Consider the following 72,089-nt stretch of genomic DNA (forward strand, 5'->3'; position numbering starts at 1 on the left):
ATTCAGAATTTTTTGCCGAGGTAGTTTGGTCCTAACCTCGTCACTACTTTGCCGAGATTAGGCTATGCACTTACCAGCATATGGGGTCAGTTATGCTGATACTACACTCTACACTGTGTGCAGATACTGATACCGGAGCGTTTGGACCGTAGTGAGGGTGCTATCTTCAGTCCATTCAGGCCTTGACGTCTCCTCCTATCTTTTCTCTTTCTGTTTTTACTTATTCAATGACAGACTTATGTATTTCCATTCAAACCTTATTTGTAGTTTCTTAGATAGTCCATGACTTGTGACACCAATTTTGGGTAGTATTGTACTTCAGATTATGTAGCAGTGTTTGGTTGAATTATTAAGTTTCGACTTTCGCATTTTCAATTGTTTAATTTATTCCTCTATTTAATCACTTATTATTTTAAATTATTGAACATGTTTAATAAAAAAGGTAATGATTTTATAATATTCGGCTTGCCTAGCTTTCACGAGTAGGCGCCTTCATGACTCCTGATGGTGGGAAATCCGGGTCGTGACAAGTTGGTATTAGTGGTCTAGGTTACTTAAGTCTCACAATTCACGGACAAGCTTAGTAGAGTCTGAGGGATCGGTACGGAGATGTTTGTATTTATCCCTAGAGGCTACATAGTTAGGAAAAAATTCACATCTATTCTTCTCTATCGTGCGATTTTGTTCTCTCACTGCTAAATCCTATACTCTTGTTCTTTCACGAATGATAAAGTCACGTACCGCTTTTTCAGTCGAGCGGCAGCTCAGGCCGGTGATGGATCAACTACATCTTCAGATGCCTTATGGAGGTTGGACATGTTCATCAAGCTCTTCACTACCACTTTCAGCGGTGCATCTTCTGAGGATCCCCAAGATTATTTAGACAGTTGTCATGAGGTTCTTAGGAACATGGGGATAGTGGAGACCAATGGGGTTGACTTTGTTACTTTTCGCTTATCTGGATCCGCCAAGACTTGGTGAAGGGATTATTGTTTGGCTAGACCAGTTAAGTCACCAGCTTTGACTTGGGACCAGTTTTCTTAGCTATTTCTGGAGAATTTTCTTCCGATCACTTAGAGAGAGATCTATCGGAGGCAGTTTGAGCGTCTCCGGCACGGTTCTATGAAGGTTACTCAATACGATACCAGATTTATTGACTTGGCCCGTCATGTTCTTCTTATACTCCCCCCTGATAGAGAGAGAGAGTGAGGAGGTTCATTGAGGGACTCATTCAGCCTATTCGACTTCAGATGGCTAAGTAAATAGGGAGTGAGATTTCTTTTCAGGAGGCGGCCAATGTGGCCAGGAGAGTTGAGATGGTTCTATCGCAGGGAGGTGGTCAGGGATCTGACAAGAGGCCTCATCATTCAGGCAGATTCAATGGCGCCTCGTCTAGAGGTAGGGATTCGTATGGTAGAGGCCATCCTCCTAGGCCTTTTCAGTCAGCACTTCAGGTTTCTCACGGTGCTTCAGGTGGCCGTGGTTCTCATATGTAGTATTCTAATCAGCATTCCTATAGTGCATCACCAGCTCCTATCAGTGTACTAGCGCTCTAGAGTTTTCGGGGTGGACATTCAGGTCGTCAGGGTCAGCAGTCTCAACAGCCGAGGGCTTGTTATGCTTGTGGTGATATAGGTCACATTGCTAGATTTTGTCCTCGAGCAACGAGCAGTTCTCAGCACCAGGGTTCTTGTGCCATGGTTCAGGCACCGAGTGTTCCACCGCCCTCCTAGCCAGCTAGGGGTGGAGGTAGAGATGTTAGAGGTGGAGCTCAGGCCGCTAGAGGTGGAGCTCAGCTAGCAGTAGGTCGTCCCAAATATGCAGTTCAGAGTGGTAGGGCCTAGCCCTAATGTTATGCTATTCCAGCCAGACCTGAGGCTGAGGCTTCCGATGTAGTTATCACAGTGATTCTTTGAGTGCTCATGTATATGTGTCTACATCGGTGGGTGATTCTATTGTGGTAGATCGTGTTCATCGTTCGTGTATAGTTGTTATTGGGGGTCTTGAGACTCGAATAGATTTGTTACTTCTAGACATGGTTGATTTTGATGTCATATTGGGGATGGACTGGTTATCACCATACCACGCTATCTTGGACTGTTATGCCAAGACTGTGACCTTAGCCATGCCAGGTTTGCCTCGTTTAGAGTGGAGAGGGACTCCTAGTCATTCTACCTGTAGTGTTATCTCATATATGAAGGCTCGACGTATGGTCGAGAAGGGGTGTTTGGCCTATTTGGCATATGTTCGTGATTCGAGTGCCGAGGTTCCTTCTATTAATTCCGTGCCTGTTGTTCGTGAGTTTCCTAAGGTATTTCCTTCAGACCTGCCGGGTATGCCACCCGATAGGGATATCGACTTCTGCATTGATTTGGCTCTGGGCACTCAGCCCATTTCTATCCAGTCGTATCATATGGGCCCGCCTGAGTTGAAAGAATTGAAGGAGCAGTTGCAAGACTTGCATGAGAAAGGCTTCATTAGAGCTAGTGTCTCGCCTTGGGGTACGCCAGTGTTGTTTGTTAATAAGAAGGATGGATCGACGCGATTATGTATAGATTACCAGCAGTTGAACAAGGTTACAATCGAGAATAAGTATCCATTGCCGATGATTGATGATTTGTTTGATCAGCTTCAGGGTGCCAAGGTATTTTCGAAGATTGACTTGAGATCGGGCTACCATCAGTTGAGGATTAAGGCATCCGATGTCCCTAAGATAGCTTTCCGCACTCGGTACAGGCATTATGAGTTCTTGGTAATGTCATTGGGGTTGACAAATGCCCCAGCAGCTTTTATGGATTTGATGAACCGAGTATTCAAGCCTTACTTGGATTCATTCGTGTTAGTCTTCATTGATGATATTTTGATTTATTCCCGCAGCCGGGAGGAGCATGAGCAACATCTGAGAGTGGTTCTTCAGACTTTGAGAGATAGTCAGTTGTATGCCAAGTTTTTGAAGTGTGAGTTCTGGTTGAGTTCAGTTGCATTCTTGGGTCACGTTGTATCAGTAGAGGGTATTCAGGTAGATCCGAAGAAGATAAAGGTAGTCAGGAACTAGCCTAGACCAGCATCAACTACAGAGATTCGGAGTTTCTTGGGTTTGGTAGGCTATTATCATCGGTTTGTGGAGGGGTTTTCGTCTATTGCAGCCCCGATGACCAGGCTGGCCTAGAAGGGTGCCCAGTTTAGGTGGTCGGACGAGTGTGACGCAAAATTTCAGAAGCTCAAGACAGCTTTGATGACGGCGCCGGTGTTGGTTTTGCTTATAGGTTCAGGGCCATATACAGTTTATTATGATGCATCTCGTATTGGACTTGGTGCGGTGTTGATGCAGGATGACAAGGTCATTGCTTATGCTTCGCGTCAATTGAAGATTCATGAGAAGAACTATCCGGTCCATGATTTGGGGATAGTAGTCATTGTTCATGCATTGAAAATTTGGAGGCATTATCTGTATGGCATGGCATGTGAGGTGTTCACGGATCACAAGAGTTTGCAATACTTGTTCAAGCAAAAGTAGTTGAATTTGAGGCAGAGAAGGTGGTTGGAGCTATTAAAAGACTGTGATATCACCATCTTATATCATCCGGGGAAGGCCAATGTGGTGGTCGATGCTTTGAGTAGGAAGTCAGCCAGTATGGGCAGTCTTGCGTATATTCCGGTCGATGAGAGACCGCTTGCTTTAGATGTTAAGGCTTTGACCAATCAATTCGTGAGGTTGGATGTTTTTTAGCCCATTCGTGTATTAGCTTGCACAATCTCTCGTTCTTATTTATTGGAGAGTATCCGAGATCGGCAGTATGATGATCCTCATTTGTGTGTCCTTAGAGACACGGTTCAGCATGGTGGTGGCAAGCAGGTTTTATTAGGAGATGATGAAGTTTTGAGGCTTCAGGGTTGAGTTTGTGTGCCTAATGTGGACGGACTCCGAAAGTTGATTTTAGAGGAGGCCCATAGTTCCTGGTACTATATTCATCCGGGCGCCGCTAAGATGTATCATGATTTGCAGCAGCATTATTGGTGGAGAAGGATGAAGAAGGATATTGTTGCATATGTGGCGCGATGTTTGAATTGTCAGCAGGTAAAGTATGAGCATCAGAGACCTGGTGGTTTGTTTCAGAGGATTGAGCTTCTCGAGTGGAAGTAGGAGCGTATCACTATGGACTTTGTTGTTGGACTCCCACGGATTCAGAGGAAGTTCAATGCAGTGTGTGTTATTATTAATAGGCTGACCAAGTCAGCACGTTTTATTCTTGTGGCAGTCTCCTATTCTTCTGAGAGGTTAGTTGAGATCTATATCCAGGAGATTGTTCGTCTTCATGGTGTGCCCGGTCTATCATTTCGGACTAAGGTACACAATTTACTTCACATTTCTGGAGAGCAGTTCAGCAAGAGTTGGGCACACGGGTCGAGTTAAGCACAACATTTCATCCTCAGACGGACAGGCAGTCCGAGCGTACTATTCAGATTTTGGAGGATATGCTCCGAGCTTGTATCATTGACTTTTGAGGCTCGTGGGATCAGTTTTTGCCTTTAGTGAAGTTTGCCTACAAGAACAGTTACCAGTCGAGTATCCAGATGGCTCATAATGAGGCTTTGTATGGTAGGCGGTGTCGGTCGCTGGTTGGATGGTTTGAGCCGGGAGAGGCTCGATTGCTGGGTACGGATCTAGTACAGGATGCGTTGGACAAGGTCAGGATCATTCAGGATAGGCTTCGTACAGCTTGGTCTAGGCAAAAGAGTTATGCCGACCGTAAGGTTCATGATGTGGCATTCATGGTTGGCGAGCGGGTGTTGCTTCGAGTGTCGCCTATGAAGGGCGTAGTGAGATTTGGAAAGAAGGGCAAGCTTAGCCCTAGGTTCATTGACCCATTTGAGATTCTTGATTGAGTGGGAGAGGTGGCTTACAGACTTGTGTTGCCGCCGACTTTATCAGTCGTGCATCTAGTGTTTCATGTGTCCATACTTCGGAAGTATTACGGCGATCCATCCCATATGTTAGACTTCAGCACTGTCTAGTTGGACAAGGACTTGTCATATGAGGAAGAGCCGGTAGCTATTCTAGACCGGCAGGTTCATCAGTTGAGATCTAAGAGTTTCCATTACGTTCGTGTTCAGTAGAGAGGTCAGTCTGCTAAGGCATCGACCTGGGAATCCGAGTCCGATATGCGGATCCATTATCCCCATCTTTTCTCCGACTCATGTACCTCCTTCTTATGTCCGTTCGAGGATGAACAGTTGTTTTAGAGGTGGAGGATGTGATGACCCAAAAGGGGTCATCACTTGATTTGCGAATAAATTCTATGTTCCGAGGCCTTAGAAACCTCCTTTTTCTTCATCTCGATTTGTGTGCATGGTCCGGATATATATCCGGAACGCTTTTATATGGAAATGTGATGAAAATGTTAATCTGGCCTAAAAATTAAATTTAAGTTGACTTCGGTCAACATTTTGGGTAAACTGACCCAGACTTGTGATTTGACGGTCCCGGAGGGTCCGTAGAAAAATATGAGACTTGGGCGTATGCCCAGAATCGAATTCCGAGGTCCCAAGCCCGAGAAATGAATTTTCGAAATAAATTATTTTACTCAAAATATAAGAGTTTTTGGAAATTTGATTATATTTGAAATTAATGGTATCGGGCCTGTATTTTAGTTCAGGAGCCTGGTACAGGTTCAATATGACATTTAAGATGCATCTGTGAAATTTGGTAAGAAACGGAAGTCGTTTGATGTGATTCGGACCTGTAGTTGTGAAATTTGATACTTTGAAAGTTTTGAGATTTTTTTAGATTTCTATGCTAAATTCATTGTTTAAGATGTTATTTTGGCAATTTGATCGTACGAGCAAATCCGTATGATGTTTTTAGACTTGCTTGCATGTTGGTTTAGAGCCCCGAGGCTCGGGTGAGTTTCGGATAGGCATCGGGGTGATTCGAACTTAGAAAATCTGGTATTTTTGTTGTTTGCTGGTGTCCAGGTTTTTGTTCTATGCGATTGCATAGGTAGGTTCGCGATAGGATAGAGTTAATTCTGGGGGTCATCATTTGTTCTATGCGATTTCATAGGTAGATCCGCGATAGCATAGAGTTAATTCTGGGGGTCATCATTTGTTCTATGCGATTGCATAGGTAGGTCCTCGATAGCATAGAGTTAATTATGTGGGTCATCATTTGTTCGATGCGGTTGCATAGGTAGGTCCGCAATAGCATAAAGTTAATTCTAGGGGTCACCATTTGTTCTATGCAAACACATCCAATCATGTGCGAACACATAGGTTCCGTGCCCAGTTATTTTAAAACAGTAGCAAAACAGAATTTCTTCAAAACTTCATAACTTTTTCACTTAAACTCGAACTTGGCCGATTTTTTAAGAGGGATTTCACCACAAAGCCATAGGTATGTGTTCTTAGACTTGTTTTCTTCAATTTCCATTAACATTCATTAGATTTCTAGGCCTAAATCATGATTCTTTATGGTAGAAATTGGGGATTTGGGTAGAGTTAGGACCTTTTGAATAATTGGAATTTAGACCTCGTTTTGGGGTCGAATTTCGTAACTAATTACATATTCGGGCTCGTGGGTGAATGGGTGATTGGGTTTTGGTCCGAACCTCGAGTTTTGACCAACCAGGCCCGAGATCGATTTTTGACTTTTTGGGGAAAATGATAGAAAACCTATAATTAAGCATTAGGTATGAATTCTTTGGCCATGGAAGTTTGAGGTACGTGTTTGGTCTAACCTTAGCTTGAGAGATTAGGAGTTGTATCTTATTTGCTATGTGTTAATTGTGGAGTACGACATATAGGCATGGTGACGAGTATCTATACGTCGGTGTCAAGCATGCCCGTGAATCTTGTATAGTAATTATTGTCTCTCCGTTGTGATTTATTGTGCTTCATATGAGAATTATCATTATTGTTCTCTTGCTGGGATGTTGCTGTTATATTATTGTTCCCTTGCCGGGATGTTTATTATTGTTCCCTTACCGGGATCTTTTATGATTGGTGTTGATAAATGTAAAGGGAGCGGGTTGCACGCCTGCAATGGTACCATCATTGACTTAAAATGAAAATTGGGTCGTGACATTATTGATTCAACTTAGCCTTTTTAGCAATTTAACTTTTAATACTATATTATAATATATTTTGCTCTATTTTCTTATTTCTTTCAAGGCAAATGCTTTTAATTGTGTAAAACAATTTGCGTACCTTAAGAGTTTTATCAACTTGGCAAATAAGTTTACTTATATGATAATTTTGAAACAAAATTGAATTGACTTTTTTGCTGCTTTATTAATTCAAAAACTTAATTATTTGTTGAGAGTTCGTGCTTTTATGATAGCACAAAAGATATAAATTATTTTTGAACTTTACCTATTCGAGCATAATATTATTCTCTTCGTCGGTTTATGTAATATTGAAAACTAAATTTAATAATTAAATTAAATATTTAATTAGGTACAAAACCTCTTGCTATAAAGCAATATATAAAAATATCTTGTTAGAATTATAGGTTCCCTAAAGAGAAGAATCAATGTGAACATATTTCTATGCATATTACCGTGAGGAATTATAAGGAAAAGAACGTAGTTCTCTAACTTCTCTTAAATAATAGGAAAAATTTCACATTAGAACAATTGAGCTCCATACTTTTCAATTTTATAGCCCATATTTCAATTTACAACCAACTAATCCAAAAATAATAGGCTAAGATTCAACATCCAACTCAAATAGATTCTCAAAATTACTATTTAATTTTTAAAAAAGATTCCTCAAGCTTTTAAATTAATTTTTGAATCAGTAAATTTGACTTAAATATTAATTCAACAAACCAAATTTATTTGGGTGGTGAAAAATAGATTTTTAACAAGCTTAAATATGTGGGTTTAAATTCCGAATTTGATTTTGTGAGAAATTTAGAGTGGGTGTTATTTAGACTTGTTAGAAATAGTACAAGGAGATTGTATATAAAATTTGAAGTATGGAGATTTGGACTGGTTTTGAACGAGAATTGCAACTGAAAATCGTGGAAGAAGTTCGTCTACAGACACTTGTATAAAGGTGTACAAAAGTGTATAATAGTGTATAAGGTGTGTTTCAACACTCAAATACACTATTATACAAGATTATACATAATTATACAAAAAACTGACTTCGTCTTCTTCCTTGCATCTTTTCTGAAATTTAACTCAAATCTTGCTTAAATCTACTCCAAATCACTTCAAATTTAAATTTTGAACTTCTTTTGATATTTTCAATCAATTGGAACAACACCTAATCCAAACAACTAACAAATTCAAAAAAAATCCATTTTCAAAAGACCAAAGCTTTGAAGGGTCTTCAATGGTGGACTTCTACTCTTCAATTTTCTTACATTGTAAGCATGTGACACAAGAGGAAAAGTAGAAAATACACGACCCTTGAAGCATATGTAGAAGATGTGAGAAGAAGAGAGAGTGAAAACAATGGTTGTGAGAACAAATAATTAACTCCATATCTTTTAGAAGCAATGGTTGTAAGAACACATTTTTTGAATTTGAAAATGCTTTCAAAATATGTACAATGTGAGCTAGGTGGGGTAAAACTTAAAAACATGAGCCATTTTTTTGTTATGGTGTGAAGTCATATGTATTTTCTTGTAATTTTGTCTAAATAATATCCATTTTAAAGTACTTAATATAAGGATTTCTTACTTAATTCAATAAGGAAAAATCTAATAATCGAAATTGTAGTTTCATTTAAAGTTCTAAATATTAGGATAATAATCAAATGACTATTTTATCTAGTATGAACACTATTTTTAAAGGATAAAAAAGACAAGGACATTTGTGCGTTTAATGTAGTACTAGTTACTATGTACGTGCGTTGCACATAAATATTTAGTCAGAACTTTTATGTGAAAGAACAACTAAGTAAATTTAGTAAGAAATTATTTACAAAATGATATAATTATTGTAAAATAATTAGCGTGATAAAAATACAACAATCATTTAAATGATAAAAATTAATATTATTACATTAATAGAATACTTGAATTCAAAATTATACCGCCTTAACCTACAAAGATGATCAATTTAGTTAAGTTAAATGATATTCAATTTATAGTGTATAAATATTCAGTGTGGTAGAGGACATTTTTGGTGTATGTTTCCTTCTATAACTTTGGCTTCTCCATCTCAAAAGTAAAACATATAGTCGTCCATCTTTGAATCACCTCCAAAAGTATTACTTTTTTACTATTGTATTTTGACATATTTGTGAGGGTTGTCTCGAGTATTTATAAAATTATATTAAATTTAAATTATGTCGGGTATAACTCTAGTAAAATTATTACTACTTTATCACATTCAAAGCAATAAAATATTAATCATACACGTGTTTTGACAAGTCAAGTCCATGATTAGTCAAGAATTTAGAGAAATATATATATTTTTAACTGTTACAAAAAATAATTGCAGATAATCTTTTTCCGTATATATGTATACTATATATAGTATACATATTTTACATACTTTTTAGGAGAAATATACATATTTTTTACCAAGTTATGGCACATGAGCATCTAATGAAAATAAACCAATCAAAGAAATTTTTTGTTAAACTTCGATATATAGGAGACTTGGATGAACTTATTTTAGGAAACCTAATCTAGACTAACATCAATCGATTTTCTTAGAAAAATTTGTATAAGAATTAATTACTCATACTGAAGTAAAAATAAATAAATTAAAGAGCACAATCTCACCACTTTATTATCATATAAAATAAAAATATTCATCTAAACTTTCCCCTATTATTTTAACACTTTAAAATTATATTTTATATTTTAAAAAATTATCAATTAATTATTTTCTTATTATCTACTATTTTAAAAATTAACTCAATTTGTTTGAAATATGTAGTAACTCCTAATATTTAGGTAAAAGATACTAACTTAATTTAGTTGTAGCTTTATATGTACTAAATACAAATTAAGGCTTTAAAGAATAGTAAGAATTTTAACTTTGTTTAAAATGTTATAGATTTTTTCTATAACGTAGCACTAAAATCTTCTTTTAGTGCGTATCTTTCTTTATTACGTGCGTTGTTATAAAAGAATTGTAATTAGGAACAATACTTTTCTAATTCAAGTAGGATCAACATTATAGGATCGGGTATATGTATAGTTTAAATCGAAAAGGAATTCTATCATTAGGTAATTTACCATTAGATCTTTAAATTATACAAATATTTAAGGGCATAAAAGTCGATCAATGTTTCAGGAATATTTTAGTTGTTCAACATTTAGCATAAATTATTCGTGCTTTTATAATAACTAGTCTTTGGGCAAGCGCGTTGCGCGTGTACCCATTATTACGTGTATAAACTTTTTAAAACTAAATAAATATTATTAAAATATTTTTTAACTATGAAATGAAAATTAAAGGAACAAATTAAAGTTATAGAACCAATAAAGTTGATCCATGATCCATTATGTGTTATACATTATTTATCCTTGGTACATGGATCATCTTGTTTACGAATTTCTTTCATCTTACTCGTGTTATATTAATCTCCATATATATGTTGGCTCGAATTTCTTATACATAGTCAGCAAACAAAAAGATAAAAGAAAAAAATACACATACACATAGAAATACAATGTGTCACTTAAAATAAATCTTTTTGCCAGTATCAAGCGAAGATACAAAACGTTTGTAAATTATGAATTAAATAGGAAAAATTCTAGAGAGAGAAAACCATATAATATCTAACATATATTGGATTTATATATTCAATTAGATGTAATAAATTTACTTTCACATTAAAAATGATGACTGAATTTAAAAGTTGCTTGTTTATGGTATGTGTTTAGCATGAACTTGTAAACTAATATGACGATCCGACCATAGGTAGATTTAACATGAGAATTAAGAAGACGAATAACCTTTTTTTTCACTGAACAAAACTTGCAAGCCAAGCTTGTTGATGGCGGAAAAAGTTAGTTGATAGTGAGTCTCTTGACTACCGTTTGGCAATTGGTATATATCCGGAAGAATGTTGGTAGAAATTGACATCCCTAGAAGGAAAATAGGAATCGGAAGGAAAAAGGATTTGCATTAAAACAATAAACACTTCATTTTTCATATAAAAGAGACGAAGGAAGCATGAATGTGGCTTTGTAACTGCTACTATTCAACATAATAATGAGATTAATTGTAATAGTAGTCTCTTTAATTGCTCCTAATTTCAGATTATTTCGACTTAGACTTGTAACTGATCAAAGTTCCTTTACATGTATTTGTTAAATATTTACTTTTTTGTACAGAAATATTATAGGAACAATGTGTTATTAAAGGGTAAATATGTACTTCAACTTTTAATGGGTATTTTAGTAATTCAGGTTTGACATTTGGTGTTCCCGCTTATAATATAGTATAGTATAATATAATAATAATATAATATAATAAATATGATATAGATAGATAGATACAGGGGCGGACTCAGGATTCTCAGAGGATGTGTTCACCACTAGTTTGATAGTAGAAAAAAAAAAGAATAAATGAGCTTTATAAGGATTGATCTCTGGTCCCTAGAGAAAAATTGCAAATACTTAACCAGTGAGCCAACACAACAAATCTAACCATGGGTTCACAAAGGTAATATTTAGACAAATTATATGAATTATACACATAATATACACAATTTTGTCGAACACCATGAGTTCACGTGAACCTTATGGTACATTATAAATCCGCCCATGGATAGATATAAAGACTTTTTCATGAGCAATATCTTTTCTATTGGGAATTCAAAAAGTGTTTTGTACGCCAAACAAAAATATTTAAACAATAAAATATTAGATTAATAAAAATTAACTTGATTTTTTTTATTATTATCTAATTGAATAATTTAACGATTTTCCTATTTGATAGGAGCAGTAGTATTAGTTATCTCACAATCAATGTGTCACGATATTTCTGTTTCTGTTATATATAAATCTATTCCTATACTATAAGTGGGAATAACCAGGCAACTCATGGTCAACATGTCTGTCTGGCATAAGGATATTTTTGAAATTTCATAATTTATATACTTCAAGGTATTGTCTACCTTTATTTCTTGTACACTTGATAAGTTTCTAGGAAGTGTGGGGTCCATCTCAACTTCCCATCCCACTTTGTTACTGCAGCATCTTAAAACTGCCACTTACCGTCTAATAGCCTGTTTGGCCAAGCTTATTTTTGGTTAAAAGTGTTTGTTTTTGGCCAAAAGCACTTTTGGCCTCAATTTGAGGTGTTTGGCCAAGCTTCTAGAAGGAAAAAAAGTGCTTTTGAGGAGAAGCAGAAGCAGTTTTGGAGAAACAGAAAAAAGTAGCTTCTCTCCAAGAGCACTTTTTTGAGAAGCACTTTTGAGAAAAATACACTTAGAAGTAGTTTTTTAAAGCTTGGCCAAACATTAATTGCTGCTCAGAAGTGCTTTTCAAGTTAATTAGCCAAACACAAACTATTTCTCATCAAAAGTACTTTTGAGAAAAGCACTTTTGAAAAAAACACTTCTCAAAATAAGCTGATTTTTGCAGCTTGGCCAAACGGGCTATAAGTGAGCCCCTCTTCGGTTGTTTCAATTCACACTTACTAATATTTTAGTTCTCTGTTTGTTTTATAAATTGACTATGGTATCTTTTTTATTTTTCACATTCTACATTTAATGCTCGATTTTACACGCTTGCGTCTTACTTTTTAGATTATAGAATCGGGCTTCTGCAAATGGATTTATCTTCTCCCTTGTGAGTAGGAGTAAAATATTCTAAATATTCCAAGAAAAGATTACAACTATGCAAAAATATTTCCATGGGCTAATAACTTTACTTTATATGTTGTTAATGTCATAAATTTCACACAAAAAATGTATTTTTATTTGATTTGTATTAAATTAAATTGTATATTAATATTTGTACAAATAATTAGTTGGACAAATGTGCTCTTCTCACCATTTTATACGTTGAACTGTAAATATACGTTTAAAGTTCTTTTTTAAACGTAAATTTCTTCTCATCATTCAAATTTTAAGTAGTTTTTCCCTATCAAACAGTAGTATAAATTTTCATAATCAATAATTGAAGCTAAAATCGTCCAACTTTAGTATATGCATATCTATAATCTTATAAAAGTAACATTAAATCTTTCTTTGAGTAAACAATTTTTCTGAGTAAAATAGAAACCAAAAAACAAAAGTCATCTTCTTCTACTTATTTCACCTGTAAATAGTTTTAAATGGGCTATATCCCCTTTCCTAAATGTCATTTTATTAAGCTAAATATATTTGTCCAAAATAAATGTTGCTTCGGGAAATTAAAACGATATTAGCTATATTTTCCAATTCTATTTTCGGTTTACTAAATTACCTACAGAGTATAATGAGTAATTTGACTGTGATATAAATATAACTTAATCAAATAAATTTTTTAATTATTGTTTTATATGATTTTTTATGAGTATAAAAAAATTAAAACGATATTTATTTTAGACATGAAGTAATATTAAATATGAATCTAATTATAGTTGTGTTAGATAACGTGGCATTGCAACAAAAGAAGATTGTAATGCTTATAAGTTGTACGAAAATTTTATTACTCAGGCTAATTCGCACAACATGATCATAAAAACAGGCTCCTTTTAAATTTTATTTTCAAGGTATAATTGAGATCAATAAAATTACAATTTTTAATGACTTTAGGTGATTTAAATAACTGTAAAAATTGCACGGACGCCCTATTTGGTCGCCCCCATTTAACCTATACCCATTTTTTAAAAAACTTTTAACTTGTACTCACTTTTTAATTAACTTCAGCCCCCTTTCTCCTCCTCCTTCTCCTTCTTCGTTTTCTTCTTCTTTCTTCTTCGGCTGTTGGTGCAGATTATTTTTTAGGTAAAATTTCTTTTAAACTGTTGGTGCATAGAAGTTAAAACTTTTTTTTGTACCTTTATATGATTAAAAAAGAAATTATTTTCCATAGTTACTTTTGTGAGTGGATACTATCAAGATACTATTGTTAAGTGACGACGTCTTTGCATTTTAATCGTATTACAGAGCTCATTATTTGTTCTCGCAATCAGGGATAATTAATTTACATTTATTTACTTCTTTTTTTTGGGTTGTTATGATAAATATTATTAAGGTGAAAGTTGTTTCTTGTAAAGCTAAATTGAGTATGTTACCATATAAAAATTCTTGAGCCTAGTGCTGAGATTTTACCCCAAAGATTTTAACAAACTAACAAGTTGTTTGATGGATGGATCCCCAGCTTATTTGAGCAGATCCTATTCTAAAGTTAGCTTCTAAATAAGTTCAGCTCTAGAGCTGAAGTTCGACAGTTACAAAACAAAAACTTCAGCTCTAGAGCTGAAGTTCTCCAGTTACAAAAACAAAAACTTCAGCTCTAGAGCTGAAACTTACAAACAAAAAGCCAATTACAAACAAAAACTTCAGCTCTAGAGCTGAAGTTCGAAAGTTACAAAACAAAAACTTCAGCTCTAGAACTAAAGTTCGACAGTTACAAAACAAAAACTTCAGCTCTAGAGCTGAAGCTTACAAACAAAAAACCAGTTACAAACAAAAACTTTCGCCAGTTACAAACAAAAACTTCAACTCTAGAGTTAAACTTCAGGCCCGGCTACTAGAATGCTGAAGTTTTGCGTGATTGCCTTTGCTACTTCAATCCCGTATGCTTAAGTTATGCGAAAAAGCGAGTACGTTTGCAATTTTTTTTGCAAAACGGACACAAATTAAAACGTGGCACAAAAAATGGGTACAGATGCAAATGTCCCAAAATAACTTTAGTATCCTTTGAAGATGAATGGGGTCTAATTCTACCATACACATTTTTATGACTCCAATATTTAGATAATAGTGTTATTGGGCTCATGCATATCATGCGCTAGCCCTCACTAGTATAAATATAAATGTAAATGGCTAGAAAGGACAAACACGTCATTTTATTGCTGTATTAAAAGTATATTCAGTTGCACTGTCAAATTTGGGCTTAATTAATTGGCTTATTAAATTTTCTTCCCCTTCTACTTTGAACACGTGTGTTTACTCCTTTCTTCTTTGTGGGGGACAGCTGGTTTCCTCATTCCCTTTTCGCTTATACTGTCCCTCCTACTTCTTCCCCAAACACTTTTCGATCTATTGTCAGACTCATGTCCCTTCTACTTCTCTCTGCTAAATTGATGCATTCCCTTTGTTCCAAATTGGTCAGCCATCTTTAGGTTTTTGTTTTCTTTTCTTATCGGTCCTTTTTCTTTCTGAAAATTTTATGGATCTTCTGTATTGAGATGGTTTGAACGAAAGTCTGCCTTTTTGTGTGTCGATAACATAGTTTAAAGGTATTTCCATATTGTTATGAAAAAGATTTATATCCGTTGTTTGCATGTCATTTTTCATGTCGTCTCATCATGTTTTTTGAACTTTGTACTCAGCACTATGAAATGACTATTTGAAAGTTACTGTATGTGAGTTTCTTGCCATTTTTTGCTCATAGTTTGTTTGATGTTATTGTTGGAAGTTGTATGCCCAAAACTTATGTTGTTATTTTCAGTGTGAAACCTTGACTGCTAGCATTGCAGGGGAAATATTGCTCAGAAGTCAGAATAGTTGCTCAGCTCTTCTGCAGCTTACAGTAGTTTAGATTTGTATGTCGACTATGAATCTTCAGTTTATTCTTACATTAATTTCTATTCATAATTTTTTTTGCGTGTGTGTTTGTTTGTGTAGTATTTCTTTGTTTGCTCTCTTCTTTTTATTCAATTAAATGAACATGCACTGTTTCTAGGAATTTTGCTTCAATAAGGAAAATCCGGACCCTTTTTTCTAGATCATATAAGATTGGAAGTATTGCTTTGTTTATAGGTGTGTCCTACCTGATTTCTTTGTTTATCTGATCACTAGGTTCAATGTATCAATAATGGTTAAGATAATGAATATGTCAATCTATAGAAGGAAAAATATTATATGCTCATTCTAGATATTTAAAGGCAATATTGTAGCAGAAAATGTGTACTTCTTCTTGGTTTTGCCAAAATAATTTCTCTCGTGTAATAGAAAAAAAAACAATTTTCATCTAGCTTTTGGGGGAAGGGGGAGAAATCAGACAATAATTTGCCCTTCTCCTTTTTTTTTTTTGGGTAAATTTCCGTTGTCCTATCCAATATATTGTAGTTTTGACTACCCATACTGGAAGACTTAGAACAAAAATTGTGTTGTATGTTTCATTGTTAACTTGTTTTTTCAAGACTTATTGATTGACATTGTTAGTTAAATCTGAACTATTTTAATGTCTTAAATATAAGGAATTTTAGGGAAAAGATTAGCTAATAAACTCTATTCTCTCTTACTAACTGGCGACTTTGAAGAGCATTACAAACAAGTTCTCGGTGATATTCTTCCAGCTTTTTGTGCTGTTGCTCGATTCGATTCTTCAAGATTTAGTCTAACTTCATAGTGTTGGTTGGATTTTTCAAGGTACTGCATTATTTCTATTGGTGTAATCACAATCTGGTGGGTATTTTCGAGTTCCTATTCTTTTGGATACAATGATGTCAGTAGATCGTCATTGTAAACCATAATCTTTGTTGTCTTTGCTCTATGTTTCTATCCTGTTGTTCCATCATAACTCGCTGGGCATGTAAAACTTTGATTCTAAAGCATATGTCGTTTTAATAAAACATGTTGTTTTACCTAACAAAATGTTGTTATTGTTTCCTCCTATTTCGATCTCTTCTTCTTGCATATTTATTGATATAATTTTTCCCCGTTTGGTTATCCGGTTCTGGACATGCATATTTTGATATGGTTCTTATTTTGCATGTATCCCGAGATTAGTGAGATATGTGGATAAAAAATGTTGTGTGTTGGTATTGTCCTGTACTCGGATCGGCTTATTTTTTCTTCAATTTCCTTAAAGACCTAATCCCATTTCTTCCCCTTCATTAATTTTTATTTCAAGGTGCATTTTGAAGATTTTTCTAGATTTTCCTTAATTCTTTTTGGATTATTTTGAGTTCTTACCGATTCCTAATGGGCATATTGAAGTGTATGTTCTATTTTGAATAGTTGGTGTCAAATTTCATAACAACCGGTACTATGATGTTGCTTTAACTTTTGTTATGGACCAGTTATTGTCTGATATAATTCCCCCCCCCCCTTCTCTCCACCCCCCCCTCTTCTGTTAACTGATTTTGTACATGCACATGCTCATTTCTTACTATATTGTGTCGATTACATTTTCGAGATAGACTTATTCCTTATTTATTTTGTGTAATCTTGGATGTCATATTCTCTGATTTATTGGTAATTTCTTATCATTGTGATGATTTTTGCTCATAGTATGAGCCTAAAGCTTCTTGTTATGTCGGTTCACAAAGTATATTAATCAATATTGATTTGAGTTACTAGACTTATCTTTTGAATTATGTGTGAGCTGATGATATTTGCCATTTGCAGGGTAATAAAACAAAAGCTTTTTGGTCTTCTTTCTCTTTTGTATGGATATTAAAATTTGCTAAAAAGTGTTGAATGCCAAATTTTTTGACTCTACAGTTATATCTAACTTCATGTTAGCTTATTTGATTTAACTTGAAAATCAATCAGACATGTGGTTCACTTTTCACATTCTTTCTTGATCAAAACATCTTGTGAACTCCTTTTCTTGATAAAAATATGACGTCATTTCTTTTTGTTTAATTCTATATTTGTTAAAGTGAACGTGGACGTTATTCATATGTTTTAGTTATTGAACAGATTGTTTCTCTAGAACTGTCTATTTGGATAATTTTCTACTTCTATGGCTTACGTGTAAGTTATTTTAGTAAGGACATTTTCAAAACAATTCAGTTCCCATAAAGAAGGGATAACTTTGGAGTTCCAAATGAATTCTATGAAGGCTATAATGCAAGAACTTAAGGCTGATTGGTCTTTTAGTACTCTTGACTATGACACTTAGTAATGTTTCTGTCACCATGCATTCCGAATGCCAACAGATAAACTCATCGTGGATCACATCTGAGAATCTCAAGCTAAATGATATTGTTTCATGGCATTCATCAACAAATCCTTGCAGGTAACGCTTAAGATATTCTTTCTTCTGTTTAGTTCAATAGATCAAGTGCTTGATGATTTTATTTGTTATTACGGAAAGTAATGATAAAGCTGAAGGTACTAAGTTCCTTTGATGTAGTTGATAATAAGGTGCCTTAGTAAATGCCCCGCCTTGACCAGTGTTATCAAAGGCGAAAAGCGCAAAAAAGCTCTAAGATCTGTTGGGGCTTTAAGCGTAAAGCGAAAATAAAGCATGGGCTTTAATGAAGGCGCAAATGGAGAAAAACTACAAATCTGTATGTATAGTCCAAGACTAATATCTATAAGCATGAATACCAAATATATGGACATAGAAATTGAAGAAATTTACGATAAAGTGAAATATCAATCGTTTAATGTCGCTTCTTCCGGGTTGTGCTCATTGGTAAAGAAAAATATATCTTAAAGCCTTGATGATAACGTTGAAGTGCCTGCTAAGTGAGGTGAAGCACTCAACATGTTTTGAGCCTCGCTTCAGGGCTTAAGAGCGCCTTTGATAACACTGGCCTTGACATAATGAAAACCGAATTGGCAGCATACCAGTATGGACGACTCTAATCTTCAAGAAAGATACTGAACAAAAACTTCTTCAATGGATTCTCAAGATCACTACAGGAATTCCAAGTTCCAAATGGCATTTAAAAGTTGTTCATTTTGTTTCCCAATTGTGGATGTCAAATTTTGCTAGAATTAGTTCTAGTGTAGTGCTAAGTAGCTTACTATAACATTATGTAACTATTGCTTTGAAGAAATTATTTAAAAAGAAAGGAAAACATGATAAAGAAAGAATCTGTATAGAAGTTCAGATATTGACATTAAATTAGGTTAAGTAAGAATGTGAGATTCTTTTGTTATGAAATACTTTTGTAATTATTCTAACATTTATCTGATTTTATCTGTCACCAGGAACTCTCGACATCTACTTCAAGATCATTAGGTAATCAAGTAGTTTCACAACTTCATGTTTGACTTGACATTCAAGATTCCAAGTACCCATACTTTTCAAAGATGTAAGCTTACTTAAGGTTCTTTTTCTTCTCTAAAGTAAAGCTAGGAATTCTTTGATTTTGGTACACACACCTTCTTATAGGGACTATAGAAAAATCTGGATTCATTGATGTTTGCGGAAGAGTTAGCTAGATCCAAAAGATGTAAATGATAGTTTGTGAAAACAGAACTCCTAATTGCTTTTTTGAACACCAACCTTTAGTTTACATCAACATTTAGGTGGCAGGTAGTTTCAAATTGTGCTAGATGTGATGTATATCCCTTTTCTTATGGTTTGTTCTTGTGTTTGTAAACTACTAAATCATCCATTGCACAAAAATGAAATTTGAACAGGTTGGTTCTTAATAACTTTAAGATGTGCAGAGCCTATTGTTTTCTGCAAAATTTAGATTATATCAACCTTATGTTGGGTCAACCAGCTTTGAGCAACTTTGTAGTTCAACAGAATGCAGATAATGGGTCAATCTTGCAACAAGAAGGGCGGTGAAAAAGATACTGTATCTGGTACTGGTACTCTGGATTGGTTGTCGGAAGGGCACTGAGCTTATGTTAATTTTGCACATACCGTAAAGAAGGAATAATATTGTACCCATTTTGTATTAAAACGTCTTTTGATTATGGTTATTTAGTTTTGATTTCAATATGAAGCATAGTGTTTACTGTCAAGAAAAAAAATAACATGTTGGTCCCGTGCGCAATGTCATCCCTCTAGTGTGTGTGTGTGTGTGTGTGTGTGTGTTGGAAGGACGAACATGTGCAATATGTGGCTGTACAAGAAGCAACCAGAGTTGTATTTCCGTAATTGTGATTTTTTACAGAGTTGAAGTGGTAATTTGGTCCTCATTCCTACACATGCGTCTTTATATGCACGTGTACTGCTTTTCCTATTTTGTCCCACTCACTAAAATGTTCTTTACCCTAACAAAACTTATCTTCTACTCTTCTCTCTTCCATGAACCAGATTTTCAGAACTTCCATGGCAGTATATCTGGCCCTCAATGTGTGTGTGTGTGTGAGAACATGTGCAATATGTGGCTGTACAAGAAGCAACCAGAGTTGTATTTCCGTAATTGTGATTTTTTACAGAGTTAAAGTGGTAATTTGGTCCTCATTCCTACACAGAGTGTTCCAAAAAACATGTGTACTGCGTCTTTATATGCACGTGTACTGCTTTTCCTATTTTGTCCCACTCACTAAAATGTTCTTTACCCTAACAAAACTTATCTTCTACTCTTCTCTCTTCCATGAACCAGATTTTCAGAACTTCCATGGCAGTATATCTGGCCCTCAATGCATGACCAAAATTTCACTTACAAGTTTCACTCACTGCATCACCTTTTGTTCCTGTCAAGCTCTTTCATTTATTCGGAGGTATGTGTTCTTATTTTGGGAATTTTCCTCAATTCATTTTGAATTTTTTGTGTATCCTTTATCGATTTTTGACTTAATTTATCATGGGTTTATTTACTTTTGTTTGTTTGTGCTTGATTTTTTATGCATCTGTTTATTCCCACTCTTAAGACGAAATATAAGTGTTTTCTTTTAGTGATTTCGGAGGATGTTACAACAACTAATGATCTTAGTTGCCACCTTTAATTGGAGGATGTATAACTTGGCAGCAGAGATATGAGAGCTATAAAGTATAAAACCAGACATGCATGATAAATACCAAAATTTGGTCATAGAAGCAGCAATGAACAATGACTCAAAAATGAATTTTAGCTTTAGCTTTTCGTATAGTATGTGTGGAGTACAAGATTCGGTATTATTCTTCCTCTTAATACAATATGTTAAAATTTTGTTCACGCATTTGTATATTGTAATCACAAAAGTATTTTGAGATGAGTGTGTACCATTCCGCAGTGATAACAATAACAAAATGGTGTGAAAAAGACTACCATTTTAACGAAGTAAATATGAGTATCATCATAAATGCAATTGAAGTTGCAAGAATGAAAGTATTTTCCATACTCTGGGCGACACTCTGTTCCTACCCCGAGAATTTGGTTTCTTTTAGTTATTCTCAAGAATGAATTTGAGTTTTCTCTTTCATATAACCACATCTCTGAATTATATTTCATCTACAGGTACGATGTGGCTTTATACTAAATGTTTGCAAAGAAATGGATAGGAAAAACGTTGAATATGTCAAGAACTCTTGTCTTTATGTTGCCTTTGGTTTTTTTGGTGGATATGATACCCTCACCAGCCATCAAATATAAGGTGCATGTTTTCAGAAGCTCTTTTGTGTTCTTATGGTTATGGCTAAAACATAATAGTATTGGGAAATTTTTCTTTTAAGAGGAATGAGTACCTTTCCTCTTGTGATGCTAATAAGGTATTTTAAAGATAAATACAAGTTTATTTTTGAAATCAGCGCCGGCAATAGTAGCACATATGATATGTCTTAAAATTCATGATTTGTTAATTGTGAACCGTTAGATAACACCTCACTGGGACTTAAATTTTCTTTATAATGTGATTGAACATTTTCTTTTTAATTGTGAACCGTTAGATAACACCTCACTGGGACTTAAATTTTCTTAATAATGTGATTGAACATTTTCTTTTTAAAGATATTCTGTAAGGTACTTAGCCAATAGGTCTTTATACCAAAAGCAAAGGCAATCTATAAGGTGGTTAGCCAATATGATTTAAGGTGTGTGAATTTTTTTTTCCGAATTGGCCTTGATCATTTGATTCTATAATTTCATCAATTGCAAGTTACAAACAAACATTGTTGGAAAACAAATGTATAAACATATCATTTATTTCATTAACAAGATCATTTTTCATAGTTCAAATAACACTGTAACTTGTAGAAAATGAACAAGAAATGAATGTATATATGTCATAATTAGTTACTTTAAATATAAAGATTAAAAGATTTTGTTTCATTAGTAAAAGGGATGATAAAAATTAGGCGGCATTTCAATTTTGTTATTGTTATTAGTTCTTTCTTTTCCATTCCAATTCTCACTGGCTCACTTTTGTGAAGAATCGTAGTTGTGCTTCCGATCGAATTCGTGAAAAGAAAGTGCGGTCGTGCGCCTGATCAGTAGCAACATGACAAACATTCTTCAATTGGTTAGTTTTCTTTCTTGAAATTCTCATATTGCTTATTTCATTTTTCTTCTTAATTATTGCATGTTTGCTGTAACTGGAACTGACAACTAAATGGAAATACTAGTTGTTATTTGCAAGTAGAACTTCTAATGAATATGCTTATACTATCTAACAACCTGCTATACTAATAATAAAAAACACCCAAACAAAGTTATGCAATATCACAAGGTTTATATGGGAAATGAAAAATAAAAATATTCTACGATCATAAAAAGAAAGGACGGACCCAGTCAATGGCCAAGAGACACCTTAATGATTGAGATTCTCATTTTTAATTGTAATATTTCTTGCACATAAGACATCCATTCTTTTTTTTGCTAACCTAATGACTTCATTCCAAAAGACATAGTTAAGAGTTATTACATGCCAAGGCTCGGCGAGTTTTAGTATGCCAATAATGTCTTCCGATAAACTATTACATATAAATTTTAGGGGCATATAAAAAAGTTTCTCCTTGTTGCTTCCATCCAAATATTGCTATTTTTTTTTCCATGTTTGGCTCGCAAATGTGTAACCCTATTCTCTTCCGCGGGGATATGAAGGACCAAAAAGTGGAAGTATGAAAGTTTATCATTTGACAATAAGTCAAGCACTACCTTACAGTCAGTTTCAATTACTAATAGATAGAAATTGAATTGAAGAGCAATTTTTAGCCCATATGCCAGATCTAGCAATTCAGTATGATTGCACTTGTAAAGCTTGCAAATCATTTTAACTAGTTACAGTTAGAGTCTCAGAAGTCTCCCCTATTCCATCAGTATTCAGTGAGCTAAATGCTCCATTAATTAAGCTAGCTTAATGAGATGGCCATGTGGTTTACACCATATATCTAAAGAGTAAATTACCCCATTGCTGAACCACTCTGTTATATTAAATTATTTTTGCTAGTACGTATTTTAGCTGTCACTTTTCTATCAGAATACATTGTACTATGCTTCCTATTTCTCTTAATAATCTAAATTTTTTGCAATAGAAGAGACAATATCATTATTATGTTAATGAAAATAACTCAATCTCAACCTCCCGTAATTTATGCAGTAATTTACCACCTTTTGTGAATTAGTTAAGTGTTATGATTCTTTTTTTTATGACCGAGAAATCCGTCTGGGGCCGATCCTTTGGACTAACCGTAGCCTTCGAAACTCGGTGGATAATGGGCTTACCCCTCTCCACTTAAATACCAGGCTTTGCCTTGCATGGTGTGAGGGCTTGAACCTGTGACCTAAGACAAATCCACCACCCTTTGCCACTTGAGCTAGGCCATGGGGGCAAGTGATATGATTCTAGAACACATTTCAATTGTTTCACCCTAGAAAAAGAATTCAACAAGGAAAATAATATAGAAAGTATAAGAATTTAAAACTAAAATACAATACATGCCATCACCCATCCAAATTCTTCAAACATTCCCAAGTAGTATTTACACCATTTGGAGCCTCATTTGATTTGCTTGTGTTGATATGCAATATTCCGAATTAGAAGCTGGAGAGTGCAAAACTCTATGAAAAATCATGCATCAATGTAACACAAATAAATGAAAAGGAATTCTTACACCTGAACCTTTCTTGTATATACTTACATAAAGATAAAAAGTATATTGTTTATGATATAAGAAAAAATAGTATACTAAAACAGTATACTGTCATTTAAAAAAATATACTAATATATTATAGTATGCATAAATAAAAAAATATTACAGTTATCTTCAATACTAGTTTACTTGTCAAGTGTCCAGATTCTTGACGAACAAAGGACGAAACAGTCCTACCTGTGTGATCAATTACCTTCCTATTTTTTCCAGTGTAAGAAGGCTGGATGGTTGAGGAAAGAACCACTGGCCTCTTTTTTACCTTCTTAACCAGTTCATTAATTGCCTTCCGCATATCTTCTTTGTCTTTCCTATCCTCATTCGTTTCTTTATCTAGTTTTTTTATCAACTCCAATTGCTGTTCTTGTTTTTCACATTTTAAGCAAATACGAGGACATTGAACTTTAGAGGCACTCACAACACTCTCTTTTTCCAGTAACTTCTTTTTCAATAGATGTTATTGCTCTACTCCTCTTTCAATTTCTGGACTACGCATATCACCCTAATGACCATCTAATTCATCACCACGGTCTCTCAAAACTGCATCTCCATGCAACTCTACTTTTAGTCTCTCCATCAAAATGTCTTTTTCATCACCAAAATGACAAATATTTTGCATGTAAGACGACCGATTCTTTTCTGTTGTATGGAAAAAGAAAGGGGTGCACCACCTGAGTAAAAAGAGAATATCAACTATATTCGAAATTATCACATATCTCCCAGAAATTTTGAAACAGTAACCAAGACGTTTCAAATTTCATTAACACGACAAGGTTTACGAGATCTACTTTGAATTTAAAAGGATCATGTTGCGCTGGTTTCATAAATATCCACTTTATCATTCTCGAGCCAATTGTCCTCTTTGTTGTAAAAATTCGGCCTCGATAAGGTATCACTTCATATACCCAAGCCTACGTGGTGTGATGATTGTAAGTCAATAAAGTAAATTATTCAAAGGACACGAAAAATATTAAAATTGAAATTATAGTTACCATGGATCCCCGAGGAAAGCCATAGAGGTTATAGAAATCATGATCTTGACGTGCTTTCATATCTTTTGAAGGATACTCCAAAGTCAAAATAAAACTATCTCTACCCCACGGATATTTGTAGAACCTTTTTCATTGCACGCTAACTTGAGTATGGTTTCATCAATACCACAATATTCATCTCTTGCTTTTAGAATGCATTGCACAAACCACGCCAATGCGAGAGGAAACTTGTAACATTTCAGTTTTTTAGATTTTGATCAATAAGTTTTATCAGCTTTTTCCCAGTCACACTCTTCCCGTTCTTTGTAATGATTTTTCACAAAATTTTATTAGGGAGAATTAACTCATTTAAAGTTATTTTTGTTGGAAAATCTTTACAGTTCAGTCCAGTCATAATTGAGGCCAAAGCAGACTGTAAGTTATGGAATCTGAATCAGAGTTCATTTGTCTTCTCACCATATATTCTACGAAGTAAAAGACCATGCACAACTTTTATTGAAAATTTTGGGTTGTGGGGCAATTTCAAGTAGTGCTCAAATATAGTATCCTTGAACTTATTCTCAAGTTTCTCTTTTCAATACGACTTTGAGCTTTTTCATACCTTTACCTAATGAGGATCTCACTGTAAATTTGGAGCTGAAACTCTGATTTTCATCTAAGAATGTCCTAATTAATTGTTTTAAATAGTTCGAGATAACCTTCATGCATACAAAAGAGGGACAGTCAGCCTCATCGTTATCTTAGAGAATCATCCAAGTTCGAATAAATTGGTAAGTCACTCTTCTCATTCGATGTATTTTTATTTTTAGTGTCTTTTCGTAACCAACTTGAGGTTACGCTTGGTTGTGTGATTTCTAAAGTTATGATATTTATGTTAAAGCAGAAGATCTATAAATGGTTTTTGGTACTTTACACCTTTCATCTAAATTTTATTAGAGATGCCTCAAAAAACTTTTTTTTAACATAAATGCGAGTTCATACGTCTATCTAATCACAAGCAACTTAGGATGCCCTCGAATATACATTGAAATGTATCAATGTTTTATTTTCATAGTAAGTATGCATAATGTTCAAAGGACATACTTATTATCTTGGTTTTCAATAGCTTTCTTGTTTTTGTTAACTTTGCTCATATATTTAATTTTGTAGGCAAAGCTATCACTGAGGATAAAAATGAACCACAAAATAAGTGTAGTTTTTATATTTGTAAGAGGACTTTTGCACGGGCGAGTACACCAGTTAAGAAGTACTAAGCCAAGCCCCAAAAAGGTGTTTGTGTCCTGTGCTTGTGTGGGTCTGCTCTAGTGGGGCTCGTGGGAACCATAAACTAGGGGTACTTATCGGGCAGATTGGGTGGATTATTACGCTTAATAGTTCGGCTTATCGGTTATCGGTTTATAAATATAGTAATTCACTAGCCATCCAATAAGACTACAGGCGGATTGGTATCGAATTAACGGTTATCGGATGGTTTATCGGTTAAATAAAAAGAATATTTTTGAACCCTAGTTCTTTTGGTTGCATAGCTAAAAATATTTTCCTTTAAGTTGTTAATCTGCTATATTAAAAAGCACTAAAAGAAAGTGCCTTTTATCCCTTACTCTTTAGGACTACCATACAATCAAAGAATATGTATACCAACAAGAGTGCATGGTCAACACACACCTAAAGCGCCTACGTTCCGTTTGCAGCCAATACAACCACAACCTAACTTGCACGAGATTCAACAACTGAAGCTACTGGTAGTCCCGAGGGGGCGACATCCTCCTATAATAGTTAGCAGTACTGAACAAGCGAGTCATCGGTCCGAGGAAAGAAAAGGACCGCCTTTGAAAAAAAAAAAAGGAACTCGCTAGGCCTTCAGAACAAAGGCGATTCTGTTCATGCTTCAGACGATCTGGCTAATTCTATATACAACTATCTTCGGCCATGTTAGGAAAGCTCCGCAATTTCAATATCCCTTCCTCATCCCGTAAGTCTGACTGAGGAAAGCAAGCGTAACTCCAAACCTCGCCCCGCCCTTTATAGTCGCGATTGTTGTCATGGAAAAAGAGTTTGTTTTCTGACAAAGAGCATGCTTAACACAGCCTATATCATAAAGGTATTCGAGCCGCTGTTTTATCCCTTCGACGAATTTCGGCTTTGACCAATGCCCACTAGCTAAATAGGCGTAAGAAAAAGCTACCTGAAAAAAAGCAAGGTGCACCTTGAATTGAACTCGACGAATTGCGTTTTGCCAGAGAGATTTTTTTAGAAAGATTCTCCATTGGTAATTCAAAAATAGAAAGAATATAAATAAAGGATATGCTTTGCATGAACATCTCAATGTCCAAGATAAAAAGAACGAGGGGAAGAATCGACGAGGCGAGTGTTCTCGAAGAGAAAATCGTGATGGGAAAAGCGTGAGGAGAATTCTAAACTCGAATAAAGAAAGAGATGCACGTAACCTCTTAACATACAACATTTGAGTACATGTTTTTCAGTATACCGTAAACATAACATGTTTTCACTGCAAAAGAAAGGGTAAACAATAGTTGGGAATTCCACAAAAGAGTACTTTGAAGTTTCCAAGAGTACCTTAGTGTTTCAAAAATTACTTTATATATATAGGGGTAAAAGTATAAATATAAATTTTTTTAACGGGTTTACGATTTATCCGATAAGGAAATTGAGTAATCCGCCCCAAACCGTTAAGCCGTTAATTATAAAATCTTAATCTGTTCACCAGCCGTTATCCCGATAAACCGATACCAGTAAGCCAATAAGCCGTTTTTTCGGTTTAGTTAACGATTACGATTCGGTGTTTGAATAACCCTACCATAAACCATGAATTGCAACAAACTCCTAAAAAATTGTAAACATCTCACAAAACACATACAAGAGATAAAGAAGAGAAACATAACACACTACAACACCATAACATACCCAGTGTAAACCTACAACGCACAACTAGCAAAATCGCCAAATCCCAGAACCAAAATGACTTGGAACAAAAGAACAAGATGACCCAACATCCAAAGACACTTATGTTCCGAAATTAACCTAAACCAACCAAGAAAAAGCAATACTTGGACCCCTTTGAAATCATAAGCTTGTGGAAGAACCAAGAAGCAAGAACACAGAGGAATAGAACACGAGAAAGAGAACGAGCAGAAATGGCACGTACCCATTACAAAGCGGCATTGACAAAAGCCCATCATAATTTTTGAAGATTTGTGAATTGGTTTAGCAAGAATTTCTGATTCAGGGAGCTTAATAGAGGGCCTCCGACCAACCATATGGAAAGTACTAGTAGTATTTAATTTATTTTGTGTCTAAATACAAGTTACACATAAATTTGTGAGCCTGTCGGAATTGAAATTGGATGTAATTGCACTGAATTGAAATTGTATGTAATTATACTGTTTGACATGTTTGTTGGCCAGATAATTACCATGTTAGTAGTGGAATTGAGTGTAATTATACTCTCCAATCCTCAAGGGGGTTAAGAATTGAGTGTAACAAGCACCAAAGATATTTTATACACTCTACGAATCAAAGGGTGTCCCTATGGATTCGAAGGAGGTGACTTGGATTTAACGTAAGTACGAAGTTTAAGAAGTGAAGGAGACTTTTAAAATTTGTGGTCTAAAACAAGCCCTAAAAATTTGCGTGGCCAGAAATTATTTCATTAAGGGTAAAAAAGTAAATTTAAAGTTGAATCGAGACAAAAGCACTTATATGAATGGTGCTAATTTCAATGGATGAGAAACAAGGTGAACCTGACCAGCAAGGTGGGAATGTATTAGTAAAGGACGAGAGAATTCAAATTTTTGAATATATTATTTCGCGATGTATGAACACATGGCCAAATCGTTGCTAAATAATTTGAGACGGATGGAAGACTTTTTAGTTATTTTCTTTGAACTTGCCTTTTTTATGCGATTAGTTTGCAAACGAGGAAACAACAATTAATTAAACAAATGGAAGATGAATTTTATGAGACACATTCATTAGCCAAAATGAAATAAGAATATAGTGAGATGTATTAAAGACTTAAAGTACTGCTTTTATACTCCTTGCTTCTTAAATTATTTGTTCGTGATTTCTAAAAATAGTTGTCACAAATTTATTATTTTAAAATTCAAAACAATATTTTGTCCGTTTTACCCAGTGTAATAATCATTCTTGAAAACTACAAACGCCTCAAGATGGCACATAAATAGGGTAAACTAGCAAATTTTTCCACGCTTCGCGCGGCTATTACAAACTTAATTTTTCAAATTTTCAATTATTAAAATAGTCATCAAATCAAAATATATGAGATTTCAAGTTTTAATCAATCTTATAATTAATCAAATAACTTTAGTTTTCTCTAATTTATTTTTTTATCATTGTGGTATTATTGAGTTTCACATATAGTTGATCTTTTTTCTTAATAATTTTTGTAGGTGAAACTATACCTTTTTCTCATCTTTTTATTTTAATTTGTTGTTTTTATTTCTTGTTTCCCTACCTATTCATTTTTTCAGAAAAATTATCCAAAAAGTTAAGCTATTGACATTATCGAGTCTCAACATATTGAATATAGCACGAGAACATTAAAACTCTTGAATTGTTGGCTCGCTTAATATATTTGATACATTACTCTAGTATTGCTCTTTTGTGCTCGAAAATACACCATGTTAGAATGTTACAAAATACGAAAAGGGAGAAGGATAAGAATTATTCAATTCATATCGAGAAAAAAGAAGGAAACCCTGGAATGTCAATAAAATTCAGCTATGAATCAACGATCACCCAAATAGAATAAAACTTACGATATGAACGAGGCAACTCTGTGATGAAATCCATATTAATCCTCTCCCATTTCCACATGAGGATCTCTATATTTTGCGCTAGCCCACCTGCTTCTGATGTTCTATTTACTTGCTGACAATTGGCGTAGTAAGCTACAAACTCGACAATGTTCTTTTTCATGTCATTCTACCAATGGATCTCTGTAATATTATTGGAATGTATATGAGAGAAGCAGAGGAATGCAGCTAAAAGTGCATCGCATAATTGTTAGCTAGTTGTTAGAAGCAATTAGTGTTAATGAGCTGTTAATAGTTGTTGATGAAGTTAGTTAAAAGTCACGTGAGAAACACGTGATAGAGAAGAGGACATCGACTATATAAGCTTGTACATGTACTCATTCTAAATAAAGCTAACATAGTTTCTTCCATCTCGTCTCTACATTCTCTCCTCAAATTGATTCAAATCCCTAATTACAGTAGTCAATTTGACATGGTATTAGAGCAAGTCTCCAAGGGCGACTGATTTTCCGGCGAGATTCCAGCAGCTACTGAAGAGCGTAAAGCTTGCTCAATTTTTCACATCCATGGCAGGGAATGAAGTCACATCATTAGATCATAATCATCCATTATATCTTCAAGCTGGAGATGCACTTGGACTGGTTTTAATTCCTCTAAAACTCACATGTCTTAATAATTATGCACTATGGAGTAGAACGATGAAATTGGCACTCAGAGGCAAAAGCAAGCTTGGATTTGTGGATGAAACATTCATCAAAAGCATGTACATGGGAGAACTAGCTGAGTAGTGGGAGAAATGCAACGCGTTTGTTTTATCGTGGATAGGCAGCACAATTTCGAGTGAATTGATGCCAAACATCGTCTATGCATCCAACACTAAGAAAGTCTGGAGTGATTTCCAAGAGAGATATGATAGATTGAATCTGATGAAGATTTATCATCTCTGGACTGAGATTGCAACTTTGAGACAAGGTACTGATTCAATTACTACTTATTATTCTAAGATGAAGGTGTTTTGGTATGAACTAGATGTTTTGGCTCCTTTGCCTTCGTGTGACTTTGAAGAATCTTTGCCCTAATTTGTACACTAAAGATCACAGCGTTTACTGCAATTTATATGGGACTTAATGAGACTTATAGTAACATAAGAAGCAATTTGTTGGCAAGGAGGCCTGTGGTGTCTGTTAATGAAGCCTATGCTACTATGACTCAAGAGGAAAGTCAGAGATGTCTGGGTGCAGTCGAGGTGCAGTCGATGTGAATAGAGACCCTTTGACAATGCTAGCAGAGAAGGCATACCAAGGTTTTAAGCCTAAGAAGCATGGGATGGTTTGTGAGCATTTTGGATATAAGAGACAATTGAAAGAAAGTTGTTGCAAGATAGTTGGATATCCACAGGATTTCAAAAGTAAGAAGAAGAGTGCACAGATAGGTGGATTTATGACCTTTGCTAACTTTACAATGGCAGGAGATTGAGGAAATATGTCTGTGGGGCAAGGACATGGTCATTTCTTTACAGAGCAGTAGTACAAACAGATTTTGAGCATTTTAGACAAGCCAGCCTCAAGTGAATGTGTGGGCAGCATAACAGGTAATATGGCATATATGATCTTACAGTTATCCAACACCTTTACTTCTTAATGGATAATTGACTCGGGGGCATCACATCATATTACATCATATGGAGAATTATTGACTGCTTTTAGATCACTGAGAGATCAAAATAAACAGCAAGGTGCAAATACCAACTGGTGGTAGAGCAAAAATTACAAATGTAGGGAATGTAGTGATCCTAGGAAAATATGAACTTGAAAATGTTTTACATGTTCCGGATTTCAAGTCCAACTTTCTCTCAGTATCAAAAATAACCAAGCAGCTTTCCTGTGTAGCTTTGTTTTTCCATGATTTCTGTGTGTTTTAGGGACTCGTCAATGGGAAAGTTCTGGGGATTGGTAAGGAAAGGGAATGATTGTACGTACTACAGGAGGTAATGAAACCTGCAGTAGGAGCAGCTGTTTATAAGGAGGAAAGGAAAACAGTGGAAAGCTATGGCACCTAAGACTAGGACGCCCTTCAATTGGAGCTATGCAAATGTTGCAAGTCTTAAGAATAAAGTTGAAACCAACATTCAAGAGTGTTGTGAGATATGCCCTCTAGCAAAACAAAGCAGACTGAAGTTTCCTAATAGTAGTAGTAGAACTAACAATCCTTTTCAATTGATACATCTTAATGTCCGGGACCATATATGAAAGCTACATATGATAAGAAGTACTACTTTGTTACCATTGTAGATGATAATAGTAGATTTACATAGATTTGTTTGATTCAATCTAAGTGTGAAGTGTTTGTGGTGTTGAAAAACTTTCTTGCATTAATAAAAAATCAGTTTGGCAGGAATGTTAAGATCTTGAGACCTGACACCGACACAAAGTTTTTTAACGCCAAATGCAATGAATTGTTAGCTTGTAATCGTATTATAAATCAAAGTAGCTGCTCGTACACATACATATATTAAAGGTGGCTAGAGCATTGAGTTTTCAAAGTTCAATTCAAGCCAAGTTTTTGGGAAGACTGTTTCAGAACAACTGTCTATTTGATCAACAAACTACCATCTACAGTGTTGTAAGGCAAAACACCATTTGAATTATTGTACGGAAGAACAACAAAATTGGATCACCTTAGAGTATTTGGCTGTCTCCGTTATTCAAGTAGACTGCCTAAAGGTGATAAATTTGCAGCTAGAGCAAGGAAGACAATGTTTGTGGGATATGTTGAAACACAAAAGGGATACGAGCTTTATGACCTGGATGATCACCAAATGTTTGTCAGTATGGATGTGCAGTTTAGGGAGTCTATATTTTCTTTCAGAACTGCAGGACAGGAGGAAGCACGAGACATTTTTTTATTCAGAAAACCAGTATATGGAAAGATAGACTCAACATATGTAGAAACTCCTACTATTAAGACACTTGTTGCACAAGACTTAACACATATAGATGGCACACCTGCTATACCTCCAAGTCCAAAACTGGACAGAAATAACTCAACTCCTGCTTCACATGAGCCTTATAATGCAACACTAGACACAGGAGACCAGGCAGATCAATTACAATCAGATGATAATCTTCCAGCTAATTCATCTGATCAAAGTGCACTCTCTCAACCTGATCACAACGCCATTCAACAACATGAACAAGAAGTAAAAGCAAACCAAGACACTCATATACAAGAGTCCACCAGTACCAGACCAAGTAGAGTGGCCAGACCACTAATATGGCTCAGTGACTATGTCACTACTATCAAGCCAAGAGCACATTGCACATATCTTATCTCACAATATGTCACATATTCTCATCTCAGTCTAAGCTACCAGGCTTACTTGAGTTCTTTTTCTGTACCAATTGAGCCTGAATCATTCAAGGAAGCTTCTACAGATCCTAATTGATTGGATCCAAGCAATGCAACAAAAGATGTATGCATTGGAAGTCAACAAGACTTTGGGAGCTCGTGACACTACCAGTTGGGAAGAAAGCCATAAGCTCCAAGTGGGTGTACAAAATAAAAACACAAGGCCAATGGAGAGATAGACAAGTATAAAGCTAGATTCATGGCCAAGGGATATATACAATTGGAAGGACTAGATTACCATGAGACTTTTTCCCCAATTGCAAAAATGGTTACTGTTAAGACATTAATCAGTATAGCAGCTTCAAAGAATTGGTTCTTGTATAAAAAAATTACTTTCTTTCAAGGAGACTTATATGAAGAGGTTTATATGGATCTACCACAGGGATTCCATAGATAGGGGGAGTATAAGGTCTGTAAACTGCTAAAATCCCTGTATGGACTCAAGCAAGCTTCAAGGCAATGGAACATCAAGCATACCACTGTTCTATTGGAAGCTGGATACTGTCAAAGTCTACATGATCATTCACTATTCACTTAGCAACGAGAAGGCTGCATTGTGATCATCCTAATATGTGTGGATGATATACTTATCACTGGTAGTGGCAAGGATTTAATTGATGAGGAAAAACAAACTCTGCACAATAATTTCAAAGTAAAGGATTTAGGTGAGCTCAAGTACTTCCTGGGAATTGAAGTGCTCAGGTCACAGAAAGGGATACTTCTTAATCAAAGGAAGTATGTTCTAGAATTGGTGTCAGATGTGGGATTAAGTGGTGCAAAGACAATGTCCACACCTCTTGAGGCCAACACTAAGTTGACTACTACAGAATATGACAAGCTGACAGGATGCACAGATGATCCTTTACTGGAGGACATCAGCAACTATCAAAAGTTAGTGGGAAAGTTGATTTATCTAATAATCACAAGGCCAGACATCTTGTTCACAGTTCAAGTCCTTAGCCAATTGATGCAGCAACCAAAGAGATCACATTGGGATGCAACATTAAGAGTGATTAGATACATTAAAAGACGCCTAGGCTTAGGGATATTCATGTTTGAGAACTCCACAACTCAGTTGACTACATTCTGTGATGCAGATTGTGCTGCATGCCCTAACATTAGGCACTCAGGTTATGCCATCTATTTGGGTGACTCTTTAATCTTCTAGAAGTCGAAGAAACAACATACTATCAGTAGAAGCTCGGCAGAAGCTGAATATCGAAGCATGGCAGCATTTGTAGCAGAAGTTGTGTGGCTGCTTGGTCTGTTACAGGACCTTGGAGTATTTGTTCCCAGACCAGTTCCACTTCTTTGTGATAGTAAAGCAGCTATCCAAATTGCTGCAAATCCCACATTCCATGAGAGAACAAAACATATTGATATCGACTGTCACTTTGTTCGTGAGAAAGTAAAAGAGGGGATGATTCAGACTACTTATCTAGTTACTCAATCTCAGATTGCATACCTGCTAACCAAAGGCTTAGATGTAAGCCAACATCACCTTCTTCTTTCCAAGTTGGATGTGCTCGATGTCTTTCACCGGGAGTATTGGAATATATATGAGCAGAAGCAGAAGAATTCAGCTAGAAGAGCATCACGTAACTGTTAGCTAGTTGTTAGAAGCAGTTAGTGTTAATGAGTTGTCAATTAGCTATTAATAGTTGGTTGATGAAGTTAGTTAAAAGTCACGTGAGAAGCACGTGATAGAGAAGAGGACATCGACTATATAAGCTTGTACATGTACTCATTCTAAATAGAGCTAACATAGTTTCTTCCGTCTCATCTCTACATTCTCTCCTCAAATTGATTCTGTAGATTTTGAGAAGAAGAAAAGGCTTCTTGTATTTATGTGTATGTATGCATCCCATGAGCAATGCAATTTATATAAAACTCCTAATGCTAATTAAGGAAATAAAATAAATCTATACAATCAATCCAACTATCATATCAAATCAAAATAAAATCAGATCTCCTAAATATAATCAAATCTCTTGAAATCATGCTAATCAACACTCCTAAATAAAGTCTCCTTGAATCATGCTAATCAACACTCCCCTTCAAGTTGGTGCAAAAATGTCGCACATACCCAACTTGCAGCTCAAAGTATGGAAAGTTTGCTTGCTGGGACCTTTGGTAAACATATTATCTAGCTATTTTCCAATGGCACATGAAACGAACTCAAGACACGAGTTGTAACTTTTTCTTTGATGAAGTGTCGATCAATTTCCACATGCTTTGTTCGGTCATGCTGGACTAGATTATGAGCTATACTGATGGCAGCTTTGTTGTCACAGTACAAGGAAAGTTTTCCTTTTTTATACAATCTCAATTCTTGTAATAGCTTTTGTAGCCAAAGCAGTTCACAAACACCCTGGGCCATAGCTCTATATTCTGCCTCCGCACTTGATCTAGCAACTACACTTTGCTTCTTGCTTCTCCAAGTAACCAAGTTTCCTCCTATGAGCGTACAATAACCAGATGTTGATCTTCTGTCATCTAGAGATCCAGCCCGATCTGTGTCTGTAAAGGCTTCTATTTGGAGGTGATCATGTTTGGAGAAAAGTAGACCTTTCCTTGGAGCAGACTTTAGATACCACAAAATGTGAAAGACAACTTGCATATGAGGATCTCGGGGATCATGCATGAACTGACTCACCAGGCTAACTGAATAGGCTATGTCTGGTCTAGTGTGAGAGAGATAAATGAGTCTTCCAACCAGCCTCTGATATCTCTCCTTATCAACTGATTCTCCAACTCCGCTTTGTAACTTGTGATTGCTTTCAATGGGCGATTATGCGGGTTTGCAACCTGTCATACCAACTTCTTTCAAAAGATCCAGAATATACTTCCTTTTAGAAATAAAGATTTCTCTTTTGGATCTAGCAACCTCAATTCCCAAGAAATACTGCAATTTTCCTAGATCTTTGATCTTAAATTCATGTGCCAACAACTTCTTCAATCGAGACATCTCCTCTTTGTCATCTCCCGTCATTACTATGTTATCAACATAAACTATGAGAAGAGTGAGTTTACCCGTTTGATGTCTTATGAAGAGGGTGTGATCAACATTGCTTTGTTGATAACCAAAGGAGATCATTGCTTTGCTGAATCGTTCAAACCAAACTCTAGGGTATTGCTTCACTCCGTATAAGGCTTTTCTCAATATGCATACCTTTCCTTGACTCTGTGCTGTATCAAATCCAAGAAGAATCTCCATATACACCTCTTCTTCTAAGTCTCCACGAAGAAATGCATTCTTCATATCAAACTGTTGCAAATCCCAATCAAGATTAGCTGCACAAGATAAAAGAATTCTAACAGTGTTCATCTTAGCAACATGGGCAAATGTCTCTTGATAATCCACTCCATAAGTCTGAGTGAATCCCTTAGCCACCAATCTTGCTTTGAATCTTTCAATTGAGCCATCAGCTTTATGTTTCACAGTAAAGAAACATTTGCAGCCAACCAACTTCTTGTCTGGTGGTGAAGTGACAAGTTCCCATGTCTCATTTTTGATAAGGACTTCATTTATTCAATCATAGCTTGTTTCCATTTAGGATCTGCAAAAGCTTCCCTCCAATTCTAGGGAATAGACATAGAAGAAATAGATAAGGCAAATGCTCTATAGGAAGAAGACAAAATTAAATAAAGGGTGTTTGGTAGTGCAAGATCTGACTCCTTTTCTGAGAGCAATAGGTTCATCTAACTCGTTAGGAAATGTAGATAACTCACCAGTAGAAGAAGGTTCAGTTTCGGTAGATTGCATGATGGTTTCTTCTGCTCTATATTTTCCTTGAGTAAGTTTTCAAATCAGGCCTATCCAAACGCCCAGTAGTCTCTCCCTGAATTCTTTCTCCAATTTCACTTTCCCATGTGACAATGTCATCAAGAGGTCCAGTAATGGAACTAGGTAGAATCACCTCTTCCTCCTTACTACTCTCCCCCCCTGAAGAGGTGATGAGGTAATACTGAAATAGGGCTCAGATTCTGGAAAGGTAACATCCATGCTAACACAAGATTTCCTAGAGGGAGGATGATAACATTTGTAACCTTTTTGTGTCGGGGAATACCCAATGAAAACACATTTTATAGCTCTAGGATCAAGTTTCCCAGAATTTCTAGTGTGGACAAAGCAAACACACCCAAACACCTTTAGAGGAACAATATATTCATTCTTACCCTTTAAAGTTTCCAGAGTACTTTGAAAATTGAGGGATTTAAGTGGCATTCTGTTGATAAGATAGGCAACCGCTAGAATAACATCCCCCAGTAAGGTTTTGGTAGATGCATGGTGAACATAAAAGATCTTGCTACTTCTAACAGATGCCTATTTTTTCTTTCAGCGACCCCATTTTGTGCACTATTGCCAGTTCTCAAGATTTTTATTTTGGCATCAAACTGAGTACAAATCATCATTCTGAAAACAAGAGAAAACTTCACTTTTGGCTTTTAACATATATACCCAAGTCATCCTAGTGCAACAATCAATGAAAGTAACAAACCATCGACTACCAGACAAAGAAACAGTTTGGGTAGGAGCCCATACATCAGAATGAATAGTCATAAACGGAGTTGGGCTTCTATTATCGCTCACAGGGTAAGAGTTTCTAGTATGCTTGGCATATTCACACGCATCACAGAACAAAGATTCAAATCGAGTCCTTGTTAACAAATCGGGATATACCTTCTTCAAAACAAAGAATGATGAGTGTCCTAACCGTCTATGCCGTTGTATTATTTCTTGGTTGACATCCTTGCTTTCCCCAAAAAAGGCTTGACTAGAGTTTTGAATCCCATATAATATATACAAGTCATCACGCAATCTATCACTGCCAATCCTTTTCCCTGTTTGAAGATCCTGAAAAATACAATGATCGGGAAAGAACTTGATTTTACGGTTTAGAGCTTTGGTGATGGCACTAATAGATAATAGATTGATAGGCAGCTCAGGGACATGGAGCACAGATGATAGTTTAATATTATTACAAATGACAGAACCTGTTCCAAAGATATGTGTTAAAGAATCATTGGCTATTTTAATATTATCTCCTTTGGGATACGGAGAATGGTTTTGAATGCCTTTAGAAGAGCCTATCATGTGTCTATTTGCACCATAATCGATAATCCAAGAATTAAAGTTATCAGCAAAGGCAATACTTGATTGCACATGATTGGATGTGGCAATATTAGCGGAGTAAAGTTTGGCTAGGAGGCGACGGAGAAGTTGAATTTCATCCGAAGACAAGATTCCTCCAAAAACCGTCTCCTTGAATGTCTCTATATTTCAGCCCAATCAGAAGGAAATCAGAAGGAGTTTGTGTTGCGGACAACCAACAAGAGAGAAAACTCGACCTCTTTGATAAAAAAGGAACCCTAGTGTTGCGAGGGAGATAACTCACCTAAAAAAGGCAGCAATGGCTCTGATACTGTTTGACCAAAAAGTATTAAGCTTTTTGCTAAACTAATTAATGAAGAAAATAGACGATAAATCTTAGCCAATGATAATTAACTCTAGATTTAAGTACATTGAATAAGCAAATAAGATATAATCAAGCTTATAAACTTTCTGGGATCATATAAGATATCGAATATGGATGATAGGCTTACATTCTTGACGTATTATCCCGTGATGTAGTGATAAAGACGGAAAATATGGAATGCCATCGACAGTAACGAGATCTATCTTTGTTGATTCAATAATCATGATTAATTTGTACACTATCTAAGCCTTTTCTCGGTTTTCTTCATCTCTTCTCTCTCGGAGAGGAAGGCCCCCCATTTCTTGTCTTAGCATTCCCTTTATATATATATTATATATATATTATCAACATTCCCTTTTGTCCAACGGTCCTTAACGAGAATGCCTTCATCCCTTGATTGTAATTCACGTTGCCTCCCTCGAGTATCATGACATTTACTTTGCCGTACAAGCTTTTGACGGCTCGATCTCGGCAGTGGCCGAGATACTCGTTGTTATTGGGCCTTGTGGGTACGACCACGACTTAGTTGATCCCTTACCATTCCTTTTAGCGCTAATCAATGCGTGGTCAGAGTTTGACCCATACATTTAGTCCCTCCGCCCATTGGGGTCGCCTCTTGGCGATCTCGATGGCGGACTCTGTTGATTCCAGAATTGGGAGAAATTTGAATGCTTTATGCGAGGGGCGAGAACCTCATGGCGAGGTAGCAACGTGACACTTTGAGAATAGCATCAGACCGTTATGTCAGTTCAAAATTGGGCTGTCACGTCAGTTCAGGATGTCATTAATATTCCCTGTGCGTTATTATGGCGGACGTTTTCTAGGTAGTGTCGTTTTCCCGTGCCCTTTCCATTTTCTAACTGGCGGCTCTTGGTTTTCCCGCTCAGGGCATTTATATCCCTATAAATAGGGGGGGGAGCCTCTCATTTGAATGTTACATTTTTCAATTGCTTAAGAAAGAACCTCACAAATCTTCAACACCTTCTTTAATCTCTCATATTTCTGCTTTTGCTAGGATTCGCTCCCGCTCTGATAAAGCTGTAGGTGCTCTGGTGCCGGAAAATGACATATCGCTGCTCGAAGAGGTAGTGGAAGACGAGGGGTTTCCGATGGTAGATGAGGTGGTTCCTCGCCCGGGGAAGGCGAGGACCGATTTTAACGCCGCCGGAGATGAACTGAAGCCCGTTCCTTCCACGATGGATGCTCAGGCGTTCACGGCGTTCAAAGCCAAATGGGGGATCCCTAATCACATTAATATGGTATCGGTGGATTGGGACATAGTGCATTTACACCGCCTGGGCTACTGCGCATGTTACGCGTATCCCTTTGTCATCGAGTACACGCTTCCCCTTCCTTCCTTGGTGTTGGATTTCTACCTCTTCTATGAGGAGTGTGCGGCTCAACTCTCTCCGTATGCGTACAAGCTTTTCCTCATGCTCATCAAGTATGCGGAGCTGGCCGGCCGAGGAATTTCTCTAGGGTACATGCTCCATCTCTTCGCCCCTCATTTTCTTCGGGGTACAATGATTCATATGCGTTATCGAGGAACCAAGAGTTTGGTGGTGAAGATGGACGATAAGGCCAATCGCCACTTTTGGGAGAGCTTCTTCTATGTCCTAACAGAGCACGTCGTGTCGAACCCATCAGGGTTTCTTGAGACGTGGAATTTCGCTCGTGAGTTTTCCTTTCTGTTTATTTTATGCAATTTTTCTTAAGACAGTCGTCGGCCGTCTCCCTTTAACGAATTTGCTGAGGATTTGTTTTTGTTTTTCTAGCTGAGAGAATGCCTCCCCCGCTAGTTGCCGATATCTGCGAGTGGGTGAGCGCAATTCTCCCCTACACGATGGGAATTCATGAATGATTGCCTTTCCATGAGAAGTTTGGGCGCAAGCCTCTTACCGATGAGTTGGCTCGTTGTGGTCTTGCTTTGCTCTCCGCTCCGTAGTTTCTTTAACCTTGTCGTTATATGATCAAATCCCTTCTTATTGACAGGTCAGATAGGAGAGAGAAGGACGAGGGCTCCTGTGCTCGTATTCCGTCAACCGACTCCCTTCGCCCGGCCCGCACCAAAAGCTACTGCGGGCGATGGCGTAGAGAGTCTGGCTGCTCATCGGACCGCGCCCGTGGCCGAAACCGTACGCTTGGAGGTTGCTCCTTAACAGGAGACTCCAGTCCCCGCATTTCGCTCAACGAGCGAATTTTCTCGCATCGGTAGTGGAGAGGAAGCCCCATCGAAGAAGCGAAGGGTAGTGTTGGAAGGGGCCTCTTTAGCCGAAACGCCCTCGAGGGGCGACCTTGTTTTGACGATACTCGATATCGGCGGTGGTGCCAGCCTGGACACGGAGGCGACACCTGTTGCGAGCGTTCAAGAGGCTATTATGGCAGAGGGAAGGAGTTTCGAGGTCGTCGTTATTATTTTGGGCCGCCCATCGACATCTCAGCAGAACCGCTCCCCTTCTTCGACCAATGAGAGGGGGAAAGGGCGTCATGGTTGAGGATAATGAATCCAACTCTGACATTGCCCGTAAGGACATGAGGATGTTCGAGGAGGGCTTTATCAGGACTAAGGTCAGGACAGAAGGCCCTTCCCGCATACTTGAAATTTCGTCGAATTTCAACCTGTTGTAGGACACGGTGGATTTGGTGCCACAGTTCAATCTTCTATTTCCACACTGAAAGCGGATCTCTTCGGGAGGTCAGCGATTCTGGGTTGTCACGCGGTGTGGCTGTGATGGCCTTAAGGGTGGGTTCCCTTTTGTTTTCTTTGTTTTGTGACCTTTGTCTTTACACTAACTCTTTCTCTCCTCTTTGTTTTTATTAGACTTACATACTGGAGATCGAGAGTGCTCGTAGTTCCGAGATGCGGGCTGAGATTTTTCTAAAAATGGCCGAGAAATAACAGCGGTATCGTAACAGGTGTCGTGAGATGCACGAGCAGCTTAGAGCGGGTGTTGGTACCCAGTCCGCTAGGGAGGAGTTGGAGAAAAGAGATGAGAAACTGATGCAGTTGATCCGCAGATACAACAAGCTTGAGGAGCTACTTCACGCCAAAGGCAAGGAGCTCGAGGTGGGCAGGTTTCCGCGGAGTGCGTGGACCTTCAGGCGAAGGTGCTGTCTTTAAGAGTTGAACTCGAGCAAAATGCTACTAGAGTCGACGCTCTGAGTGCAAAATGGACGGAGAAGGTGACCGAGCTAGAAAAGAAAGTGGCCGAGTTGGATAGAGCCTAGGGTCCTCAAGTGTCGGCTTTGGCGAGGGAGGCGACGTTAGAAGACACTATCTGCGTCCTCAAGTCTGAGCAGGAATCTGAGAGGGCGACGGGCACGCTGAAGGAGGCGCGGCTCGATGAGCATATTGGCGAATTTAACTGGGAAGCTTCGATCTTGGGAGACTGTTGGCTCAGGTTGAGTCTGCCTCTACCACTGTCCCCCGCTGCTTGTATGAGCTATGGGTCCATGCCGAGGCCCAACGAGATATATGCAAGGGTTTGTGGGAGGCGAGGAAGTGTTCCTGAGGCTGCCTTTGAAGATGCTTGGGCGAAGGCACGCGAGGCTCGTATTGCCTGCGGTTACGACCCTGCGACACCGGAGGTTGGTGAGGGCGTTGAGATTGAGGATGAACTTCTTTCTGATGATGATGATGCTGGGGAGAACGGCGGTGGAGATGACGCCTGATCACGGCCTACTCCGCACTACTATTGAGTAGCGAGAGAGGGTCGGAGCAACTTTTACCAGATTTTGGGTCGGGATCGATTTCCACAGAGAGCTAGAATTTGGAATCGAGTATCTATCTAGTTTAGGATTGCATATGTGTTCCAAATTACACTTCTAATCATTTTTGGGGTTTTCGTTTTACTTCTACTATTATCAACTACAAATGGCAAATGGAACTAGATTAAGCTAAGAGTTAAACTAAAAAGGGTTGTTCAAATGGTTTAAAAGGCACTAGGGTAATGATTTTCACCTAGGTGGTTAATTGACGGGTAATTGAATCTAAGACACCATTGACATAATTGAATCTCGGTGGTTCGAGTGATTTTTCCCAAATTGACTTTCTTAAGACTAGTTGGGTATGCAAATTTGCACAGGCAACTAGGGTTCAAGTCGGGTATTACTCTCTCGAGGTTTAACCCTTTAATTGGGGCTATCAATCTCTTGGGTACGCCCCAATTCCTTGTTGGACCAATTTCGGAGACTTAAACTCTCTTTCTCAAGAAGAACCCAAGTCAACTAAACACAAACTAGTGTTTGTAACCACTAATTCAGAAATTAACCATGAAATAGGCCCAAATATCAAACACCCATAGTCAATTTAGCCCTAAAATACAAAATCCATCAATTACCCACACTAGGGTTGAGCCACAACCCTAGCTTATGGGTCTAGCTACTCATAATTAAAGAAGAAAAGCAAGAAATAGATGAAAAACAACTCATATTAATTGATCACTAAGGTAAATAACAAGATTCAATGATGAAAAGTAGATGAAATTGCCCAAAATGGCTAAGAAAGTCGAACCCACGAGTGTAGCTACGTTACAAAACTATCTGCTACCCTAAAAATGGGAAAAGAAGCTATTTATACTAAGCTGAAAATTCTGGACAAAAATGCCCTTGCGGGGTTAGTGCGAACCGCACAAAATAGAGTGCGGCCGCACTAGAGCTCTTGACTTCAAAATCCAATTCTCTGAACAGGCAATGCAGATCACTCAGAACGGACTGCGGCCGCGGAGGCTTCTGTGCGGTCCGCACAGAATGGACTGCGGACCGCATTGGCTTGAAACTTCAAAACTGGCATCTCTCTGATTCTTGGGTCTGCGGACCGCACTAATTCAAGTGCGGACCGCACAAAACGTACTGCGGCCGCATTGCCTTTGTGCCTGAATGTCAATCTCTCTGAATCCCCTAGTGCGGACCGCACATAATGGTGTGCGGCCGCACTAGCCTGTTTTGCCTGAGCTTTGTCTTGTCTTGGGACTTGTGCAAGTTTCACTCCTTTTTGAGCCGATCTTTGACATTTTGTCACTTTGTTGATCAAACCTGCAATCAAGCACACTTGTGAGCCTTTTGGGACTATTTTGTATGAATTTCTAATCAAAGCATAAGCAAGGAGTATAAAATGCATTAAAACCCCTAGTTATCAACGCCGAGTGAAACATTGTTGCAGCTTTTGTACTTAGTTTTTTTTTTGTTCTTTTGTTGTTTATTTTCATCTTTTTCTTTAGGGCCATTTTTGGCCTTTTTAAGGCGCGACGGTTGCGCACGTACATTTGAATAAAATAGTTGCTTCACCTTTGTTTGTGTATCTTTTGACTTTCTTTCTCCTTCTCTCCCGTTTTTTTTTGTTTTTTCTTTCTCGGGAAGATCTTCGATTTCTCCATGATGAGTCTCTGATTTTTCAATTGGGGATTCGAATGAGGGTAGATCTCGTTGTGTGAGTTCGAATGAAGTCACTTTGGATCTATAAGTTCGGGCGAGGTTGACTTCTGATTTGCCAACTTGGGCGGAATCAACCTTGATTTGTATATTCGAATGAGGTCGAATTCAGACTTGCCAACTTGGACGAAGTCAGTTTTGACTTGTATATTCGAGCAAGGTCGAATTTAGACTTACACTACAACAAAAAAAGGCTTTAGCGGCAATAAAAAAGGGCATTAGCGGCAATAACAATAGCCGCTATATCATTTACCGGCTATTGATATTTAGCCGCTGAAGCCGGGGTCGGTAAAGCCTTTAGCGACATTTATCACAAAAGCTGGTAAATGGTATGACTTATTGCCGCTAAATATCATTTGCTTTACCGGCAATTGTTTGCGACAATTATGATAACGGCTAAATCCAAGCTGAAACGACTACCAATGCTCTTTTAATGCCCATTTTTATAGTCGCTAAATTCAAAAAAAACTTGTCGCTAAAAGTCCATACTTTTAGCGGTAATTGTTTTGTGGCAATTAGAATGGCTATAATATCCCTTTTGAAAACGTATTAGTATGCCCTTTTAGCATCCATTTTAATTGCTAGTAAGTTCAATTAAATTGCCGCTAAAAAGTTATCTTTAGCAGCAATTATAATGGTTACAATTTTCCCTGTAGAAACATCATAATTTAACCTTTTATCATCTGTTTTTATAACCGATATATCCTGTTAAATTGGCGCTAAAAGTCACCAGCTATGACGGCAATAGTTTAACCATCATTAATAATAGCTACTACATTCGTTCAAAAAAATTTCCAAATAATAAAACATATTAAAATTAATACATAAAAATATAATGTATCTCATTAAATCTTAACAAACAAAAGGAAGTACTAATCCAAAATATTAATACCATAGTAACTTAAAAAATAAACTTTTATTGTTTGAAGTAAATAGCTAATATCATTATATGACTAATCCTAATGAATAATAGTCTTCAAATAGTTTTTGCAACTCTTCGTCATATTGAAATCTTCGACTCGCTAAATTATCGATCATCAGATTGTATGACCTGAAATTGTAAAATAACTATGTCAATAGATGAAATATATGAGCACTGTAGATGTACGCATAAGCAAGCAAATCTTCTTCTTCTAGTAGTCATCACTAAATATAAGAGGAATGCAAGACAGAGATGATCACACCAATGTAGACAGCAAAAATATATAAATTTTATGCAAGACTTGGCGGGATTTCACTTCAGAAGAAGCTGAAGTTCTTCTGTAAACCTCAATTTTTGTGCTAACAAAACACTGCCCCAAGCCAAAAAAAAAATTCACTGTAGAATAACAGTTCAATTTTTAGTGAAATTTTTGGTCTCAAAACCTGCTCAAACTATCAAACAGGATGGGAACTGGCTCTTGTTACTCCATCGAGCAACAATACGAGCCAAGTCACACTAGTTAAAAATTGGCTGGAGGATTCGACAAGTTATTACATGACAACTTAAATGAAGATGATGTAGCTATGAGACAAATACAGCTGCAAAATGCTGGCTATAGTGCATACGGGTATGAAATCCTTGCACAGAATCCATTCAATCAACATGACCCCTTTGCCATGTCAAACAACAGAGCACCTCCAACGAACGTACAAATGGAAATAATGTCCCAGCAAAAGCAACAATAACAACAGCTGATGCAACAACAGCAAGTGATGCAACTGCAGCAATTCCTACAGTAAAATATGATGATGATATCTAATAATCAATATCAAGGTCAATATCCTCAACAAATTATTTATATGGGGTCTGCAAACCCTTTTGGAGATCCCTTCAGCTATCTACACAGCTCAATGCCACCACAGGGAAACCAGTCACTGCTTTAAGTTATTCAACAGCACTACACTGTATTCTTTATACAAAAGATAACATCAGGGAGTAAGTGATGAAAAACTATGTATTGCTTATTGTTAGCACATAAAAAAAAATCAACTGCATTTTTATTAGATACCACTGTTCAACCAGAATGGAATGCACCTTATGTAAGCAGCAAGAAACTTTAGTCATGTTCTATTTATACTGAATTACCAAAGTTATATGATTGAGCTGCAGGAATCTTCTGAAGGAAAGGGATGTAAGAAGTTTGAAAGATATGTAATAATATTAGACAAATAAATAGATGAAATCTTTAAAGGAAGAAGAAAATGTTCGGGCGAAGATATACTAAGATCATAAAAGAAGATTTCTTAATGATCTACAGTACGAAAACTCAAACAGTAGCGTGCTAAAGGATAAAGATGAGTAGTACCGTAAGAAAGTGAAGTATTTTCAGCAACACTAGGTATCCTTGATATTTGTGGTACTCGTTCATGGCCGTTGGCGTCGGGGGCCTGATAAATATTAACACATTAGATAATAATACTTTTATATGATTAAAATTTCATTAAGAATGTCTAAAACTTATGAAATCGAGTTACCTATTCACTTGAGGTGCCATTGATATTTGAGGCGTTGATTCATTAGAAGCATATTTGCGCATGAATTGTCTGGTTTGGAGTAAATCTGATTGCATCTTCTTGATTTTGTTCCATCAGATTCATTTCTTCATTGTGCTTATCCTTTAACTCGGTTATCTCTTGTTCTAACCTTTGTACAACCTCATTAGACGAATCCTCATTAGACGAATCCTCCACAACAATATTTTCTAAGTAAGATCTACTACCCCATAGAACAGAGGAGTTGGACCAAGTCCTAAATCACGAACAAACCCATTTTTGTCATTTCCGAATGACAAGAAAGAAATACATAGTAAGCACAAAGAAATACATCAATTACAAAGATTTTCATACAGAAAATAGTGAAAATAATGCATAGCCTTCTTGAGAAGCTGCAAACTATGAAAATAATGCATAATACGTAGGCCTCCTAAAAGAAGTTGGCCCCAATCCAAAACATAACACACTATAGACTAAATCAGTCTAGTACCAAATGTCAAGTTTTGATCGTAAAAGGAAGGCATAACAAGAAACTAAAGTATCAATTATTAAATCAAACCTTTATCTTGCCCATAAATTATCAAAGTAATGAGCAAAAGAAATTTTCATCAGTTGACTTCCCAGTAGTCCTGCACAGAGTGCCATGCAGGATCCTATGAGGACCCTATGAACATGAGCAGCCGAGCTTCTCCTCCTGTGCTTTCTGAAAAGAATGATCAATTTGACCGAACATTAAAAGAAAGTGCGAAAGCTAAATCCTGGCAAAGCAATGATTTCAAAGATGTGCTAACCGGTTCTGAAGACGGTGATGGATCACTAGCTACAGGTCCAGAGGAAGAGCGAAGCAAGATTGTCGATGAGAGCAAGAAATCAGCAGAAGCTAGAGCTGCTTGTACATCAGGGATTAAACTGAAGTCTGGAAAACTGCACGAAGCTTCTTTTAGCTCCATGAATGCTTTGATTGAGAGCTGTGTAAAATATTCTGAAGCAAATATGCCTATATTATTGGGTGATGCTATTGGAATGAATCTCCTTGCCGGTGTGGCTGCCGAAGAAATGTCCAAGTCTGACATGGTTTCACCTTCTGTTTCTCTGTAAAGAAATACCCTTGCTGCTGAAGATGATTGCACAGGTGATGATGTTAAGTCAAAGTCACCTCTGGCTGATATCTCCACTGGTGACCGTAGAAATGATGACCATGGTGATAGAGAGAAACTGGTTGTTAGTGCTAGTGCTTCATGGTCAGAGAATAAACTGCATCCATCCAAGGGTGCTGCTACGGAGTTCTCTAGAGATAGAAAGGCCTCTTTTTTTTCCCCCTGAAGAGACAATGACAGGAGGATACAACAAACAGTTCAACTCTCCCTGCATTGGTTCACAACCGGCTAGAGTGAAGTTGGGGATCACTGAGAAGTCAAGTGAGATGGAAAAGGCTGCTTCTTCACCTCACAGTCTATCTGAGAAGGCAATTGATTGTGATATAAGTAAACAATCCCAGGAGAAAAAGGTGGTGTCCCGTGAGGCCAAGGTTGATGGTGCTCTAAATGCTAAATTAGGTGGAAATTGTACTTCAGTATTAGAAGACAAGGTCAGTAATGCAGTAGTAAGCTTCAAAGACCAGAAACCAACAGTTGAAGTCTGCATGTAGGTAATAGTATCAAAAAATGCATGTAATCAAAACTCAATAAGAATTAAGAAAAACTGACCAAAGTAGTGAAAAAATGAGAGGAAAACATGATTAGTCTCCCCACTCAAAGAACGTTCCTACATACATTAATAAATCTAGAGCTACAACATACATAAAGTTGATATTAAGAGAGTTTACAACACCTAAACTCAAAGAGAGACAAAAGAGAGAAGCTTTTGGTGTCTCAGCAACTTCCATTCTCTATCAGGTTTTAGTTGCAATGAAGATTAGAAGTGATATACAGAGAAAGTGGGAAAAGTAAAATGGTTCTTCATGAGACGAATTGAATGCAACAATTATTAGGGAAAATGCAACCTTTGGTCTTTCCTCTTCAACTTTTTCTTCTTTTTCCCTTTAAAATTTTTATTTCCATTTTTTCCATTCCCTCTAGTAATTGACGTGTTTCTGTTATTTTTTAAAGATCATTTCCTAAGAAAAGTGTAGTTGCATGTAGCTTATTTAGTTAAAAATGCCAAATTAATTTTTTTATTAAGAAATGCCAAAGAATTTTTATCACTAACTTAAAGAGTTTTTAAACCAAGTCTAACCATATCAGCAAGTAGTATGCAAAGCAGGAGCAAGGAAAGTTTAAAACGATGGCCGCCAGTCAGATTATTTTATCAATGCATTAATAAGGTAAAATATTTTGCGAACCTTTTAGCCGCTAAAACTCGTCTTTGTAATAAGGTAAAAACTAGTAGTAATAAGCCTAATGACGCACTAAACCATCAACTAATAACAGAATACAAAACAGTATATATATCATGCTCGGGCAAAAAGTTTGAACATAGTTGAATTCATATCTCAACTAGTGATATTCAACTAAAACATCAATATGCATTAACGACACTTAAAAATTTCTGAACAATCACAAAAATAATAGTTGCCTTAGAAAACATACAGAGGAACCAATTCAAAAACAATAGAGAAACAAAGGAGGAATCAATTCAATCAATCGACTATCAATCTAACAGTAGCCAGATATCATAAACGACTTAGCAAACAAAGAAAAGGCTATACTTTCATAAATTTCAAAACGCCAATGTTGGATATCAAAAATCACAAATTGGTACCTAGTAAGCAAATTTTTTGCCGATAAAGACAAGAATGTGAAGGAGAAGATGATTTCTGCAACAATCTTGAAACCTACAGGAAAAGAGAAATTGGAGACGGATGAGAGGGAGAAGATTGACATCGAAGATTGAGCATTATCGAGCAACATCAACCCAAACTCAATTGTAAATCAATTGCAAGTAGCCTGCTGGGTACCTGGGAATTGCCGGAGACCGTAGCAAGGCGGAGACCGTGGCAGCAATATTGTTAACCATCTAGGTTGTTTCAGTTTCCCTTTAGATTAATGGTAGGGGTGTTCATGGTTTGGTTTGGATCGGTTTTTCCCTAAAAAGAAACCAAACCAAGTAAGTCGGTTTTTCAAATATTAGAACCAAACCAAACCTATTAAGTCAGTTTTTTCTCGATTCGGTTTATGTCGGTTTTTCAATTTTTTCGGTTATTTGTCGGTTTTTTCTTAAATATAAGACATACCCTATCAAACACATATTTCGGCGACCACATTTTCAACGTAACACTATCAAATTAATTGCCCTTTGAGAAATCTATTATTTACCAAGATATATTGATTATAGTTGAATCAAATAGTGATGAATAATTTAAGAATCCAATTAAAAATATATTATTTTTAACATGAATAGATTCTTACACTTAACAAAAGAAAACTACCAATCAAACTAGAATGTAAAGGTAAAGAACTGTACTAAAAGTGCAAACGATTAACATTTACTATAAATTTTTTGAAACTTTGTATAAAAGTATACATATATATAGGTGTAATAATGAATTTAAAATAGCTACTCCTATATTCGGTTTGGTTCGATTTTTTTTATTAAAACCAAAACCAAACCAAATTTGATCGGTTTTTAAATTTCAAAACCAAACCAAAAAGTATCTGTTTTTTTGGTCGGTTTGGTTTGGTTTTCGGTTTGGTTCGATTTCTCAGATTTTTCTGAACATCCCTAATTAAGGGAATTAGGAATTTGTTTTCTGGAGACCGTCATTTAGTTCCCTTTTGATTAAAGAATATATGTTTTCTTATTATTTTCTAATTGGAGGGAATGTAATTTCTTGTCCAAAAAAAAAATAGAGCGAAAGATTTTTTTTTTGTACGGAGGGAAAGTTAAAATAATTAAAAATTAATTTTAATTAATGATTTTTAGTGGTAAATTTTTTTATTGTCGGTAAAAGGATATCTTTTACTGGCTAAGGATCATTTGCCGCTAATATTTTCACTTAAATAATTCATTAGCGACAATTGCCTTATTGCTGCTAAATAATTGCCGCCAAAGGTCTTTTTTGTAGTTTGTTACCAATTTGGGCGAAGTCCCTTTTGACTTATACATTCGAGCTAGGTTGAACTTAGAGTTGCCAACTTGGGCGAAGTCAATTTTGACTTATATATTCGAGCGAGGTGGAACTTGGAGTTGCCAACTTGGGCGAAGTCAATTTTGACTTATATATTTGAGCGAGGTCGAACTTGGAGATGCCAACTTGGGCAAAGTCAATTTTGACTTATATATTCGAGCGAGGTCGAACTTGGAGATGCCAACTTGGTAGAAGTCAATTTTGACTTATATATTCGAGTGATGTCGAACTTAGAGTTGCAACTTAGGCGAAGTCAATTTTGACTTATATATTCGAGCGAGGTCGAACTTGGAGTTGCCAACTTCGGCAAAGTCAATTTTTCATGGCGAATTTAGCGATGGCAGGGGGCGAGCTCGTGTGAGATCGAACTATGACCCGTTATGAGTTCGACGAGGTAGAGCTTTGATTCGAGTAGGCAAATTTTTACTTCCACTCGGCGATGGCCGACGACCTTAAGGGTGTTAATTCGAGCAAGGTCGATCTCACGACCCTAAAACAGACCTGATCGTGATGGTGCCTCTCATGAAACTAGGCCAGCCGACACAAACCCCAAAACCAACCAAATAATTATAATAAGTCATTTAAAGACATTAATAAGCTAAAATTCCATAGTATAAGGTAGGATAAAACAGTTAGAAACAAAACACAGCTCGACATCGGGGGTCACTAGTCATGAGCAACTACAACTCGTCCAAGAATATGAAAAGACAACATATTCTGAAACAAAGCTAATACAAAGCTGAATAAAGATAGGAAGGAGAAGCACTAGGCTGCGAACGCCGAGCAGCTACCTAGTCAACTCCGAAGCCTGCTAGAAGATAAATCAGCACTCGCTATCGCGACCCGAGACTCCTGGATCTGCACACATGGTGCAGGGAGTAATGTAAGTATGCCAACTCAGTAAGTAATAAAAGTAAAGGCAGCTGAGCAGTAAGAAAACACATAAACCACAACATAACGCTACATCAAAATAGTATAAGTCCAGAACAATGCAGTAAAGCGGTAAAACTTGTAAAAATATCTCAGTTCAGTAAAAACCTTTTTAAAACATCTTTCAGTAATTCAAACGAGTGATGAAAACAGTGAGAAAAAGGATAGAAACGTAAACAAACCCTGGGGCAAAACATATACCACAACCGCCCCTCGGGCAAAATATTAGCAGAACCAGCCCCTCGGGCTACCTCACAATCACTCGTATCAGCCTCTCGGGCAATAACATGAAACAACAACAGCCTCTCGGGCAATATCACATCTCACACTGGGTTGGTACCCGCGTTTACTAGGGTGTTCAGACTCCAGAGGGGCTCCTACAGCCCAAGCGCTATAACAAGTCATCTCGTGGCATAATCAAACTGGCCCTCGGCCTCATAATCATGAATCAGTACAACTTGCTGCGGCGCACAGCCCGATCCCATAATATCCTCACAACACAGGCCCTCGGCCTCACTCATTCAAGAATCTCTCAAGCCACTCGGGCAACAGTAAAACATGATGCTCAGCCCAAAATATCATTTAAAATATCAAAACAGAGTAAATATGGCTGAGTTATAAAAATAGTAGAATACAACATGACCGAGTACAAATATGAAGTCAAAACAGTAAGGAATGGTAGTAAAAATTTCCTAAGGGTCCAAAACAGTTGGCACGAGGCCCAAATATGGCATTCAGCCCAAAACATGATAATATTTCCCAAAACACAATGATATCAAACAGTTTTCAATCAAATACGCGACTTAACAGTTATACAAGACGTACTAAGTCTCAATCCCCAACGGTGCACGACCCCATGCTTGTCATCTAGCGCGTGCGTCACCTCAAAGTAGTACAACGATGTGAAATCTGGGGTTTCATACCCTCAGGACAACATTACAATCATTACTTACCTTTATCCGGTTCAAACTCTAGCCCGCGATGCCTTTGCCTCTCGACTCGGCCTCTGAATGCTCCAAATCTAACCAAAAATAGATTTATACCATCAAAATATGCTAGGGAAACAAAGCCCACTTGAAAATAACCAATTTACATAAAAAATCCTGAAATTGGCCAAACCCGACCCCCGGACCCACATCTCAGATTTCGATAAAAATCACAAAACCAAAATCCTTACACTCTTACGAGTTCATACATATCAAATACATCAAAATCCGACCACAAACGACCTCTCAAATCCTCAAATCAAAGTCTTCAATTTCAAGCCCTAACTCTCCAATTTTAGGCTTTAGATTCCACAAATTTCATGTCTAATTAGGTAGAAATCAAAATAGGATCGAGTATTCAGTCCAAAAATCTTACCTCCAAGTGTTTCTCTTTGATTCTCTCTTCAATCCTTCTCAAAAAGCTCCAAAATCGCTCAAAAACGGTGGAAGATAGACCAAAAATCGCGAACATGGGATTTAAACATTCTGCCCAGGTGACCTATCCTTCTTCGCGAACGCGGTCAAAGCCTCACGTTCGCGAAGGACAAAAAATCCGTTGACCACTTATTCCTTCTTCGCGAACGCGACCTCCTAAACGCGAACGCGAAGCTTCAGCTTCTCAGACCATCGTGAACGCAAAATTGTAACCCGTTGTAAATTCGAGCGTGATCGAACTTTCCTTTCATTTGGTGATGGCCGATGTCCATAAGAGTGTTAACTCGAGCAAGGCCAAATTGTAACCCATTTGGCGATGGCCGATGGCTGTATGGGTGTTAATTCGAGCGAGGTCGAATCGTAACCCGTTGCATTAGTTTTATTGGAGAACATTACTCGTTGCCTCATTGTTTATGCGTGCATCGGGTGAGTTCCGGTTTGCTTAATTTTGCTTTCATTGGAGAGTACTGTGTGTCGGGGTGAGTCCCAGTTTGTTTAATTTTGCTTTCGTTGGAGAGTACTGTGCGTTTCATGGACTCATCACTTAGTCCCCGGTTTCAGAGATTGTTTCTTAATAATGTCGGCCTGTTCTGAGCCGTTTCTGTTATTTGTAGTATGGTACGGAGCAGAGGGCTTTGCTCGGTCATTTCTTGCGAGATGGTACGGTACGAAACATTTTCCTAGTATGTTCGGTGGCGTTCATTCCTTGTTCGCGTACCTATGAGAATGCTCGTGTTCATGTTCTGAACCAAAAAGAGAGTATGATAAGTTAAACCCAAACGAAATTGCCTGTTACCTTAGCCTGGTAAGTCGGCAAAAGGAGGAAAGTCACTGTAGGGTTACTTGCTTTGCCCCGTGCTCGAATGGCGGTTTTAGATTTGGCAGCCGTGTTTGGCTTCGTCTTTAGTTGCATCTATGCTTTTCGCGGGTTGAACTTACTTTGATCGTTGGGATATCGAGACCGAGTCCCAGTCCGATCCCGTCCGATATGCATAAACAATGAGGGAAACATGTCATACTTGTTCACAAATCACATAGTGCGTGTGGATATGAAAATAAGGCAAGATACGCCCGTTATTTCAAAGAATCACACAGTAGGCTATTGTCCCTTCCTAAGAGGTGGGAATACATGCCGGTATGTAAAGTAAATATGTTAAATAGGATTGCGGTCATGCTAAGTGTGTAGTGACCGTGATCCTACTTTGAACATGCATATGACGTGCCAAACCCATCGCTACAAATGAGGCGTGGGTTTTGCATATACATCAGACATAGTTTCGATTTCATGTAGAGATCTGACCCAAATTGGTTTGGTTATCTCAAAAGCTTATCTATCACTTTTTCGAGTTGGGTGTTTATACCGAGATGGTGAGGCTATAACAGCCTGGAAGTGATACTTGGCTGGTTTTAGATCTGAAGGAAACTAAGAATTTGGCTAAGTAATCCCCACCAACGGCGCCAAATTGTTTGACAAAAAAGTATTAAGCTTTTTGCTAAACTAATTAATGAAGAACATAGAGGATAAATCTTAGCGAATGATAATTAACTCTAGATCTAAGTACATTGAATAAGAGAATAAGATATAATCAAGCTTATAAACTTTCTGGGATCATATAAGATATCGAATATGGATGATAGGCTTACATTCTTGACGTATTATCCCGTGATGTAGTGATAAAGACGGAAAATATGGAATGCCATCGACAGTAATGAGATCTATCTTTGTTGATTCAATAATCACGATTACAGAGATTTGTATTCACTATCTAAGCCTTTTCTCGGTTTTCTTCATCTCTTCTCTCTCTCGGAGAGGAAGACCCCTCATTTCTTGTCATTTTACCTCCTATATATATTATCAACCTTTCCTTTTGTCCAACGGTCCTTAACGAGAATGCCTTCATCCTTTGATTGTACTTCACGTCGCCTCTCTTGAGTATCACGACATTTACTTTGCCGTACAAGCTTTTTGACGGCTCGATCTCGGCAGTGGCCGAGATACTCGTTGTTATTGCGCCTTGTGGGTACGACCACGACTTAGTCGATCCCTTACCATTCCTTTTAGCGCTAATCCACGTGTGGTCAAAATTTGACCCATACAGATACCATGTAGATTTTGAGAAGAAGAAAAAATTTCTTGTATTTATGTGTGTGTTTACCTCCCATGAGCAAGGGAGTTTATAGAAAGCTCCTAATGCTAATTAAGGAAATAAAATAAATCTATTCAATCAATCCAACTATCAAATCAAATAAAATAAAATCAGATTTTCTAAATATAATCAAATCTACTGAAATCATGCTAATCAACACTCTTAAATCAAATCTCCTTGAATCAAATCTCCTTGAATCATGCTAATCAACAAATTCCAATCCCGAAATGCAGTAGTCAATTTGACAAATTTCATGATTCATCATACATCTTGGTCGATCCAAGATGAATAGAGTAACGAGGATAATGTACCTCTGCTATAATCTGGTGCCGTAGTCCCGCTATATCCAGAAAACATAATAGGCCTCGATGCCTCAAGACTCCAGTTTCTGTTATCTCAAAGGCTGTCACTTCATTCTGTTGAACTTTCTCTCAAGCAACAATAGAGTAGGATCTCGTATTTGTTGACTTTAAGTTTGTTTACTCAACAAAATTACTGAATATAATAGCGATGTGTGGCAATAGGTTGCTGAATATAGTGAATATAGTAACTAGTATTGGTACCTGCGCGATGCACGGATAATTAAAAAGAACGATCTACACCATAAAGTTTAATATGTTAGTATTAATACCATCTTTACAAACATTAAAAATATTTTAAGACTCCAGTAAAACTTTAATTCCATCTCCTAATAAATGTTCCATAAAAATAATGATACTATATAATTTGTTTGATATGAATGTTCCACAAAAAATAATGATGCTATACAATTTGCTTGATATGTAGCATGTGCCTAAGGGAACATTTTTGTAGCAAATGCTCATGACATATTGCAGTGCATTTTTCAGAAGCTGTCCTTTGTATTGAGGTTTATCACTACAAAAAAATATGGGTAAAAACTCAAGAATTTCTGGTAAACCCCTGTCACTAACATTTTGGAAAATTGAAAACCTAATTATGCGTAAGACACCTTACATTTCCTAATGCTTGTATTGAAAGTACGAAAATCCCAATAGTTGCATGAATTCGATCTCCCTAAAATAAAAAATTTAAAAAGAAATTTAAGTTAGTAAGGCGCATACGTTGAAGAAAATACATCACAACTCGAAAAAAATAACATGTAAAAGAGTATGCACCTTTTCATCTTGAATAATTAATTCAAATTAAATTTGAATATTTTGGTTTCTCGCGGTCTGAAATGTGCCATAATCTAACAACACGACCTTTCAAATTCTAACTCATTTTGGACATTAATATTTAGCTGATATAGTTATAGTTTGGAGCTACACTTTGTAGAAGTTTGTGTGGAAGCCAAACCTAAGCAAAAGTTGTTTAAATAAAGATTTCTAAGGAAAGACAATTTAGTAAATCAATTTTTAAGTATGTGAAATCCTAATATTTAAAAAGGTATGTGTAAATCAATTTGTATGAGTGAGTGCGCAAAAAATGATACGGATCTTCATTTTTTAGCCTTTGGCTTATTTTAATTTTCAACTTTTTTTTTGTGGTTAATTAAAATTTGTTAATCATCAAGCCTTAATTTTTCTTGTCTTTTTCCTTTGTCCTCTGGTTCATTTTTCAATATTATTTCCTTTAATATAATATAGATGTAAGATATAAAACGTTTATTTAATTATTTCTTTCTTAAAAACGAATACCTACAATAACTGAATTATACACAAAATTTAATTAAAGATATCTATAATAATGTATATTGTTCGTAAATAAGGTCAGATACAAAACTTGTACTAAATATAGAATTATTATTTCAACTTAAAATTAATGTGTAAGATACAAAACGAAATTGTAATTGATTCTTTCTAAAAAAAAGGATACCTACCATAACTGAATTATACACAAAATTTAATTAAAGATACCTATAATTATAGTATATTGGTCTGCTTAATGAAAATTGCGTCTTTTTTTTTGTGTGCGACCAAAAGATTCTACTTTGGTCATTAAAAAGAGAACATTTTAGTTTAATTAATTCTTTCTTAAGTTTTTCAGTCTATTTTCTTTAGTGTAATATAGATGTAAGACAAAACATTTATTCAATTAATTCTTTCTTAAAAAAGAATACGTACCATAATTGAATTGTACACAAAATTTAATTAAAGATATTTATAGAAATGTATATGATACCTATATTAATATATATTGTTCGCAAATAAGGTCAGATGCAAAGCTTGTACTAAATATAGAGTTATTATTTCAACTTAAAATTAATGTGTAAGATACAAAATGAAATTTTAATTGATTCTTTCTCGAAAAAGGATGTCTACCTTAAAAGAAATCCTTAATAGTATTACAAATTGATGATCCTGTAATTTTGTATGGCAAGTGTGAGTAATCATATATTGTCATGTCACAATGACCTTTTTCTTTTACTTATTTTTGGACTTTGGTCCATAACACGTTTTTGGAAAGAATTTTTTCTTTCCATTTTTATGTCAGCAGAATATTTCATACCTTTTTCTCTTACCCATATTAACTCAAAGCATTAATTTCATATTTCAACAAAATATTTGTCATTTGTAATATTACTCCAAATATCGTTATATATGTTCACGGACAGCTCTATTTCATATTTCATTCCCACCAAAAAAAATTTAATTATTAATTAGATACAAAAGAACATCAAATAATAATTTTTTGACGGAAACCATTAACTTATATATAATAATATAGATATGGTAATATCTGTTCACGGATAGCTCGATTTTATCTTTCTTTACCAATAATTTTTTTATCCAATTAATAATTAGATACAAAAGAATATCAAATAATATTTTTTTCAATGTTATACAAATAGAATCCAACAAATAGATTTCATAAAAGTGCCAAGTAGCTTTTTCTCAATACGCCACTTGGCTTAACCTCATGCTTCATTACTCTCCTTTTAATATAATATAGATAGATTGAGTAAGATCTTATTTTGTTGTTTGAATTTATTTAATTTTTATACTCAATAAATTTTTAATATCATAAATAAATTTTAATTTTATTTTATATTTTAACATACTCCAAAATATAAATAGTCATAGATTATCTCAATTTACATATTTTTGTATTTTTTATTTTTCTATTATAGTTTTTTAATGTTTAATTAATTTTTCACTTCCATATTCTAGCTAATATAGAAGAAAATCTATGAGTGGATCAATATATAGATTAGATTTGTCTGAGATCTATTTAGATTATATATAAGATTCATTAAATTACTTCCATTAATTATATTTCTATTTATAATTTTTAATAATTAATGTTGTTTTAAAATTGCCAAGTGACTTCATTTTAGCTTGCCACTTGGCTTAACCACATGCTTCACAACTCTCCTTTTAATATAATATGGATATAGATAAAGAAATAAGTTACTAACGGCTGCCAACATGTCATAATATATTGTTATGGTTACCATACCCGTTATTTCAAAATCCTAACAATATTAATACCTCAATCCCTTTCACATTCCATTGTGATGCTATGAAAAAGTAAATTACTGGTCATTTAAACTATTTATGTTGACTTAAAGAATAAATGACTCATCATTATTGGTAGGTGTTGAATTTTAAAAGGACTTGCAATGAACCCTACAATTTGTGTATTAGGCATCAAAAATGTTTAGCTCTTTATTAAATTCATCTATTGAAAAATCATTGATTTATACATACTTGAACATATAAAAGAAAAAATAATTCTCCCTTGGGATAATAAATTACTAGTCATTTATTTGGCATTTCATAATGTGCAGGTTAAATGACTTGTCATCTCTTTGTTAAATCACTTGAAAAATTTAGTTCCATTGTGATACTATGATACTATTAAATAAGGATTAATTTTCAAAATAAAATAATTGCGGTAAAAAAAACTTTGTTTGACACTTGAAATGGTTCGGTAAAGATGGTTCGAGGTTAAGATGGGTCGGTCATATGAAGTGGAGGTAGTGGTGGAGCCTGAATTAGTCAACTCGACCCTCAGGCCACATGACATAAAACGGAGGTTATTATCACTATTATTACTAGTTTAAATCAATATTATAAAAGGTATTTTTTGGGCGAGTCTCTGGGCGAAGCGTGGAAAAGAAACTCGGGCTTCTTGGGGAAGTGCTTACGCTTAGACATTGCGAGTTTTCAGTTCAACATGTAAGCTAATCCTTAGTTTAATGCATAACAATAACAACAACAACAACAACATACCTTGTGAAATTCCGACTTTGGCAATTTGAGGGCATTTTGGTGATTTTAGTACTTTGAGCCATCAGCCCACTACCTAAACGATTAAAAGGTTTACTACAACTATTACTTTTACTTGGACTTGAATTTTATGTTAACTAGTGTTACTTTGGCAAACTTATCATAGGATCTATTTAAGAATTCTAAGAAAATATGGTGATATTCCTGGGCAAAATTATTTCCAGTCAATGGAAGAACCATTTTCATGAAGCCAAGATCTTTTATATGTGAAGGAAGTTAAATTCCAAATATCCTAGATGTCAACCATAGGAAGATGAGCACTATGGTCGCAGAGTGGCTGGAGAGCTCACATTTCGCAATTACTCAAATCAATAGAGTAATGTTTAATTATTCTAAAATCACTCAAAGTATATGTCAAACATCTTTCAAGAAGTTTGCAACATCTTAAAGGATGTTTCACACATTTGACAGGATGTTAGAAACATCATGATAAAAGTCTAAACATCTTTCAGGATGTTTCAAACATCCTCATGTAAGTTTAAAAATCTTCAGGATGTTCCAAATCAATTTGAAGGTAATATAATACACCAGGTCACAACAAGCAGTACTAGAGTTATCATAGCATGAAGGCTAATGAAAATAGATAATATATCTTTTACAAAACTAAAGCTTGTGTTTACTGATGAGTTCTAGTTGTTTATGGTTGATGTAATTATTGCAATCTTTAAAACAATCTCTCGTATAGATTTAATAATTGGAGACATCACTTTCCAGCATAAAATGGCAAGGTCTTAATAGCCAATAAAGAAAAACACAATTATCTACTCATAGTAGGGGATAAAAAATGTGTAAATGAAGTAGACGCTTATATAGTTTACAAAAGTACTCTGTCCAGGCTTTCCAAATATAATTGTTTCTGATAGCTTAGCATAGGAATATACTAGGATCTAGTTTCATTGTCCAAAATGAACCAGTTGTGCATAAATGTTTGATACTCGGTTAAATAAAATTTTCAGTTTGACCCAACAAAAATTAACATCAGCCAAAACATGATGTGAGATGTCGCAAACATCTTGTACCAAATTCAAGTCTTAACAGTACAGAAATGCTGCCGAAGTACAAAATATAGACTCAAGTCTTAACACTATAGAAATGCTAACGAAGTACAAAATATGGTAGCTTCAATAACTGTCATAACTCCCATCCTTCTTCCGCCTCTTCTTATTACAAACCCAAAAAACTATCACAATTCAAAAGCAGATGGGTCACTGGAATCTTTTTGTATATTAGCAAAGGAAGTCCAATTAACATAATTACATAAATAAATATCATATTATTAGGTAAAAAAGAAAACAAAAAAAGAAATACTGAAGAATTAGCTTACCTAGCCGATTAAAAGGATGGATGTTAATGTAGCCTGTGGAATCTAAGAAATTAGCTGTTACAGCTATTGCTGTTGATAGAGTGACTAGTCACCTTTTGCTTTAGATTTAACAAAAAAACATTTATAGAACCAAAAAAATTCATCCAGCTAACAGCTCTCTTGTTTAATAGTCACATGAATTGAGACGAAGGGAGTACTTACCGTCATTTTTTCTTTTGTTCTTTGTTTTCTTCCCATTCATTTCATTTTGCCATTTTTCTTTGGTCTTCATATTTCTCTTTAGTCTATTTGGTTTTTGGCATGCAGAGGAGGGGAGGAAGGGGTACCACCAGTGCGATCATCAATTGGAGTGAAGACAGAAGTGGTACCACCATACATTTGCCCATATATACGAATAATATAAGCATCAACGAGCTGATCATCTTTAATGGTATTCGATTTACCATCAAGATGAGAAGCACTGCCATTTGTCTGATTAGGTGAAGCAGAATACTCCACCAAGGCATGTAGAGGAGGGGATGAAGGGGTACCACCTGAACGATCATCCGGAGGGAAGACCGAAGTGGTACCACCTTCATCATCCAGAGAAGAGGACAGGGGAGTACTACCTTGGTGACATCCATAGTGTTAGGAGGGTGGATGGTTGAGGAAAGAACCACTGGTCTTTTATTTATCGGCTCAGTCAGTTCACCAATTTGCTTCTTCATATATTCTTTGTCATTCCTATTTTCACTCACTTCATTCTCTAGTTTTTTTATTAACTCCAATTGTTCTTGTGTTCTTCACATTTGGAGCAAATGCAAGGATAGAGGTATCACGCCCCAAACCTAGGGAGGCGTGGCTGGCACCCGGTGCCGCGCTGGCCCGAGCAAACCACTCTGTAACTTTTTTTTCTTCTTTGTAACTATCATGGGCTAACATGTCCACAACTCGTAATGTGTAACTATAAGTGGGCAACACTGTATCGCTGAATCATATTTCTTAAAAGATGAATACATATGGACCGTCAAGGCCTCTGACATACTGTACAAAATGGACCTCTGTCTACAAAGCCTCTAAGATTATTTGACATCATATGGGACATGGTACCGGCCTACCCATAAGTCTGTAGCAAAATTCTGACATGATGACTCATAGAATCTGCTCCACTCCGAATGAGGTGGAGTCTTACTGATCCCTCGCTGAATGTCAATCTCGTCTACTATGAGGGCTCGTCAAACTGATTATCTATACCTACATGCATGAATGCAACATCCCCAATAAAAGACGTCAGTACGAATAATGTACTGAGTATGTATGACAGAACTGAAACATAACCATAATTCAACATTAATTAAAGACATATAAGAATCCACCTAAATCTCTGAAGTGCCACCATAAATGCGTACTTATTATACTCTCTCTCTCTATATATAAAATATGCTTCTTTTTGAGACTATTATCCATATCATATGATGCAGTCACATGTATCACTATATTATAAACATTAACATCTTTACCAAATATCTCAATAGGTAACTAGATACATGCTTAGATATGCTTGAAATCCTTAACTGCTAAGAATAGAACCACTTATGGAATATCATTACATTTACATATCGTTACTTGGATCATGCCAAGAGAAAGAAGGGATAACCTTAACATATCTAGATTAGGAAAAAACCGTATGATATTCTTGAAAAAGATTGCACCGTACTCCCTTAGAATGGTAAATTTTCACGTTGCTAAGTATTGTAAGGATCCATATGAAGTCTTGTTGAAATTTTCCATTTGTTGTTTCAAGAGTTAGTCCTTTTTGATCAACGTAGTGTTTTCTTAAATTTCTATGAGCATGAAGTTGTAGCAGAAGAAAGTGACCAAGAAATTACAAGGCAACAAAGCCTGTCCAACGGCAACTCTTCTAATAGGGTGATACTCCAATAATTAAAGAGAGATCTTACTAATTTGATTACTGGGCAAGGGGTTTCTGTTCATGCTTCACTTTGTTCCTCCAAATTTCAGTGAATGGCCCCTTAAAGTAGTTATTTCGAATCAAAAGATGAAAGAAAATAATTGCACTAAAAGTGTTTAAAGGTCAATGGAGCTAACAAGAGTGATACATTTTGTGCTTTGGTTGTTATGGCTACTTCTAATAATCATTCTATTGCTAGCTATTGTTTTGTCCCTTTTATAAAAGTTAAAACCTTATAACGCCTAACAAGTTTAGCTAGACCAAAATTAGCCAGCACCTCCTTAGCATATGAATAGTTGGAAATTTGTTGCCAAATTCCTATAGTCCCACGTGGATTGTTATCCCTAGTAATTATCCAAGATTCTCACTTAATTATTTATCTACAAATTTCTAATTAATTTTGTTAACTTCCCACTTAAATCAATAATTAATTAATTATTCACATAATTAAAAATTATCTCAAATTACTTAAAATACTACTTACTTTTAACACACTTTATACACCTTACTATTATGGTCATATGGTACCATATAAAATCAATACATACTATTATTTTATTAAAATATCCATGTAAAAATACACCTATTTTCTCAACTTCTAATTTTCCTAATCTCATATAAAGAGTACAAATTTTTGTACGCTTAATTCTTAAAATGGTAAAAAGATAATCTTCTTTTCTTGTGAGAAAATAATTTTTATCTTTACAATAAAGAAAATCTCATCAACTATATCATATTATGTGAATAATTTAAAGCATATTCGGAAGTAGTAATATTAATAACTATATAAAATTATATTTTAATTTTTTTTTTTTTTTTACAAAAGTGTTTCACTCAAAATACCACATCAAACGTATATAACGTTAAAATCACGGGAGGTAACAAGAGGACACTAGAGGCACCCACAACACTTTCTTTTCCCTGTAACTTCTTTTTCAATAAAAGATATTGTTCTAACAACTCTTCTTTCAATTTCTAGGGTTCGCATATCACCCTTATGGCAATATAATTCATCACTGTGGTGTCTCAAAATTGTAATTCCTTTCAACTCTTCTTTTAAACTATCCATCAAAATGTTTTTTTCGTCATCAAACTGACAAATATTTTGCATGTAAGACAATCGATTCTCTTATGTTGTAGGGAAAAGAAAGGGGTACACAACTGATTAAAAAAAGACTATCAACTATATCAGAAATTATCAAACATCTCCCAGAAATTTTGAAATATATATATATCAGGATATTTGAAACATCCTCGTTGATGTTTCAAACATTTTTCAGGATATATCAAACATCAACCAAGACGTTTCAAATTTCATTAACACGATAAAGGCTTACTAGATCAACTTTGATTTTAAAAGGATCACCCTGCGCTTCACGGACATCCACTTCATCATTCTCGGGTCAATTGTCTTCTAGGGTGTAAAATTTTTCGGCTGTAGTGAAGGTATTGCTTTATATGCCTAAGCCTACATGGTGTGATGGTTAGTAATTCAATAAAGTAAACTATAAAAGGACACGAAAAATATAAATACTGAAACTGTAGTACCATGAATGCCTAAGGAAAGCCACAGAGGTTATAAAAATCATGAACTTAACGTGCTTTCATATCTTTGGAAAAGATACCCCAAAAGTCAAAACAAAACTATCTCTTCCCCATAGAAACCTTCTTCATTGCATGTTAGCTTGAGTATGGTTTCATCAATACCATAATATTCATCCCTTGCTTTCAGAATGCAGTGTGCAACCACACCAATGCGAGAGCAAAGTTGTAATGTTCCAGCTCTTTAGATTTTGATTCAACAAGATTTATCAGCTTTTTCTCAGTCACACTCTTCCTGTCCTTTGTAGTGATTCTCCACAAATTTTCATAAGGAGAATTAACTCATTTAAGGCTTCTTTTCTTGGAAAATCTTTACAGTTTAGTCCAGTCATAATTGCAAATTCATTGAGGCCAAAGCGAACTGGAAAGTTATGAAAATTGAATATACCAGGTTTGGAGTTTTGATCTATTGACCACCATGATGGAAAATGACATCCAGTTTAACCATGAGTATGAACCTACAAAAAAGAAAAGAAAAAACAGTTAGTAAACTGATAAACTTCAAAACAAAATGTAAAAATAGAAACTTAAATGTTGTAGTTCTACAAAGAAATATCATTGCATCTCATAAACTATTGCAAACCATAGAATAATGTGTCAAGGATAAACTTGCCTTTAATATTGTAGCCATTAAGTGCCACTCGAGGAAACCATAACAGGATTTTTCGATATCCAGTCTCTTTCTGAACCTAGGTACAGAGGGAAATAGAGTTACATCTTATCTGATTTTGATGGAATGCGAAAAGTAAAATGTATTCATTTTGCTAGCAGAAAATGCTAATTCTATTTTACTTTCTTTATTCCTTCGTCCAAAACTGTTCAACAAAGGCAGTTGTAAGATCGTAGGAGCATTTTGGACATCGGGAAGTAACCATGAATACTTACTCTTTTTTTTTTTTTGGTTAAAAGGGATATTTATATATAGCTAGTTAGCAAAAGACATTATACAGATAAGGCATTGTTTGGGTACTGAAGTACCCCTACTGCAGAAATGTTTTCTAGAATTGTTTCCATATTACAACCCACAAAAAATCTAACCGAATTAGTTCCTAGGATGTCTGCAAAAATTGGCAAACATCGGAGGAACTGGTATGTAACGATCCGGCCGGTCGTTTTATGAATTACCGCTCCGTTTTCCTCATTTCTACTTCTTTATATGTTGTTCAGTTGTACTTCATCGCATCGTGTTGGTTAGTTTGAGTTCGGAGTGGTTTTCTAGAGAAATGAGACACTTAGACTCTTAAGTTGACCCTTTTGTTGGAAAAGTCAACCGAAAGTTGACTTTGAGTAAACGATCTCGGAATTGGGTTTTTATAATTTGGATAGCTTCAAGAGGTGATTTGAGACTTAGCAGCGTGATCAGAATGAGTTTTGGAGCTCCAAGGTAGATTTAGGCTTGAATTGGCGAAATTTGAATTTTGGCGTTTTCCGATTGATAGTGAAAATTTTGATATAGGGGTCGGAATGGAATTCCGGAAATTGAAGTAGGTTCGTGGTGTCATTTGTAATGTGTGCGCAAAATTTCAAGTCATTCGGACGAGGTTTGATAGACCTTTTGATCGAAAGCGGAATTTGGAAGTTTTGGAGTTTCTTAGGCTTGAATCCGATGATGATTTGATGTTCTGATATTGTTTTGGGCATTCCGAAGGTTGGAGCAAGTTTGAATGATGTTATGGGATGTGTTGGCATGTTTGGTTGAGGTCCCGAGGGCCTCAGGTGAGTTTCAGGTGATTAAACGGATCAAATCCTTGTTTTGAAAGTTGCAGATTTTCTGCTGTTTCTGTTGTAGAGTTTTGCTCTTCGCGTTTGCGAGAGGGTCCTTGCGTTCGCGAAGAGATATTGGGTGAGGCAGGAGAATTTCCCTTTGCATTCGCGATGTTGGTCCCGCATTCGCGAAGGGAGAGGCTGAGTGTGCATCGCAAACACGATGTAGGTCCCGCATTCGCGTAGCGTAATTGGAACAGTTGAGGGCCCTGGTAGTTGTTCTTCGCGTTTGCGAGGTGGAAGTCGCATTCGCGAAGGCCTGGGAAGCTGAAGCATCGCGTTCGCGAGATGGGAGTCGCGTTCGCGTAAGAGGAATAAGTGGTCAATGATTTTTGTGCTTCGCAAACGCGAGGCTTTGACTGCATTCGCGAAGAAGGAAAATTTCACCTCGGCAGAATGTTTAAATAAGCTATTTTCGCGATTTTAGGTCTATCTTCCACCATTGTTGAGCGATTTTGGAGCTTTTTGAGAAGGATTGAAGAGGGAATCGAAGGGAAACACTTGGAGGTAAGATTTTTGGACTCAATACTCGATTCTATGATAAATTCTACCTAATTAAACATGAAATTAGTGGGATTTAAGGTCGAAAATTGGGGAGTTAGGGCTTGAAATTAGAGACTTTGATTTGAGGATTTGAGGGGTTGTTTGTGGCCGAATTTTGATGTATTTGGTATGTATAGACTCGTGAGAGTGTAAGGATTCTACTTTTGTAAATTTTATCGGAATCCGAGACGTGGGCCGGGGGTCAGGTTTGGCCAATTTTGGGATTTTTGAGTTAAATTGATAATTTTTGTATGAGTTTCATTCCTTTAGCATATATTGATGGTTATATACTGATTTTGGTTAGATTCAGGGCATTTGGAGGCCGAATCGAGAGGCAAAGGCATCGCGAGCTAGAGTTTGGCTTGGCTTGAAGTAAGTAACGCTTAGAGTTTGGCTTGGCTTGAGGTAAGTAACGTTTCCAAACTTGGTTCTGAGGGTTCGAAACCCCGAAATATGTGTTCTATGATTACTATTGAGGTGACGCAATGCCAAGTAACGGGCGTGTAGGCGTGCACCGTGAGAAATGCGGCCTGGATCATCCCATGGCACTGCTTAGTGACTCTTTTATGTTGATATTTATATTGTAATCATGTGATTAAGTTAATGAGCTGCAAATTATGCTAATTATCATGTTAAGGCTTCATGCCAACACAGTTGAGACCCTAGAGGTCGTTTCTTGCTATCATGTCATTAACTTCATTTATATTCTATACTCAGCCCTGTTCATGCATATTATATCATGCCTCAGTCTCGATTCTTGCTATTTGACATATTATATCACTGTTTGGGCTAGTATCATGACAGTTTGAGCCCGTGTGTGTGAGACTGGAGAGTATTGACTGAGTGAGACCGAGAGACTGATATTGATTGACAGTATGGGATTGAGCTGCACGCCGCAACGAGAATTTGGTCATGCCTTCACTTGCATTGATATAACATTTGGGATAAGAGAAGCCCCTCGGGAGTCTTTACACCCCCAGTGAGCGCAGTTGGAGATATTGAGGGATGGATCTTCCCTGGACATGGATCTTGTCCAAAGTATTGGTTTGAAGATGGATCTTCTCCATGAGGGTGGATTGGCCTGTTTCCTCGGTACTGGGTGAATTGTAGTCAGTGATGTATATATTTCAGGATGGATCTTCCCTGGGCCGAATGTGCCATATACAGTACCGAGTGTTTGAGCATTGTGAGTGGAAGTATTATACGTAAGATTGATCATACTATTTGTGCATTGGTACTTGAGGTTCCTAAGCTCTATACTCTGTATTGTTCATACTGTGTTTAATCACTGCTGAGAATTTATTTGAATTGTAAGCATGTCTACTTTTCTGTACAATTAAATGTTGCTACCTATTGAGGTTTGGTTCGTCACTACCGTCAGTCCATAGTTTGGACTTGTTACTTACTGAGTTGGTGTACTCACGTTACCCCCTGCACCCTTGTATGCAGATCCAGGTATCTCGGAGCACGGTAGCAGTTTGATCTTACTAGTTGGAGACTTTTCTCTAGAGATTGCGAGGTATCTGCTTGGCGACCGCAGTTCTGGCTTCTCCTTCCTTATCTTCCTTGTAGTACTTTTGTTGGATTTTTCTCAGACTATGTAGTCTTGGTTATTTCAAACAGTTGTAGTATTTTGCTCATGACTTAGTGACACCCGAAATCGAGCTTGTATTTCTTTCCGCTGGATTTGATTTCTACTTTTATCTTATTGGATTTCTGTTAAAGATATGAGTTTTCTTAAGTTTTTATTTGAAAAATGGAGTATCTGGAAATGAGTGGCTGGCCTAGTTTCACAATAGACTCCATCACGATCGGGTCAATTTTTGGGTCGTGACATTTTGGTATCAGAGCCTAGGTTACATAGGTCTCATGGGTCATGAGCGGGTTTAGTAGAGTCTCGCGGATCGGTATGGAGACGTCTGTACTTATCCTCAGGAGGCTGCAGAACCTTTAGAAAAACTTCATATTCTTAAATTCTTGTCGTGCGAATCTGTTGATTCTGGTACTAAACTTCTGTTATTCTATTCTTTCATATATGGTGAGGACACGTGCTACCGTTCAGGACGGACGACCAACAGTTGGGGCCACTAGAGGCCGTGGACGCGGTCGAGGCCGTGGTAGGGGCAAAGGTGTATCCCGTACATCAGCTAGGGCAACACCTGTATATCCACCCGCTGCCCCAGTTCATGATCAAGCTCTAGCGAGGGATGCTCCAACAGCACCAGCTCAGGCACCGACTATGCCTATTGTTATTCCGAGTCTTCAGGAGACTTTGGCTCAGATTCTGACCGGGTGCACCAGTCTTGCTCAGGTAGTCGCATCTTCTACTACAACAACTACTTCTCAGGCCGGGGGAGGCACTCAGACTCCCACCGCCCGTACACCCAAGTAGGTTATTTAGGGACTCCAGACACCGGAGGCACCACCAGCGCAGCCGGTTGCACCTGCTCAAGATTTTGTGGTTCCAGTTATGCCTGATGACGAGCAATATCGATTGGAGAGGTTTGGTAGACTTCAGCCGCCGACCTTTAGTGGTGTAGAGGGCGAGGATGCCTAGGGTTTCTTGGATAAGTGTCAGAGGATGTTGCGTACTGCGGGTATTCTGGAAACTAGTGGAGTCTCATTTACTACTTTTCAGTTTTTTGGAGCTGCCTTCACTTGGTGGGAGGCTTATAAGAGGCATAGGCCTGTTGGTGCACCACCCCTTACCTGCCATCAGTTCTCTATTATCTTCCTAGAGAAATATGTACCACATTCCCGCAGAGAGGAGCTGCGCAGACAGTTCGAGCAACTGTGTCAGGGGGATATGACCGTGTCACAGTATAAGATGAGATTCTCCGAGTTGTCCCGTCATGCTATTTGGCTAGTTCCCATGGATAGGGAGAGGATCATGGGTTTGTTGATGGCCTCAACTACCAGCTACAGGTTTTTCTAACTAGAGAGAGAGAGAGTATCGACGCTCCTTTTAAAGAGGTGGTGGACATTGCTAGAGAGATAGAGTCAGTTCACCGCCAGGAGTGGGATGAGAGGGAGGCCAAGAGGTTTCAGGGATCTGGTAGCTTCAGTGGTGTTCCTTTGGGAGGTCAGTCTTCGCACGGCAGAGGTTATCCATTCAAACATGCTCAGCTAGCCCGTTCAGGTCACCGTGGTGGGTCATCTGGCCATGGTTCTCACAGTTCATATCAGGGTCACTCATCTCTCAGTGCCCTTCCATCTCAGAGTTCGACTCAAGCACCATTAGTTCAGGGTTCATCTATGCCTGGTTCTTCTAGTGGGCATCCCGGTGTGCGGGGCTCCCTTCAGTCCCTATCGCCATTTGCTGGGAGAGGTTGCTTCGAGTGTGGAGATTTGGGTCATATTAAGAGGTTCTGTCCCCGCCTTACGAGAGGTTCATCCCAATAGAGGAGTCATCCTTCAGCTTCAACACCAGTTACTTCCCCACCTACTTAGTTAGCTCGGGATGGAGGTTAGTCAGCTATGGGTCGCCTTGAGGGGGAGGCCGATCAGGTAGTGGTCAGACCCGTTTCTATGCCCTCCCATCTAGACCAGATGCTATTGCTTCAGATGCTATGATTATAAGTATTATATTAGTTTTCCACAGAGATGCTTGTGTATTATTTGATCCCGATTCAACCTTTTCATACGTGTCATCATATTTTGCCCATTATTTGGATACGCCCCGCGAATCTCTTGTTTCATCGGTTCATGTATCTACTCTGGTGGGTGATACTATTATTGTGGACCGTGTATATCAGTCGTGTGTAGTGACTATTGGAGGGTTGGATACCCGAGTGGATCTCTTGTTGCTTAGTATGGTTGATTTTGACGTGATATTAGGAATGTATCTGTGTCGTGCTATTTTGGACTATCATGCTAAGATAGTGACATTGGCTATGCCAGGATTGCCATTGATTGAGTGGCGAGGTTCGGCCGATTATGTTTCCAGTAGGGTGATTTCATTTCTGAAGGCCCAACGGATGGTTGGGAAGGGTTGTCTTTCATACTTAGCCTTTGCGAGGGATGTTAGTGCAGAGACTCCTAGTATTGATTCTGTTCCTGTAGTGAGGGATTTTCCCGATGTGTTTATTGCAGACCTGTCGGGCATGCCGCCGGACAGGGATATTGATTTTGGTATTGATTTGGTGCCGGGAACTCAGCCCATTTTTATTCCACCATATCGTATGGCACCGGCAGAGTTGAAAGAGTTGAAGGAGCAGCTTCAGGAACTCCTTGATAAGGGGTTTATTTGGCCTAGTGTGTCGCCGTGGGGTGCGCCTGTTCTATTTATGAAGAAGAAGGATGTCACTATGAGGATGTGCATTGATTACAGGCAGTTGAACAAGGCCACAATGAAGAACAAGTATCCTTTGCCTTGTATTGATGATTTGTTTGACCAGCTTCAAGGAGCGAGAGTGTTCTCCAAGGTTAATCTCCGTTCAGGGTATCACCAGCTAAAGAACAGGGACTCGGATATTCTTAAGATAGCTTTCAGGACCTGATATGGTCATTCTGAGTTCCTTGTGATGTCTTTTGGGCTGACCAATGCCCCAGCAACGTTCATGCATCTGATGAGCAGCGTGTTTCGGCCTTATCTCGACTCGTTCGTGATTGTTTTCGTTGATGATTGTTGATACCCAATTTTTTCCCTTTTTTATATGCAAAATACTTTCAAAATAGCATATGTATGCATATATAAGCATGTCCAAGTGTTTCATTATTTTTCCAATTTTTAAATCAATTTATCGCCTTATTTTATAAAAAAAAACCAATAATTATTTCCCAAATTATCATTTTTGGTAACTCCTTTATCGTATTCTCATATTTATACCAAAATATAGCTAAGGTAATTTTTGCACATATTTTTCAAATTTATTGAGTATTTTAGAATTAAATTGCACATAATTGCAATTTTAGCCTATTTTAAGATTTAACTGCGTTTATAATTACAAAATTGATCCCAGTATTTTTAATTTAATATTTGTGTATTATTAATTAATTTAGTACCTTCAATTTGTTTCCAGAAATTATTTTGCTATTTTTAATAAAAAATAAAGAGGGAAAAAGTGGCTATTTAATACTAGCCCTACCTATTTAAATTTTAGCCCAAATCGACCCCCAATTAACCCCAATTTCAATTGCAAATGGAACGGCCCAATTCCTAAACTGCCCTCCCCTGATCCAATTATGGTTCAACCCGCCCGGCCCCCCATTAAATCCAGGCCGTTGATCAAAATGATCAACAATCATAATCCTTCCTTTCCCTTTTTAATCCACCAACACCCCTTAAACCTAAATCATTTCACCTAACCAGCCGCCTCTGAAACCCTCCCTTCTCTCAAAACACTCTCGAACCTTCTCTAACCCTAGCCGCCTCCTATCACTTCTACCTTGAAACCCACCGGGATCCATGGCTTCTCAGGCTATGGAAGTCTTGTACCTACCTCCTGTTGCTCTTACACACCTGATCTCTGAAGATTCAAGGCCTGGCCTCGAAGGTTTGCACCCATACCACTGCCGATTCAAGGTTCCAGAGTCATCGCCAGCCTTGTTTCGGCGTACCATGGTTTTTTGAGCCTGGTTCTGACCTCTTCGACTCAGATCGGTGACC

The 72,089-nt window shown here is 36.8% G+C and overlaps 1 protein-coding gene across 20 annotated transcripts; it reads left to right on the forward strand.

The window, feature by feature from the left end:
- Positions 1-15,084: 15,084 nt before the first annotated feature.
- LOC104234479 (uncharacterized) lies at positions 15,085-48,371 on the forward strand. Of its 20 annotated transcripts, none has more exons than XM_070155892.1 (9): positions 15,086-15,368; positions 18,021-18,100; positions 19,024-19,127; positions 20,379-20,496; positions 21,213-21,348; positions 22,124-22,212; positions 25,212-25,245; positions 25,519-25,601; positions 47,048-48,371. In XM_070155892.1, the coding sequence occupies exons 6-9, from the start codon at positions 22,192-22,194 to the stop codon at positions 47,516-47,518; spliced, it is 609 nt and encodes a 202-aa protein (XP_070011993.1). In that variant the 5' UTR covers positions 15,086-15,368; positions 18,021-18,100; positions 19,024-19,127; positions 20,379-20,496; positions 21,213-21,348; positions 22,124-22,191; the 3' UTR covers positions 47,519-48,371. The 20 variants fall into 20 exon arrangements, 4 of the variants coding, with proteins under 4 accessions (XP_009786343.1, XP_009786344.1, XP_070011994.1 ...); XR_011402155.1 differs by lacking the exon at positions 47,048-48,371 and adding an exon at positions 45,331-46,034 and having other exon boundaries at positions 15,099-15,674; positions 19,024-19,054; positions 25,212-25,373; XR_011402154.1 differs by lacking the exon at positions 47,048-48,371 and adding an exon at positions 45,331-46,034 and having other exon boundaries at positions 15,100-15,368; positions 19,024-19,054; positions 25,212-25,373.
- Positions 48,372-72,089: the final 23,718 nt, after the last annotated feature.

Source organism: Nicotiana sylvestris, chromosome 9 (genome assembly GCF_000393655.2).
Source record: "Nicotiana sylvestris chromosome 9, ASM39365v2, whole genome shotgun sequence".
NCBI classification, from domain to species: Eukaryota; Viridiplantae; Streptophyta; class Magnoliopsida; order Solanales; family Solanaceae; genus Nicotiana; species Nicotiana sylvestris.

Coding starts and splice junctions, on each gene's coding strand:
- LOC104234479 (XM_009788041.2), top strand. CDS start 22,192: ATGACAAACATTCTTCAATTG. Junction 22,213..25,211: donor TGACAAACATTCTTCAATTG/GTTAGTTTTCTT, acceptor AAATCTTTACAG/TTCAGTCCAGTCATAATTGA. Junction 25,246..25,518: donor AATTGAGGCCAAAGCAGACT/GTAAGTTATGGA, acceptor TGTTTTAAATAG/TTCGAGATAACCTTCATGCA.